This window comes from Calypte anna, chromosome 1, assembly GCF_003957555.1.
Source record: "Calypte anna isolate BGI_N300 chromosome 1, bCalAnn1_v1.p, whole genome shotgun sequence".
NCBI classification, from domain to species: domain Eukaryota; kingdom Metazoa; phylum Chordata; class Aves; order Apodiformes; family Trochilidae; genus Calypte; species Calypte anna.
In genome coordinates this window covers 173,465,443-173,537,531 of record NC_044244.1, presented here as the reverse complement: position 1 = coordinate 173,537,531, position 72,089 = coordinate 173,465,443, and the positions used below count along the sequence as shown (strand labels likewise).

Here is a 72,089-nt window from a genome sequence, read left to right as displayed (position 1 = left end):
TCCTCATCAGAGCAAACTTCCTGAGTGTTGCATCTTGGATTACAACCCAAGGTGGTGCCATCAGGCCTTGGATGCTCAACCCTGCCATTGGAATATGAATACCCTAACTCTCTGCTTGTGAGATCAAAGCAGTGGGACACATACTGGTTTCTTAAACAAACAGTTTCACCAGCTTGCTTTCAGATTGATATTTAAATATATGGTAAGTTCAGGAGAACAAATAATATCAGTATATTGTAGCACAGAAGACTCATATTTTGGACATATATATGGCTAGAGACATATAGACACATAGATGTGCATGTGCATTTAGAGATCATTCATTATTCCACTTACAAAATAAAATTGGTTAGTTTTCAGCCTTGTTTTTTGTGAGGACTAATACATAAATGGAAAACATAAGCACATACTTCCCATGCAATATCTAAATACTGTCTTGGAACTCTCTTTAGGGCCCAGTGGGACTACATGTTTGTCTTCTGCTCCATGACATTTCCAGCGACTTTTCAGCAATGGTCCCTCACAAACAGAAGGAGTGGATTTTAGCCATACTTTTTTTTTTTTTTTTGCTTTAACGATTAAAAACACCATCTAAACATCAAAGACACTTTATCAGTACTTGAATTTTGAAAGCTGTGATGTGTGGGTGGATATTAAGAACCAAACCACAGTTCTCCTGTTTTTAAAGACTTTATAATACTGTCTATTCTTTGGAATAATGTGGTTTTAAGTTGTGTTTGCTTTTGAGAATCTGATCTGCAGGAATGTGGTGTGTACTTCATGACGGTTCAACTTAGTTTAACATATGGTAGAATATTAATCTCTGTCAAAATATAGGCCCAAAGCTCTTAGTCAGGGAAGAGACAGAAATCATGTGCCATCATTTTACAAGCAGTGAAAACAAGTACAAATAAAAGTACTTTCCTGTTGTTAGGAAAAAACGCAGTCACTGGGGTAAGGATGAATGTAAATCACAAAGACTGGCATCTTGGCCAGAAGAACTCATGTTTCCCTGCATGAGTTACAGGTGATGGTTTTATGCCACAAAAAAGGGTGCCTGGATTTTCTTGAATTCTCCGTGCCCCAAAAGATGATGAATCTGATACCGGCTCAGGACTCTGCTGTCTCTCTTCTGTACTGTTCTTTATTTCATGGATATTTTCAGAAGCAGCTGAGAAACATACATGATTTCCAATGAGATCTTTCTTACTGTCCAAATACCAGCTATTGCAGGCAGTGGGTCAAAACGTGCCTAACAGCTTCTGACCAATATCCTAAAGTCACAGACAGGCATCAGTCTGCTCAGACTTCATAAAATCTGATCTGTATTCCTGCAGAATTTTGGTCCAAAGTGTTACTCTCATAAATCCAAGAAATTAACTTTAATAATTTTAAACTTATTTCTTTTGTGTTTTTACATGACAAAACGTTACACTTGTTCCCCAGACTGATGCTAGGGAAGAAAGCTGAAGTGGAAAAAAGAAATCTCTTCTTTTTTTTCTTTCACTATATTTCTACCCACTTTCTTGTTATCAACATAAAACAAAAAACTAAAAGCAAAACCAAACCAATAAAAGATCAAATATCACTTTGCTTGAAGAAAGACAAGTTTGGGCATGTTCTTTCCTTTTCAGAAATGGGAGGAAATAATAAGTAAAAATGCAATAAAACCAAAAAAGTTAAAAGCTTTCCTTTGACAAATAAACCAAATTTCATTTTGTGGTAGGATTTTTTTCAGTGGTAACTGTTAAAAAAGCTTTAATGTCTGTCAAATTCATTACAACAAAACAACTGTGACTTAAAAAAATCTTGCATATCTTTTTCCTGAACATGGAAGTACAGTACTGTTGCAGCAGTAAAGCATTTTCGCAGGTGTGTTGCTCAAGCAACAGAGGAAAAATATGGTAGTCAAGTTTCTTAATGTTTTTTAAACCTCAAAATTCTCCTTGAAGGAAATACAGGCATAGTTAGTAGTAGACATCCTATAAGAATGAAATGCTATTGCCAAAAAATAAGCCATTGTTTTAAAATAAGAAGTTAATGGTTACATTTTTCTCTTTTTCAGTTCTTTCAGTTGAAGACATTTTTTTACTGCAACCTTATTATTTATCAAAAGAAGAAAGGTCTGTGTAATGTCTGAAATGTGGTTAAAGTATCTTACATGTCTGAAAAGCTTTTCCTCTTAAGTAAATATAACCACATATTTCTGAAATAAAGAAAAGTCAATCCATTAACTGAAGGCTCATTTAGCTAATGTAGTGAATATGAAAACCAACTTCTAAGTGAATAAAGGAAATACTTTTTCCTCTACTGATCAAACTTTACCCTGGAGCTATATCTCATACATTTGCTCTCAGTTAGAAGTAAGGCTTGTCAGTGCAGTTGAAACCTGTGGCTTCTTACATGATATGCTGGTGACTGAGATCAAATGTAGAGTACCAGTCAGATCACAGCTGAAAGCAAGGGATCTAACCTCACCAATGGATACTTATCCACCCATTATGACAACAAGGACTCAGCATAGAGCTGACCACAAGAAATCCCCACTAATTTAGGGTTTGTCATAATGGCACTAAATGGCTGATTTGGAAAGCTCCAGATGTAAATCTTTTTAATTTATTGGCCATTAGCTTTAGCTTACTAATGCCATTATTCCTTTACATTCCTCTTTTTGCAGAACTAAGGTACCATGGCAGTAGCAACGATGCTGATTTGACTTGGGTTTGGAAATCATAGAAGATGGCTGGTGAGTTGAATCCAGTAGTTGAGAGTTTGTCCAGTTTCAATTACATTGAAGGTTTAATTCAGCTAAGGCCTGAGTGTAAAGCTCAGGATTTCAAAACAGCAGACCAGGAAGAACAAGTCAATGGTACCACCTGGACCGACAAAGGTAATGTACTTTATTTTAGAGGAGGATTGAACAAGGAGGAAATCTAGCAATAAAATCTAATTACATAGCTAACCTTGTCAGTAAGTACCAGGAAAAAGAAGAGACTGTACAAGAAATGAGGATATGATTCTTACAGTTTTAAGGTCAGAATGTGAGACCATAAATTGAGAAGTGGTAAAAGAGAACTGCCAATTAGACTTCATAAAACCACTAAAACACAGTTCATGAGATCCCCTTAACATAAAAGCATTGACTACTTCATCTCACACAGTGAAGGTGATGCATAATAAAGAATCTTTGTCACTATCCCCAGATTAGCTGAATGTTGAACTCAGTTTTCAATAGGGAGTATAATCTTGACTGAGAGGAGGTAATGATATCAGGGAGAGAGGAAGGGAAGAGTGAGAAGCATGATAACAGATGGGCACAGAAGCAGAGAGTACTGAAACCCACAACATTCTTCTCCCTGGGAATATCAGCTCCAGGACTCTTAGCAAAGATTTTGGTATGGCTGGAGGTATGGACAGCAAATACACAGGAAAGTGTACCATATTAGATTTAAAAGTAGTAGTAATACTTACACATATAGAAGGTAAGAAACTCTTCCAGGTAGTTGCATTTACTCTCACAAATTATTTGTCCTGAGCAGCGTGGAAATATTCTGAAAAGGAGAATAATTAAAATAGGATTGTTAAAGTAAATGTTGCAAAGAGCAAAGCAGATTTACCAGAGTTGTATGTGCCAGACTAATTTAATAACTTTCTCCAATATGAGAGCTTTTTTTCTCAGCAAAAGATTTAACAGATTGATTAAATTTCTGTCTGGATTTCTTCAATTTTTTTTTTGATAGGCTGTTTGAAAAAGTACTGGTTACATGGTGATGGGGATAAGCACACACAAGAATTCCAAGGAAGCTAAGGAGTTGGCTGGAAAGAAGATAGCAACACATCATTTTGAGTGGGAGGAGATTTCAAGTCAGGTTTTTTACAGCTAGCCTTTGAAGCTGTTTCAATATTTCCATTGGCAAAAAAAATGTTAGAACATGCTGATATGCAGGACTGTATCCCTGATACAAGAATTCATTGGGAGGATGTTGAAACTGCACCATCTGGAAACAAACCATGGCTAAAATGAAAGTTCAAGTGCACAGGAACTAATAGGAGCAATTTTTCATGTAGGAGCTTGCCAGTTACCAGAGTAAATTAATGGGCTTCAGTGCATGATGATCGACCGATAACACGCATCTTGCAACTTAGTCGTGTATCACGTAAGATGGGGAGCAGAATATTCATGTCATGCACTCTGAGTCATTGAGGATGTCACATTTCATGTCTTTGCTCAGTTCTGCCTAGTGACTTTTAAAGCAAATTAGCTCATACTATAATGATTCAGCTGAAATAGTGTCCCTACAGCCATGGATGGCCTGTGCAGGGAGCAGGCAGAAAAAACGTGGAGTAAGGTCTGGGAGAATGAAAGCAGGAATGGGAGAGGATTGCTCTTCATAGAAACTAAGATGGGGAAGCACTATGCAAGTCCACTAACCATGTTGCTGTAAGAACCACTGGGGATGGCCTGGCTATGAATAGAAACAGGCTGGAGAACAGAAGAAAGGTTTTTTACTTCCAGAGAAAGGAGATTCTATGACACCCTTCTAACACAAAGGAAAGGGGGCAAGAACTGCCTAGTTGCAAGGTGATGCTTTAGAGCTTACTGAAAGGGTCAGTGACCCACAAGGCTGACTTCTGCCTCACTTTATCATGTTTTCCCTAACCTACTGGTTACAGCCCTGTTGTTTTCCACCATCTCCTCAGCAGATAAACTCTTCGACAGAAATAATTAATAGCTTTCTCACTCCAAAACTTCCTCAGGTTTCAGTGCAGGTTTACATTGCTCTGCTGAATTCAAGTTCAAACACCATTTCTGTAAACTAAACCTATCCACTAGTAGAAAATGAATTTTCTACAAACCTTTCCAGCCATTGTAAACCTTTTGCTAAATCTTTTCCTGGATAAATTTAGTCATTTTTCTTTCCTGAAGGTCTTACAAAAGCCAGGCACTGGGACATGCCTCATAACAATTATGGAATTATCAGAGCTTTGTCTGAGGAGCTGCAGGCTTGCACAAAGCTATAAAATATCTATAAAAAGAATGTCAGTCTTGGGAGCACACATTCTTGAATCCTGAAATAAAAAATAAAGCAAAGAATGAAAAAACTTGCTGTAACAAAAGTGAGATTTGATTTCTGAATGCTCCTTTGTACTCTTATGAGTAATGTGAGGAAGCTCACATGGCTCCTTTTTTAAATACCTAGAAGTCTCAGCTTCTGAACAGAAAAGGGTGCTAAAAATAATCATAGGGATTAGAATGAGCTTGATCTACTTCAGTGTCTTCTTTATAGAATAGTGATTAATCTTCAAAGTAGCAACAGAAGCCATTGATCAATTTTAATACTTTGTAGGGATAATAGCTGACATCTAACATTTAACTAATTCTGATGGTCCTGTAAATGTTGAATGTCAACTTGTGCTCACTTTCTGTCTTCAGAATTGTTTTCTTTTTCCTCATTGGAAAGAAATAACGAACTTTAAAAATCTTTCTCCAACCTTTGCGGATTCAATGTTTCACTATGGATTTATTCTGTGCAAAACATGTCTCTGAACTTTCAGTCTATGAGGTGCTATGAATGATGTTTGTGTTAGTGCTAAAAACAACATTCTGGAAGCGAAGTTTAACTTCAGCTTATAAAAGAATGTTTGTTTTTTACACATGTCAAAAATATCCAGAAAAAAATAACAACAACATATGATATTTTTTTAATGATCCACAAATTTCTTCAAAATCTGTTGGATAGCATTGGAGATCTCTAAACTGACAAGTAAACACTGCTCAGATATGTGGGACACATGCTTGTCACACTCTGCTATTGCAACACTTCCTGGAGTAATTTGGTGATCCAAAACTCATGATTTGGGAGATTACATGGATCCAGGGACTTCTGCTGGTTTAGGCAACAGTCTAGATAGTTGTGATTGCAGTGTTTGAATTGAATCAGTGCCAGGGATTGCTGACCATGCTTCATTTACTACTGTGGAAACAGCAATCTTTTTTTTTTTTTTTTTTTTTTTTTTTTTTTTTTTTTTTTGCTGCTATATCATCTGATGGACCTCTGGGCCTGCAATGGCATAAAGGTCATATTCCTATTTTCTGTAAGCAGGCAGAGTATCTTCTTCTATGAATTCTGAGAAAGAAAATAAGAAATCATTTAAACTGGCACCCAGGTATACAGCTAGTATACCTGACATCTCATCTATTTGGAAAAAAAAAAAAAGTGTTTATTCTTTTTATTTGGTTTGGTTTGGTTTGGTTTGGTTTAGTTTTTTTGTTTGGGCAGTTGGCTGATTTGTGCCTTTAGGATGCATTATCCCATTGGAATACCTAGGCAAACATTTCTTTTTTAAAAAAAAATCATGTTGATTGAATATTGCCCTTTCCTAGTTTTACTTCTTTTCTTTTCATGTATTATTTCTTGATTTATTGGAGTATGAATGTACATGCAGGTATGGAGGCTATGGAATAAAACTATTGAGTTTTCTCTCTAGAAATGTCTTTATATCAAATCAAGAATGAAATACTTGGAATGTTCCCTGTTTTGCTGGAAAATTTGATAGCTTAGATGTCACCTGGGAACTCTCAGGGTCCAAAAATACAAACTGGTAAATCCTAACAAACATATATTTTAACCCATGTTTATGTCATCAATGTCAAGTTTTCTCATAAAAAAACAAAAGAAAATTAGAAAGATAGGAAAAGGACAGTATTTCAGTATTTCTCTCTCTCTTTTTTTGGTCATAATTTTACATTTGTTCTTTTAGAGCAACATTTATTAAGAAGAGTTTTTGAGAGATTTCCCAGTGGGAAAATCTATTTGAGATTCCTTGGGAGCTTTGACATTCTTCTCTCAACTGTTTTCCAGGGGTTCTGGGATAACATATTTGTCATCTCATGTTTTTCCATTTGCTTCGATGGGCCCAGGATCAACTTTTAACTTCCAGTTCACAGAATGGATAAAAGAAAAAAAATTAAAGAAAGCTTAATTTAAACCAAACCCAAAGTATTTTAATTCTTTTAACGTACAGAAAAAAAACAAAAAACAAAAAAAGCACAGAGATATTTCTTTTTTTGCCCATATTTTGATATGATTCCTGTTTCATACTAAATTGGGTGTGAGTTTACTGTGTGATTTTCAGTTCAGTAAATTCAGAAGTTGTGCATTGGGTTCATTTTCTGCTCCTTCTCTCAGGAAATCACCTCAGTTGCTTTAAAGCTTTATGAGGCAATTACAGCTCAGATTAATGAATGTTTGTGAGAGGGTTAGTTGAGAAATGCAAGTGAAAGAAAAAATTCTGACAGTCATGGCACAGTCTGTGAGAAGAAAGGGGATGAATCAGAGTCAAGATTACGTTAGCAAACAGTAGTTTACTAAAGGAGCAACATCTTGCATGGTTAAAACTATGAGGCACTGTGTTCATGGTGTCCATTTCTCACTGCCCTGTACATCCCAGGGGGGGTTGGATTTGACAAAAAAAAACAATTATATAACTTTATTTATTTATTTATTTATTTATTTATTTAAACTGGGTCAGTTTCAATAGTCTGACTCACTGATCAGCTGCACAGACGGCTGGAGCAATACAGGAGCAGCTGTGGGGTAGAGATGAGGGCAGAGGGTGGGGAAAGAGAAACTGGGAGCAATAAAGCAGGCACTGATGCCAAGTGGAGTTTTGCCTCAGTCTCTGGCCTGAAAGAGGGGAAAAGAATGGCAGTCTGGAGGCAGCTGGTGGGATACACTGCCATTTGACATGGCCCAGGCACCTCTGGTTCATAACTGAACTGAGCCAGTCAGAAGTTTCCATTGACTACGTTGATAGCTTGTCCTACTCACAGATAGATACCCTCAACAAAACAACTACATTTAAATGAACTTTAAACAAGCTTAAAAAACCTGAGAAAAACTTAAAAACCCAGAAGTTTTAAACAAGCTTACTTCTATAACCTGAATCTAAAGGTGAAACATCCTTTGATGTGCAGCCCTTTGGTCTTGCTAGGATTAGTGGCTTGGAGTTGATCCTTTTAAGCATGGTATGACAGATCAAAAGAGGGTTGCTTTATAGAGAGATTTTGCTACTTTTGGCCCCAGAATCCTTAGGTATTGTGTGGGCATTGGATGGATATCCATGGTAAGTACTTTGCTGTGGTGACAAACCAAAATCTCAAGCCCTCTAACAGGGAGCAGATGAACATTCACAGGCAGAATCATATCTATGTTTATACTTTTATCTTAAACTCTCATCTTTAGAAGTTTTGAGCTCTTTCAGTGAGCCATTGAATAACCTCCAGTAGAAACACAATTTCAAGAAAATGGTGATGCTTTGCTATGTTGCAGTCAGAACTCAAACAGCAAGGGGAGTTTGCTCCATAAGCAGAGAGGAGGCCGGGAAGCTTAACTTGTGGTAATAACAATGATTTCTTGATTTTTTTTTTTTTTTTTTTATATATAATACACTGGATAAGGGGAAATTGCTTCAGGTTGTAGCACTCAAAGTTTAGATCTGAACTTACCTGTGAGGGGTGGAACATCTCTTTTCTTGGGCATTTTCAAGAATTTGTTCAGAACTCTGACTAACCTTGCCTGGTATTGGCTATAATTCTACCTTTAGCAGGAGACTGGATTTTATTGTGTCTAGAGATCTCCTCCAGGCAACCTTTCCTATGGTCCTGTGCTATGTTAATTTACTTCCAATAGTCTGCTTTCTCTAGGATTATCTGAGCATCTCTTGTGGTATCTGCTGTAATGAGGTCTTTTGAAGATCTTGGTGTCATTGTAGTCCATATGAATGAATCTGAGATTTTTAAAATGTCTGTATATTTTAGTACATCAAACCGTTCACTTGGTGTTTTTATCTGTCCACTAACTTTTGAAATACTATTTGCACATTAAAATATGTATCCTGGTTTATTACTGGTGTTCTTTGTATTTGAAATACTTCATCATTATGAAGATGTTGATGCTTCTCTTGTCCATAGGACTGAATATCAGATTTTAAAAAGAATTTCCATATATAAATGCCAGCACACTGGACACTTCACTGGGCATTTTTATGCACCTGTGAACTTCTGAAATACTATTTGGATATTAAAATATGTGTCCTGCTTTATTTCTCATGTACTGTGTATTTGAAATCAACTATGAAAATAGTTTTTTTTCATTAAATCAAGAAAATTGATTGTTAAATATGTACAGGAGTCATTGCCAGATGGCCAGAGAGAAATATTCTGAAGATACTAAATGGAAAACATTCTTCTTTATTAGTTGAAGGCAAATACATGTCTGTGAGGCACAGCACTAAATCAAGTATTTTGTCATAAAACATCGCCAAGCTCCCCAAGAGAGGCACAGAAAAGAATCCACATAATCCTTCTGAGCTGAGACCCATCTGTGGTGAAGTTGAGGGAGAGGTGTTAATTCCTCTGTTTCTCATTTCTGTACTCTAAGGTACAGCACAGTTGCAGAGGGTAGGGAAGTCATATCTATGAGAATTTGGTCTCAAATTCTCTGGCTTACTCTTTTAATTTATGGTGCTCGTACATAAGGACCATTTAGTAGGATTTTTTCACTCAATCCTTTTTTTTTTTTTCTTTCTGTCTAATTTAATTACTAAGATTGATTATTTTATTCTAAACTTTTAGTTGGGTACCTTGGACCTGTATCATCAGCCTGTGAGAAACCATACCATAGAAGTAATGACTTCATTCCATTATTAACTTACAGTACATTTCATTTACATAAATATACATTCGATTTACATGAGTCACTTAATCTAAATCAAACAAAGCCAGGTCCTTATTAAAATGTTCAGAACAGATCATGTGATTTGGTAAAAAGGGGATTATTCATATATCTTTTGCAACCCCCTCAGACACAACTACTTTAAAATATTTTCCAAACCCACAATTTTTTTGCCATGCACCATCTATTGACACAGATTTATTTTTGCATAGGTCACAAAACGAAAATAATCAAAGGCTGCCCTTCCTCACTTGTGAACTGCTCACCCACTGTATAATGCTTCATTGAAGAGAATGTCATGAGTAACTGAGACAGCACAGGATTATGCCAGTTTAATGATGCAACTGAGTATTTATATATGGTTACTTTTCAGTGAGTTGGTACTGTAAAAATATTACTGTACAAATTCATTTTAAGGTGTAATTTTTCATAGAACTAATCAATGTCACAGCTGATTCTGTTGTCTTTTGAAATGCTGTTGTCTTCATAAACCTGCAGCAAACTCTATTTAGAAATGTAGAGTAGCCTGCCTTCCCTGAAGGGTCACATAATTTCTTTTTTCTATCTTGAGAAGAGAAATTTTCATTTTTTTCCCCTTTCCTTCAGAGCTGCCTTCCAGCCAGATGCTGCACTGTTGCTTGATAGTATCCTGTCTCAAAGGCAGGTGCTTCCTTTGCTGAACTTTAAGAGATTTTATCAGCCATAAATTTAACACCAGGCTTATACATATTTTACTATAGATATCTATTTATTAGAGGATCAAAATTAAACTATGTGAATTTGCTCTGAAGGCCATGGCTAGGCAGCAAATGAAGATGACTTTGCAGTTTGTTTTAGCTTTAATCTAATAAATCCAGGTTTCAGCATAAACTACCATTCCAATGGGTTTAGACTGACTGCAGAAAGATCCTCGGCAACTAGCTATATTAAATGAAATGGACAATTAAATGAAATGAGACAAACTAGGACTGACTTAATGACTAAGGCCATTAGAAGCCACAGATTGTAAGGGGAGTTTATCATAGCTGGTGAGGGACTGCAAGATCACTTCTTCATAAACTGAGTCCAGGTGCTAAATGATAAGTTCAGCGGTTACACTCAAAAGGGATGGAAAGTCAGAAGGTAGTTTCACAGCTCATCTTAAACTACATTTCCTGACAGTGACTTCACCGTGTACAACAGGCTGCAGTGGTCTCTGTGGTGTAACTCTAGCCCTTGATTACTTTGTTATTTATCTGATGCTTTTGTCATCAGAAAGTCTTGCATATAAGGAGGCACCAAGTGAAAGAGGGAAGAAAACTGAGAGACAGAGTCAGAGAAGAGGAAGCATGTCTGCTTCTGGCATGATTGAGGTAGCAGCACCATTCCCAGTCTGACAGGTGAGTATAGTCAGAAAGTCTGATGTTACAATAGCCATCTATGTTCCAGGGGTTTTAGAAAAATTAAAAATTCAAATACATTAAAGAATCCTCTTGGCACATCTAAACCATATGTTTTCCAAAGTTTATTCTTAGCATATTTATCTCATACCTTTTGCTTTTAGCATGCAAGGTTCAAAAATAAATAAAAACACAAATCTGTAAATAGAATTGTCTTAATTCTGCCTATCATGTTAAGGAAGGGCCAGGTAGGTGTTTGCTACCTCCTGGAATGGAATAGATTCCAGGATCTCTGTAGATAGTGTGTTACAGAGCTTTATTACTCACTGAGCATTAAAAAGTCATTTTCTAAATCCAATGTGTGGTCCTGATTGCCAGTAGAATTGATTGTCACTTTTACAGTGCCATTATCATGACTTTACTTTCTCCTTGCCCTTCCAGCTGTCTCGTAGATTGTTCTCTTCTCTAGAGAGAATGACCCTATTTCCTGCTCAGTTTTCTCATACATTGTATTTTTTTTCTTTGCCATTCTTGCTGTTTTTCCCTAGATTTTCCAGTGTGCCTATATATTTATTTAAAAACTTCTACCAAAAAAGGGCACAACATTTCAGCTGAGGTCTCTACCAAGCCATCTAAAAAAGAATAATTATCCTGTGTGTCTTACCACTCTTTCCTTATTCATTTGTTTTTTTTTAATATAATATCAGAATCATATTTGTTAGAGATTTGGTTTTTAAACCTCAGTGACTGATCAGACACTCTTCCTCCTGGCCTTGTATCTTATCCTTTGAATGTGTTCCCCAACTTCTCAGCTTGCTAGCTCACCATCTACATAGATAAATATTCTACTCTGTACCTAGTATTTCAAGAAGGTATTTATGCAGCACAACACATGGATACCTGAGATCCTAATAGAAATGTCCTGAATCCTTCAGGAACAAATCATTGCTAATGGCTTCAAGAATGACTTTGAGAATCACATGTGCAGCCTGTGCTGATTTCCTCTTTCCCACATTTCCTTGGCTTGTGTATGGGAATTTCACTGCAACAGTGTCAAAAGCCATAAAGCCAAACAATACCATATGTGTTGGCTCTCCTTAACCATTAGCCGTGAGACAGAGGAGAATTATTTCAGAGTGGTTGAAAAACAGAATGGCAAATCTGGTAGCACAATGTAATAATTTACGTGGTGCTCTGAGTGTTCTGTTTCACCCTGTCATTAGAGGTCTGGGGAGAGACAGTGCCCACAATTCTAAGCCATATTATTTTATTTAACTATGGGTCATTTTGTTTAACTTTGGATCATCTAGTCCAAAACCAGCAGTTTCAATGGAAGGAAATTTCTTCCTAATGAAATACATTTAAGGATATTACTCAGCATGGAGTTGTCTAATGCTGTTGCCTACCAAGCGGGAGAAGGCTTTAATCAGCTAATTACTGTTGTAAATGAGGAACTGCACATGGTACCAAGTAATTTTATTTAACAAACCTTCTGCAAATAAAACCAGAAAAGAGCTTCCATGCCATGATTACAGAACTAAGAAAAATTTCTCCATGCAGAATACAGTCAGACAAAAGGAATCATGACTGGAGGCTGTATGAGATGATGGGAAGGCAGTATTTTTTCACAGATACAGGTGACAGCTACAAATAGGTGAGCTTCTGAAATGTCTGAAGATTCAGTAACTTGTTTACCAAGAAGTAAAAGAAAACAAGCTAACTTCAAGCTTCTGTGCTGTGTGCTGTTCTTTTCTGTACTCTCCAGGTACCACTAATTTGATGATATTTCTTACGCTTTTCTCAGTGTCAGTATCTCAACAGTATCCTCTCTTGGCAGTAACCAGGACATGCTGAAGGTGCTCACTACTAAATATGGGGACTTCTAGAGAGCAATTTTTATTACCTTTTATATTAAACCTTTTATATCAGCCTAGAAATTTCAGAAGTTTTTTTAATCTATATGAAAACATTTGTGTTAATATTAAATTTGATATCTAGTAGTATGTCACTGCTTCTCTTATCTTTTTTACTTTATAACTCATGCATAATATCATAATGAGCACATACCACATATTTGGACTTCTCAGCATTGCATTTGAAAGGAAATTTGCTCTTATAACAGACTGGAAGTCAAGATCTGTAGTCCAGAGTTTTGGCAAAATCTTAAGTATGTTAGACAGCAGTGAATCTGCTAACAAACCAAGGGGGATTTCAATATGATTTATAGAGAGATAGGCTACTTTTTTGATGGCAATGTATCTTCTTGTAAATTGCTCTTCTGGCCAATGATGTATTTGTTGCTTTGTGAGAGCCACTGAGGGAGTGACTAAACATGACAAGTTTAGCTCAGACAGCTATATTTCATGTACTGAAAATGAAATGAGTCCACCCAATATTATTTACTTTTAAGCCAATGTAATTGTGGTGTTTTGGTCATTTTTGTTGTTGGTTTTTTTGCTTGCTTTTTTTTTTTTTCTGCAGTGTTTTTTTGGTTGGTTGGTTGGGTTTGTTTGGGGGTTTTTTTGTTTGTTTTTTCACATCAACATTAGCAAAAGCTGATTTTTTCTTTTTTTTTTCTTTTTTTGCTAATTTTGCTTTGTTTTGTGTTTTAATGTGTTTATGCATCAATATCCTCTTTTCAGCAGGAACACCATGCCCTTTCTCACAGATAAAAGCTTAAATCCAAGTCCACAGCTAATAAACACAAATGGAAGATGCTGTACTGCTACCCATACTGGGTTTAAGTCTATTCTGCATCTAATATTAATGTCCTATCTTGGGTTGGGTTTTTTGTTTGTTTGGTTTTTTGTTTGTTTGTTTTTTATTCTATTTTATCTCATAAAAAGCCATAAAAGCAATGCACAGAACAGCTGAAACTGCAGTTGTCTTGTGGGATGTGCAGCCTAAGACTCTCAAAATGAGAGTGGAATTGTTGCCAATGAAATCTCTCTGCGAGGAATTTTTATTTCACATACCCATTTTTAATCTAATAGACAGCAGAACAACACAAGTGAAGTTTGCAAATATGAAATGTTGCATAAAGGCTGCAGGCAGGTGACTGGGCTGTGTTGGCTGGAGGTGAAATGGACAGAGCAAGATGGGGAGAAGTACAGAGCACGGCATGAGAAATTGCCTAGTGCAACAAAAAACAGTATAGGAGATGAACAGAAGTTGCAGATAGCACCTTGGAGGATGGGTAGATCTCACAGGTGGCCAAAGGGGAATTATGTGAGAAACAACCATCCTCCACAGATAATTGAAGGGGAGTATTGGGGACCTTCTGAGGATACAATCTTGCAAGGCCAGCAACACCTAGGTAGTCCTTTCCACAACAAGACTGAAATTACATAGGTGATATGGTAGAACCACCAAATTCAGGTACAGATGTAGGAAAACTACAGATAACAGAAAAAGTAATTAAAGCCAGTTTTTTTCATTTGGGATAAGACTGAGGTGGAACAAGGGAGGTAAAAGGATGGCAGAAGGATCACAAAATTATAGAATCACAGAATTGGCTGGGTTGGAAGGGACCTCAGAGATCATCAAGTCCAACCCTTGAACCACCGTTGAGGTTGCTAGACTGAGTGCCACATCCAGTCTCTTTTTAAATATCTCCAGGGACGGAGAATCCACTACTTCCCTAGTCATTCCATTCCAATGCTTGATCACTCTCTCCGTAAAGAAATAAAGAAATAAAAAGGATGATGTTGGGAGGCTCCTGCTGGGAAGCCCCATGTTTGATCCCTGTCCCTGGGGAGGACTTCAAACCAAACCCACTTTTCTGCTCATGACCTACGGGTAGGACGGACTTATGGATTTAGAAAGTATGGGTATAGGAAGAAATTAAGCATTCAATAGTTTTTGTGTCCTTGAATCAACATATGACACGTCAATGTGTTTGTATATTCCCTGTTTCCAAAGTAGTCAGATTTTTCTTAGTAATTTATTGTTAATATGAATTTAGTTCTTTTATTCTTTTGATCAGTTTCATGGATTGCCACTACAATTTTACATCCAGACATGACTACAAAACCTTATTAAAAATAAAAGTGTTTGCTTGTATAGCAATTTTTGTTCTTGATGGCTCCAAATATTTTTCAGTTCAGTTTTCTCTCCAAATACGTATTCAGTTTGCACTTTCTCTCAGCTCTAATCTCACTGTCTCAAACTGACAAGCAAAAAAATCACAAGTACTTCAGCAAACCAACAAGCTGGGGACAACCATATAGTGAAATATTTCACAGTATTTGTTAGTTTATCAGTCAATTAAAAATCTCCTCTCTTCTGATTCAAAATGAATTAACATCAGCTGACAATTTTTCAATGTCTGTGTGTGCACAAGCAGTACATTAGTATATTCCTTTTAAAATTATGTTATGGAGAGGAAGATAGGTAATTTAAATTATTATGACCTGCCTCAAGATAAACATGACCTATTAAACTGGACCTGCATCCTTTCTCTCCTTCCTCTGTTGTGAAGGAAAACTTTTCTTCCTCCTACCAAAATACTTAATATGTATTTGTGATAAACTTTCTTGTTCTTTCTCTCATGGGATGTAATGTTTGAAGTCATTGTTTTCCAAGGCTTTTCTGATTATTTGTTCTCAGGGCATGCCTAATAACCTGATTTTCAGGAAAAAAAATGCCCACTGCTCACAGGGACTTTGCTGTATATGTTATATATTGAAGAGTTGGCTTTTTTTTGGTTTGTTTTCTTTTTCTTCCCATTCCATTAGTTATTCATACAAAACAGGAAAGAAGAAATCTAAAGCTTTCAGTAACATCTTTGAACACAAGTTCATGTTTCCTCATAGGGCTAAAAATTAAATCAAGAGATAATCTATCTTCCTGAGGAAAAAACAAAACCAAAACAAACAACAAATGAAAGATTCCTACAGATCTGTTGGGGTTTTTTGGTTTGTTTTTTGTTTGGTTGTGGTTTTTTGTTTTGATTTGGTTTGGGTTTTTTTCTTTTGTTTTTTTTGTGATGGAAAGAGCTGTATCAGCACAAAAACTTGACTGAGAGTTAATTAATTTTGGTGGTGTGAGGATAAATTTTTTATACCTTATAAATTCTTGCTGGGGTTACTATCTTGATATTCCCAGACTGAAAAAGGAGGCTGTTTGTGTGATGAACAGTTAGCAGTGCTTTTGCTGAAAACCAAACCCTATGACTTTACTGTTTTTCTTAGGCTTGGCAAATAGTTCTATTGTTAAAGGCCAGTTTTAACCTTGCATAACCACAGATGAGATATTTTATCCTTTAAATTCCTCACTGTAAATGATGCTGAACCTTTACATCCATTGCTAAAGGTTTCAGTGGGTCCAAAGGCCAGACCTCAGGAATCCCAGTCACTAGAAGTAAGGGAGCATAAATGGAGGGAGGAAGACTTTCCAGTGGTCAGTGAGGACTGGGTTAGAGATCTCCTGGATTAAGTGAAAACCTACAAATCCATGGGCCCTGATGAGGTGCATCCATGTGAGATGATAGAATTGGCTGCTGTTCTTGTTATGCTGGTTATTTTTGAAAAATCTTGGAGAATGGGAGAAGTGTCTGAGGACTGGGAGAAAGCCAGTGCCATTCCAGTCTTCAAAAAGGGCAAGAAGGAAGACCCAGGCAGCTACAGACCAGTCAGCCTCATCTCCATCCCTGGAAGTGTGATGGAACACCTCATTCTGGAGGCCACCTCTAACCACATGAAAGAAAAGGCTATCAGGAATAGCCAACATGGATTTACTAAGGGAAAATTTTGCTTGAATAACCTGATATCCTTCTGTGAAGGTATGACCAAGTGGGTAGACGAAGGGAGAGCAGTGGATGTCATATACCTTTACTTCAGTAAAGTTTCCAACTTGGTCTCCCATAACATCCTTAAAGAAAAACTGAAGAAATATGACAATTTGTACAGGCAATTGGACTTTGAGGTGGTTTCATGACTGGCTCAACAACAGAGCTCAGATGATTGTAATCAGTGGCAGAGAGTTGGAGGCCTGTGGTCAGTGGCGTTGCCCAGGAATCAGTACTGGTTCCAGTTTTGTTCAGTATCTTCATCAACAACCTGGATGATGGGATGGGGTGTACCCTCAGCAAGTTTGCTGATGATACAAAGCTGGGAGGGGTGGCTGACACACCGGAAAGCTGGGCTGCTATCCAGCAAGATCTGGACAGGTTGGAGAGCTGGGAAAAAGTGAACCTCACGAAGTTCAAGGACAAGTGTAGAGTCATGCAACTGGGTAGGAATTACACCAACCACCAGTAGAGGTTGTAGGACATCCTTCTGGAAAGCAGCTCCATGGAAAAAGGCCTTGGAATCCTGGTAGTGAATTCTCCATGGGTCAAGAATGTGCCCCTGTGGCCAAGAAAGACAATGGTATCATCGGGTCCATCAGGAACAGTGTTTCCAGCAAAATCTTGGGAGGTTCTCCTCCAGCTCTACTCTGCTCTGGTGAGGCCACATCTGGATTACTGTATCCAGTTTTAAGCTTCCCAGTTCAAGAGAGATGGGGATCTACTGGAGAAAGTCCAATGAAGAGATAGGGATGACTATGGGACTTCAAAATATCTCCTATGAAAAAAGACTAAAGGAACTGGGTCTGTTTAGCCTTGAGAAAAGAAGGCTAAGAGGAGATCTTATTAATGTCCATAAATATCTGAGGAGTGGGTGTCAAGAGATTGAGGCCAGTCTGTTTTCAGTGGTGCCAAGTAATAAGACAAATAATAATGGATTTAAGCTAGAACATAGGAAGTTCCACCTCAACATGAGGAGAAACTTCTTTACTGTGAGGGTGACAGAGCACTGGCACAGGCTGCCCAGAGAGGCTGTGGAGTCTTTTTCTCTGGAGACTTTCAAAACCCACCTCGACGTGTTCCTGTGTGACCTGTCCTGGGTGATCCTGATTTGACAGGGAAGTTGGACTCGATGATCTGGACATGCCCCCTTCCAACCCCTAACATTCTGTGAGTCTGTGATTCTATGATGCTGTGATCATCTAGTCCTATCCCCTGATAACGCAGGGTTGGTTGCCCAGAACACATTACACAGACTGCATGTAGGTGGGTTTTGGATGTATCCAGAGAGGAAGATTCCACTACCTCTCCGAGCAGACTGTTCCAGTGCTTTGTCACCTTAAACTAAAGAAGTTTTTCCTCCTGTTTAGATGGAACTTGCTGTGTTACAACTTGTGCCCATTGTTGCTTGTCCTGTCCATGGGAACTACTGAAAAGGGAGGATAATTAGACATTGATAAGGTCTGCTTTCTTCTTTCCAGGCTACACAGTCACAGCTCTCTCACCCTTTCCTCATAAGACAGATGCTCCAGTCTCCCAATCACCTTCATTGCCCTAAGGCTGTGGGCTAGTACATGGCCTTCTCTAAAGATAGAAGGACACTCATTGTTCTAAAAGTTTTCTCAGGTTTGCAATGCAGTGTGTAAGCAACTCAGAAGATGTTCTCAATCACATGGTCATCCACAGGAGCTCAGAAATTATCCTCAGCAAAATAAAATGCAAAGCAGGTACTAGCACAAAGCCAGCACAATGCAAATCAGGAGCCTCGAAATATTGAAAAATAAAGCTGAATAGGACGAAACCCATGTGTGGTTATCTGTGCCTGGTTCCAGAATTACATTCAAACGCAATGGTGGATGACAAGATACAAATTTAGGAGAAATTTCAGACTCTAAATCATAATGATTCAGGAAAGCAATGCCATTCAATGACTATGACTGCAAAGATGATGCAAATATAATAAAATACATAATTATAATTATGTAAAGTACTTTACAGATGAGCATGAAATAGAAACCAGCTCCAGAGTAAATATTACAGGCAATTGGATACTCTTCTGATGAGGGCAGGGAGACAGACTCCCCACAGAGATGCCTTGGAGTAACAGCCTCTCTTACCTATTCACTATCACTTTCTGAAGGGTACCAGTGTCAGACCCTCTGAATACACTCCAAAAACCCAGATTAGGAGTTTTAGACACTGAAATGGCATCTTTCAGAGCACCTTTCACCTAATCTCTATCCATCATCAGCAGGGTGTTTTAGCACTCCCCTGTGCATGCCTGGGTGCCTCTCTGGGTACTTAGGGCAGATTTCCTGAAGATGCAAATAAACCAGGATTGTCTGAATTGGCAAAACAAAAGCCACCTTTGCTCTGAAACCCGTGTGACACACAGGAATGTGGCTGAGCAAACATTTCCTGCCTCTGATGGGAGAGGTGGATCAGCCTGGCAGTTTTGCTTGTGTGCAGTGGAACACCAGCACCATCCAGCCTAATCCACACTGATTCTGCCTTGTACCCCAACAGCCACAGCTGTGAGTCCACAAGATGTTTTTTATTCTCAGTAGACATTGTTTGAAAGACTTCCATGAATAGGATTTGGGAAGTAAACAAACTGCCATGAGATATAAACCATACCAAAACATAACACCTGAATATGATGAAGTATTCAAGGTCATGCTCCATTCAACACTTCTGCTTCATAGAAGATGTCTTTTTTTCCAGTCCTGCTGGTTCCACTGCCTTGATGGAGTCACAGTGAAATCATTCTTCATGACTTCTTCATTTACTCTTAATAATCTTATGAATTATATTCTTCTGCATATTATTCATTCCAGAAAAATGCATAGTGTAAGTCTTCTCTAAGTTCTATTTTTCAAAGTTTTTTTTTGTTTTGTTTTGGTTTTGGCTGTTGTTGTTGTTTTTGGTTTGGTTTTTGTTTTTTGTTTTTGTTTTGCTTTGTTTTGCTAGTTTTTTTAAGATTTATGGTTATAAGGCTACCAGGAATGATTTTGAAGTAAAAATTAGGTTGAACATTTCTTAGCCTGCCCTTATTATGCATAACTTTCAGTTCTAGGCTCCCTCTTATTTTCTACTGGTACATTGTCCCCAAAACCATGTAAGCCTTCCAAGAGAAAACAAAAAAATCTGCAGCTTAACCCAAGTACAAGCTGCAATGAAGTTTTGCTTTGCATAGCAAATATCATGTTTCATTGAATTTTTCTGTCCTTTAGTAGATATATTCCAATAGTTTATTTGCCTCTAACTGTAACCACACAAGAGTGTTTTTTTGTATATTAAAAAAACCCAAAACAAACTATCAGAAAACACATCATTAAACACCCTGGATTTTTGTTTTTAATGCATTTGTTTTTCACTTTTTATAATCAACTTCTTCTCCAACACCCATAGTGTTTCATTACCAGAGCTGTTGAGAATTGTCATTCTGTATCATGTTCACCCAAGCTCCATTTTGTATCAGGTTTCTGCTTGTCTCCCATTCTGCTGTGATATTGCTGCAGTTAAGCAATGGTAGTACAACCTGTTCTCTTATTTGTGACATCTAATTATCTAAAATATTTTTTATCAAATATTGTTAAGGTTATTCCAAGACCAGATAAACTTATGAATTGTGATATCTATCTAAAGTGCAACCTATTTCCTTTAATTTTTTTGAAATCATCAGAGCTCCCATGGATTTGTAAAGCCATTGACATTATGGGGTATTGTGAGGTGACCAATATCTCCTAGGGGTTTTATAACACAGAAAAAGAAGTAAGCTGACAATATGTTTGCAGGGAAACTGAGGATGCTTGTTCTTGGCATCTCTGCCTTAAAAAATGCTTAACATCATCAATCATAATGCCTAAACTGAGTACAGTAACTATTTTGGGGGGTATGGAGCAGCAGGAGAAGACAACATACCTCTCTTCTTTAATGTATACGGAAAGGTGCTGCTCAGCTTCTTGGGAAACTACGTGTGTCTATTGCAGTGGAGCCAGGTAGGCTGATGAAGAATGGGAAAGCAAGCAAGGGAATATTCCTACTGCTGAATTCAACACCAGGAACAGGGAAAAGCCCGTGGCTGAGATTGAGAAAACCACATGAGATTAATGAAATTATCTGAATTTCATATATGAAAGACACTGTTTTTCATGTATATTTTTAAACTTCTTTATGTTTGTAATTTTTACATATGCATATGCCACTGCTAGTTTGGGATTTATGAAGAGGATTCCCAGGTCTTTTTCAGTTCATAAATTAACACAGTGGACTCAGTCCAAGCAAGGGCTGTTTCTGAGTTCAGGCCCAGTGCCTTAGAGAGCATTTGCAAGTTTTCTGGCAGGCTTTTGTCTGACCTTACACTTACAGTGCTTCCAGGGGTCACCTCTGCAGGGCAGAGCACACAAATACACAAACCCATGCTTGCTTTTCTAAACTGAAGACGTAAGCACCAGGGTACAGATTATTCTGTGTAATGACTCATGATTCATCCACTCACTCCCCTTTTTAAAACTTCATATTTGGCAGCAAAGGGCTGAGGAGCTGCTGTGCTAGATGATGAGTTTGAGGAGGATCACCCTGCGTAGATCAGCACTGTACTCAGCTGGGAAGGGAAGACCTTTGAGAATCACTCCATTGCTTTGTCCAAGCTTTGCTGAATATGTCTGAAATACATGCAAAATGGTCTTAAGAGCAGGCACTCATATGCAGGCCCCCCATTTTCCCATGGGGTGTTTCTCCTGTTGGCTGACCCAGAGTATTTTCTCTTGCTTGAGTTCTTTCCAGTACCCCTTATGCTTTATTCTGCAGTGGTGAAGTTTCAAAGGGAAAGGTGCTGAGTATGCTACTCTATCACAGCAAGTCTCAGATAGATACTGATACAAAGCTCTTCAGATTGAGGCAAAATCCAGGTCTTTTCTTGATCTGGGCAAGTTGCTAGGTGAGAGATGGCTGCCAGTGTTTGTAGATATCTTTGCCTTCTACAGTTTTTAAAAGAAAAAATATGAATATTCTACCTTAACATGATTTAGCCAAAACACATTTATACGTGTCAGATCGTATCTATCAGGAAGCTTAGGCAGATGAACTTGTGGATTTCAAATGAATGCTAAGATAGGTGTCAGTTTACTCAATTCTGAAGTATTTCTGGAAATATGAACCCAGATACCTGGAGAACCTTAATGTAAAAGAGTAAATTACTCACAGAACCTTCATGCTTCCAGCTTTAGGTGATCTGACCATTGAAACAGGGTCTTTTGGATCACAATTTGTGATTTATGAAGCTAAATTCCATTTAAGTGTTATGCCAGATGACTAAACCTTTTCCTGGATTGCAGCCAGCCTCCAACCTATGAAGTTTCTGGCCTAGCAGTTTAATGGGTATCTTACTGTGTGAAAGTTATGAGCACCCTGTAAAGCAGAATAAGCAAGCCAAGTTGTCACAGTTCCACAAAAACATTCCCTTAACCTCCTAAAGCCCTTTTACACTGACACTAATGTATCTAGGATCAGATTTCCTCCCCCCTCCCTCCCTCTCACAGATAAGTGATTTCCTTTGAAAACCTTATTTATAACATTTCTTTGGTAAATGGCAAGAGAGGAACTGATTTCTGCTTGTTACTGATGTATATTTATGTTTTTAAGAAAAATGTAATAGATCATGTCTTGAGACTATAAGAAAACCCAAATCCCAGGATACTTAATTTGCATGGTTCTGATGCCTACATATGTCAGTGACCTGCGAGCTACAAAATGTGACCTCTCTGAGTATGCTGCTCATTGTGCCCTCCAAGAAATGACAGCTCTGCTCACAGCTTTGTAAAGAAACTGTATTTAAGTAGATTTCTGAGAAAGCACAGAGCTCCCTTCTATGAAATGGGCTGCCCGGAGAATGTTCTAAAAAAGATCAGCAGAAAAAAATTCTGCCCTCATTCTTATATGAAATTACTGTTAGAACACCTGAATGTTACTATTACATAGGTGAAAGAGACCAAAAGCAAAGGGACAGATTCCCAGGTGGTGAACTTGTTAAATGTGACTGAGAGAATTATCAGTGATAATCAGGAAAAAAGAGGAAAAGCTTGCTTTTAAACTAGCTTGCTGCTTTCCTAGGCTTGTTGAAGATGAGCAGTGCCTTTGTCTGATGCTAAGGCTGAATGAATGCTTTATTATCCGTAAAGCTACGCAGCAGTTTGGAGTGGACTTGCAATTCTGGTATGATCAGACTGCTCAGTGTGTGACACTCTCTGCATGTTCATGCCTTTATTTTCTGAAACTGTCAGTGTAAGACACCAAGAATACCCAAGAGTAGCCTTCCTTCAAAGTAGGAAGCCTTCTTTTCTCCAGATTGAATCTCTCTCAGCCTTTCCCCATAGAATGCATGCTCTGGTACCTTCATCATCTTCATGGCCCTCTGCACTGTATGTCTGTGTCTCTTTTGTACTGAGGAGCCCAGTACTGTACTCAAGATTTCAGCTTTGTCTCAGCAGTGCTGAGCAGAGAAGGATCACCTCCTTTGACCTGTAAAAGCTGTATTTGCTAGGGTATTGAGGGAGGAATTCAGTCTGATGTGTCAGATTTGGCCTTTTGGGTGTTTAGAAAGAACATGTCATTCCTTCATCACAGGCAGGGTATTCTGTGAGACAGTTAGCCTGCCAAGACTGAGGCGTCTTTCAACCTCTTCAGAATTTCATGTACTGGGGGAGTTTTCAATTCATAACATAAAACATTACTATGCAGTTTAATAGCCATCTATACCATAGCAGAAACTTAGGGTAGAGCTAGGAATGATAACTGAATATATGGGCTGAAATTCTGCACACTTATGTAAAAGTCTGGTTGCTGATCAGGAGGTGAATGATACTGCCAAACTACCACCCAACATAAAGATTTCTGAATTATGATGTTAACGCTTTAGAAAAGGCTGATAAAATGCCCATAGTGCAAATATTGTTCATAACAGCGTCATTAGTTCATTCCCTTTTGCTGGTGTTTGGAAAGGGGCAAATGGTGTTTTTACCTCTCTTTAAATGGGAAAAGAATTTATTTCCTTTCTGTTAAAACGTGGGGATACCATTTGTAAAAATAATATCTTATGAAAGTTTGGAATTTTTATCTGCCGTAGTTACTTTCTATTTTTTAATCTAGACATAGATTTTGAATTACAAATATTTATTTATTAAAGTTTCTGGAAAATTAAATCAAGTGATTTTATTAATATTAGTTAAACAGTGCTTGCACATAATTTCAAATGGAAAAGGATTGTGTCTTTCTTTAGTAAAATGGCAATGAAATATCATTACATTTGCCAATTTTGTAAGATTTCTGAAGGGCCTCTGAAACCTCTGGTGCTGAGCTGAAGCCAATCAATGTACTTAAGTCATGTTTGCACAGTTCTGTGTCCAAAAATTTACTCATTCTGTGGGTGAAGTGAATAATTAGACTATGGTGGGACCACCAAAGAATTCTTGGTGTGAGTGAGTGAGTGACTAAAATACATAAAACTGCACTTGCAGTCATATTGTAACCTAATTTGATTTTTTCCCCCAGTAACTATTGGATAAACAATAATTGCAACATAAATAAATTAGTCAGGTCCTCTGTCAGTTTGTTTAACTGTCTTCTCAAATGGCACTATGTAAATGAGTTAAAGCTGTGCTAATGATCAAATTGTGGTTAATAAGCTGTGCTGAAAGATTCCTAAGGAATGAATCAATAAAAAATGTAACTCTTTGTTCTCCATGTCAAATGAAAAGCTAAAAATAGCATGTTCATATTCTTCATAAAATATTTCATAAGAAAACCATACATCAGGTGCTAGTTAATCAATTTGGTCATTTTTCATTCTGAAATGTTATTTTAAAAAACTAATGGAAAGACCTGAAAACACTGAAATATGTTTTCCATTTTTAATCAAAATCATTGTGTGACTTTGAAATGGATTTATATACAGTGCTAAGCAAAATAAAATAACAGGTTTTTGTTTTCTCTGTTTGTTATTCATCTGAATACATGTTCCTCCTTCCATTAAACACCATTTTAGCTTCATCAGTTTTGGTCCTTTGAAGTTTTAAGATCAAACCAGTAGTGCCCAGATTAGTTGATGTGACTACATGGAGAGAAGAGATCACAAGGTTTGTGAAGAGTCTGCAGCAGTAGGACAAATGATTCATGAAGCTTTTTATATCTCAAAGTACTCTTGTATGGAATTAGTGAGACAGAACTATCTGACTGTTCATTAAGATGGTTCAGTTGGGATTTCTGGATCTTATAGAAAACAACTAGCTTTGTCTCAAAGCATTTTTTCTTTCATCCTTATGGCATTCTGTGTTTTCTTTATAATCACTACTTTTTCAGTTAAGAAATTTTAGCATGATGGGCCACAGATAAATGAAAAAATATTGGAAATAGTAGCGAAGAAATTCTTTGCTATTTTGCTTTCTTTCAAAGAATTTCTTTGCCTCCAATGCTTTCATTTTCCTCAAAAGCACAAGCTTGGAGTGTGTCACTTAAACTTTATTCTTTAAGCCATATATTGGCTTTTAAAACATTTCCTTCCTTTTCATCCAACAGCTTGTCAAGTGATTATCGGTGGCCAAAATTAGACAAATTGATATTGTATTCAATGCTGCAATTCCTAGAAGTCTGGTTCCTGGATCTGGGGGAAGAAGCTACAATGCTGGCCCCCAGGGGGGAAAGACAACCTGGGCTGGACCAGGAGGATTCAGACTGGTTTCCTGTTTGCCCTCTGAGAGACCCAACACATAACCTCTGTTTTGAGCTGGACTCAGGGATGCTGGTGGTGTGCTTGAGCCAGCAAGCTATGTACTCTTAAAAGTATTGCTAGTCCAGCCTTTAAGCTGGTAATTCCAAAGGTATTTGGGCCAGTGGGAGAAAGCATCAGAGCCCCAAGGGCGGGAGGAAGGGCTCTGCTGCACCGTTCTCCTGCAGCCTTATTCACCAGGTCTCCTCTGCATCTGCAAGCGCTGCAGCTGACATCTCTTCCATGTACTTGAGAAACTCCAGGCTCTTTGAATGATTTATGAGGTTATGTGAAGCTATAAATCTTGTGCTACAGCTAAACACAAGAATGATACTGTTTGTATAACAATTTGCGGCAGCTTTGCTCGACCACATCTGTGTCAGTGCTGAATTGCTGAGCAACTGAGTAATGGCTCTGACTGGAACAACACCAGGCTCCCTGGCCACAGAAGGGCACTGTCCCAGCTTCAGCTGCTTCCCAAGGAATTATTAGAATTTGTATCAACAGAGCCACCAGAGCTTCAGTTCACTTCTAACAAAGACACCTCGTTTGAAAAACTAGGTTTGAAGGAGGAAGGACTTAAAACTGTGATCACTAGAGATGAGCTTAGGGGAGGCATGACAATGAGAGGGATGAAACCAAGAGCTCAGCTCAGGAAAAAATTTACCTCACTGAGGACAGAGCCACTAGCAGATGTCCTGGGCCTGGAAGAGAACCACATGCCAACAGGAAAGCATCTGTACTGATGGATATAAGCCCTACCTGCAAGACTGCTTTGAAGGGGGCACATCTCAAATGTCTCTGTGCAAATGCACAAAGCATGGGGAATAAACACAAGGAGTTACACATCTGCATGCCTGTAGGGCTATGATGCTATTGGTATTACTGAAACATGGTGGGACAGCTCCTATGAGTGTGGGGATGGCTGGGTGTAAACTTTTTAGGAAGGACAGGAAAGGCAAAAGAGGAGGGGGTGTCACTGTCCACATTAATGATCAGCTGCAGTCCATGGAGCTCTGCCTGGGGATGGATGAGGAGCTGAGAGATACCCTATAAGTCAGGATTAAAAGAAAGACAGAGACAAGTGATATTGTGTGGGTCTGCTACAGGCCACCCAACCAGGATAACCAAGTGGTGAGGGCCTCTTTAGACAGATAGGAGCTGTTTCACACTCACAAGCCATGGTCCTCATGGGGGACGTTAATCACCCTGGCATCTGCTGGAGGAACACAGCAAAGCACCAACCCTCCAGGAAGTTCCTTGAGTGCATTGATGACAACTTACTCCTCCAAATGGTAGATGAACCAACCAGAAATGGAGCTTTTCTAGACCTTGTTCTTACCAACAGAGACAGGATGGTGAGCGATGTAAAAATTAATGGGACACCTGGCTGCAGCGACCAGGACACTGTAGGATTCAAGATCCTTAAGGCAATGAGAAAAGAGTAAACTGGTGGAACTTGATTTTAAAAGGTCAGACTTAAGTCTCTTCAAGGATCTGCTTGGTAAGGTAGAATGAGATAAGGCCCTGGATTGGAAGGGAGCCCAGGAAAGCTGGTCCATATTAAGGATCACCTCCTGCATGCCCAGGACCAGGGTGTCCCAATGAGGAAGAAGGCAGGCAGGAGTGCCAGGAGGCCAGTGTAGATAGTGGACTATTCGAATTAAGAGAGCAAATACATTGCTCTCCAGTGATTAAACTTAGGCCTGAAACTCATATGGTATATAAAAATGAAGTGGGGTTTGCCATTGTTTGATTTGAGAAGGGAATTTAAACCCAGAAGTAAAAAATAATTATTGATGTGCACTTTCAGAGTAAAAATGAAATTTCTAAACAGGGAAGAATTTTAATTTTGTGAAGTAATATGTAGGAACAGGTAAAATAACATTAAATGCAAATAATGAATATAACAGCAAAATAACATCTCTCAGTAAACAATTGCTATGACTAAGTGAATTATACAACCCAAACCAGGCAAAAGAACAAACACAATGAAGCATTACATACACTGTTATTATCTACAATAACATATATTTGCTGTATCTTTAAACCAGAAAACACATAGACTGTAAACTAAAAAACTTGCTGAAAACTGACAGATTTGACTGCTCAGCAAGCTGAAAGATGACGATGAAGGGATATGAGAGATTTTTAAAGGACCTGGATGGTGTTTTAGCAGCAGATGAAGGAGCCCCTTACATTGTACAGCAGAAACTTGTACTCTGACAGAGCTGTGTGCAGTTGTGGTAAATCACTTATCTCAGAAGTCATAAATGTAGAGGTAAGAAAGTAGTAATGTGAATGTATGATTTATGCCTGTGGCTTTCTCCCATGTTCTTTCTATTCATATAATTAAATGTTTTAATTTGTAACAGAAGAAACACAATGGTTCAGGCTTGCCTGGAGAAGTAATCTGGGTATTTCTAATCATATATCTTATAGTTAAAATAGTTAAGACTTGTTCTTCTGTGTCTTTTATCTCCTGTGGTGAGAAGTCTAGCTGAGGAGGACCTAATGATTGATATAGGTAAAAAGTACTCAATAAGAAGTAATGAAGGAAAAGTTTGAAGCAGTAAGCATCTATCATTGACAGGTTTCTGTGTTTTTCCTGGAACTGCATAATTGAATTTCAGGTTCTGATATCCATGTAAATTCGTCCTAATTATTTGAGGAAAAATAATCACACCAGAACAGTTATACAGATCATAATGACTTGACAAACCCCAAGTTCTGAGAGGAGAAATATTTACCTCTATAGTTTTTAGTCTTGATGTATTCTATGACAATACACAAATAATAAAGAAAAAACAATAAATAAGCCCTTCAATGCAGTCTGATACAATAATTTTTAAGGTGCATCACTTATTTCAAGTGTGAAACCATTAAAAACAATGCATTGCTTTGAAATTATTTCTGTGGCAAGTAAAATGAGAAAACAAGGTTATTGATTTCCCAAATGTCCCTAAAGATAGAAAAGGAATCATCACACAAAAATATTCTATCAAAGTGGAAGAATATAATTGCAACACATACATTGACAATCTGTCTAAAATGCAGAGCAAAAATAAAGCTCCAGAAATACATTTTCTTGTTGAAAGCTTCAACATATTTGAGGGAAACACTGAAACAATATAATACAAGAACAAAATATGTTGGCTCAGAAAATCCCATGGTGATCTTTTAATTTCTTACTGGAAATTAAGTAGAGGTATCTCACACAACTGCTCTCCTGAGCTGAAGTCAGGAACATAGAGTCATGCTATGAGTCTATGTTCCTGATACATCCCAACAAAACCCAGATTTCCATCAGCAGTTTTTCACCAGAGCAACAGGGAGAGGTTAGAGGGTTGGGTTTTGTTTTGGTTTTTATTTTTTTTTTTTTTTTTGCTTACTCTTTGCATGTGGCAAATAACTTCTTACTCAACATATATTATGGATGTTTCAGCATTTTCTTTAAATAAGAGGGCAAGCAATATCTCTTCTAGCTTTTCACTTTACCAAGAAAGAACAATACATGAATCAGGCACAGTAATAATTTTTGCACATTTAATGCATATATAGAGTAGTAGTACAAGTGACCTCTAAGTAGGTTTTGAGGACATGAGGGACTATTACTATTACACTGATGATCTCATGGCTTGGCTTTGTGAACAAAGACCTTAGAAGGGCTCTCCCCATGCTTGCTGCAAGTGCACTGATGGCTGAAAAGGCAAATGCAGGATAGGCAAGTCTGGTTGCAAAAGGCACAGCAGAAAGTGTCCTTTGATAGTACTGGCAAGGCACAGTTCTTTCTGCGCTGTCTTTTCTCCTTGAGACTGATTCTATGGGTGTTCCCAAAGGAGGCAGCAGCTTTATGGATGGTGTCTCCATGTCTCCCTACTGGAGGCCAGAGTGGGCACTGATGGCAGTCAATATGGCCACAGCCAAGGGATTCCTTCAGGGAGTCCTTGTATCTCCTCTATGGGGCTCCTCTGTTGCAGCAGCATGTGGCAAGTTCACCGTAGAGCACAATCTTAGGGAGGTGGTGATCCTCCATCCTGGAGATGTGCCCTGCCCAGCACAGCTGCCTCCTCAGTATCACGGCCTCAATACTGGTGACTCCTGCCTGTTCAAGGATAGGAACATTGGCCACACAGTCAGTCCAGAGGATGTTTAGGATTGTACAGAGGGAGCACTGATGGAAGCATTCAAGGAGTCCCAGGTGGTGGCAGTAGATGACCCATGATTCAGACTCATATAAAAGAGTAGACAGTACAATGGCTCTTTAGACACTAAGCTTTGTACTTTTCCTCAGGTGTTTATTGCTCCAGACTCTTTTATGAAGCTTTCTGAATGCTCTGTATGCCTTTGCTAATCTGTTGTCTATCTCTTTGCCAATCTTGGCATCCGAGGAAATAATGAATCCCAGATGGATGAACTGCTGGACTGACTTAAGCTCTGATTTGCCTGTGGTGATGTGGGGATGATGGAAGTCTTCTGGTGGTGAAGGCTGGTAGAGAACTTCTGTCTTCTTCAAGTTGGCTTCCAGCATCACCGTATCTGACTTGGCCCTGCTGATCCTCATACAACAGGATGATCATTTTGAGGAACTTGGGAGGGCATCCCAATCGTTCCAAAATCTGCCACAGGCCTTTTCTGCTCACAGTGTCAAAAGCTTTAGTGAGGTCGATGAAAGTCAAATGCAGTCCTGTGTTCTGATCCCTACACTTCCCTTGCAGTTGCCTGAGAAAAAATACCGTGTCTGTGGTACTCCTATTGCCTCTGAAACCACACTGGCTTTCAGGTAGAAGTTTCTCTGCTGTAGCAGGGACTAATCTGTTCAAAAGTGTTCTTGCAAGGATTTTTCCAGCAATGGAGAGCAGAGTTATACCTTGGTAGTTGGAGCAGTTTGACTTTTGTCCTTTCTTCTTGTACAGGGTGATGATGGAGATCTGGTGGTAGTTTGCCTTGCTCCCACAGCTTCAAAAGAGCTCGTGAAATTTAGCATGAAGTGCTTTATTATTATTATGCATATAGGATTTGCTGACTACCTTTTCTCATACAATTTCAAATTCTAAACACTCAACCATGTTTAGATTTTTGCAGCTGGTTAAAAACTGAAAGTGCATAAATGCTTTGGTAATGAAATCTAAATAGTAAAAATTAATTCTGACAGTGGATACCATAAAAGACTTTATTGAAGATAAAGACTGTGCACTCTGTGCATCAGGCTTAGGTTCATTACAATGTCTTTTCCTTTTTTGGGTGAAGAACACTCAGGCCAAGAGTGACAAGGCAAATTCCCAGTTTAGAAACATGAAATATACCCTGGATAACTCATGTGTTTTTGTTACTTACTGAAAAGGAGATTGAATTCACTACATATTTATGCACAGCAGAAAGTCTTACTACCAAAACTCTACTTCCTTGCAGTCCAGCATGGGGGGGGGGGGGGGCTGCAAGCAGAATACACATGTAGTGATCACAGTGGTAGCTGCACTTTCACTGCTTGTGGAAGCAGTCAGAAAGTGTGAGAGAAAGTGTACATGAAAACATTCATGCAGGCCTGCAAATCACTCAAAACTGTCATTTCAGCCAGCTCCACGAGGTGAATTTTCAACTGTGACGGACTGATGCACTGAGTCTAACCTAGCAACCAACACACATATGATGATATGAGCAATCTATGGGTATGGACTGGAGTAGAGGAAAGAGAAAACTTTCCCAAATTAAGATTGAGGAAGGAGATACGACTTTAACAATGGGGATATCTGTCACAAAACATAACCTTTCATGAGGGATAGGATCAGGGTCATGGTTCCTGCCTCATTCTCTTTTGCTGCGGTGTTAAAAATCTATCTTGGCAAATAAAAACCCTAGGGAAAAATGTTATCCCAGATTTTTCTGTTAGTATGTTGGAACTATCCCTGCACATGATGTTCCTTAGATCAAGCCCTGATCACCTAATGCTCACAGCTGAGTTTCACTCCTGACACCCTTCTGTCCCCGTGTTTGTGGGTAGAGATGGGTTTTGACTGTTTTTCTCAGAGCCCTGGTTCCCTGCTTGTCCACACCAGCTTACCTGATGAAGCACATCACTGTTCTTGTGCAAGTGTACATGGGTCTTCTTCTGATGGAAAACCTGGGCTTATGAGCTGATGGTCTATATTCTGGTTTAGTTCCCATTTCAGCAACATCACCACAAACATTCCCACAGGTCTGGAATCAGAAAGCTCTCCCAGGTTCCACTGTTCAGGTATATGTATGATGTTCTCCAAATCAAAGCATTGCTTAATTTTAAAAGCAGATGGAAGGTCTAGTGTAAGAGAAAAATGTTAAAAAATAGCTGGACAAATGTCTTTTGTGCTGAAAGCTGTAGTGGATACTAATATTTCACTAGGTAGGTCTCCAAAGGAAGTTTTGTATAGTCTTGTGTGATTGCCTGAACAGCCTTGTGTTGCTGTTTCAACAAGACTGAGCACCTGAGTTTTCTCAATCTGTGGGCTCTCTGGCTATGCCGATATCCAGTAGGTATAGACAATGAATGAATCTGCTTCAAGGATGCCATGCTGTGTGAGGAAAGTGTTTGTACCTCTGCTATGCAGGGACAGCTCTCTTTGCAGTGGATTGGCACATCCATACAACGTGTGAGTCCACACTTTCTCTCAACCTTGCATTTTTTTTGTCTGTGCCTTTCAGTCCAGAATGTCAAAACCTGTGTTGCAACTCAGCAGAACAATGCTTCACAAAACTGAGGGCAGGTGCTGGATGTCATCATGCCTGCTATCAAATTAGTGAGAAAGTCTGAGGATTGAAAGCATCCCTGGATGCCTGCACATAGGATGGAGAGAGCACATCTTGTAGTCCAGCTCACTTGTGCCAATAGACTGAGGACCCAGAATGAGCTATCAGCTGGTGGTAACCAATTTTTGTTTCAGGAGTTCCAAGGAATCTTTGGTAATAGACTAATATGTCTATGCAAGCAAAATCAGAGCTGCTGAGATAAGTTTTTGATTGCATACACATAAAAAGCAATAAAATAATTAGTCCATAATCTGCTTACCATTGGCTTTCCAGTTGTCCTATAATGATACTTGTTTTTTTGCTTTAGGATGCCTTATCCTTAAGTATTGTTTTCCCCTACCCCCAGTAACACCATTCATTCAACCTACATAACTCCCACCATAAACATTCCCATAACAAAGTTGTATTCAGTATTCATAAGTTTTTACACTTACTTATCTGTTACCTGACAATAATCTGATATGTTCACTTTAAACTCTTAGAATTATTTTTTAAAATCTAGAAACCAAGCTGCTACAGGTATCTGATGTGATATAAAGAATGATTGACTTAAGAGGAAAAAGGAAAAAAACAACTAAGAGTAAATTAGCTGGGCCTAATTCAGGGAGCTCTGAAATTCCACTACTCAAAACAGAGACTATTTCTTCATTAGAAGAATTGTTAGTAAAACAGATTCCCCAGTTACACTGCTCTTTCTGTAAGTCATTCCTTGGAAGCAAACAAACAAACAAACAAAAGAACCTGAGTATTATGCATCAAGCTGTTTTGTTTAGCCACATCTTAGACCATAACCCAATGGTCTACTTTCCACACTGATATTTGAAGGCCAGTCACTTCTGAAGCTTTGTGTATGTTATAATCATAACTGCAGACCTTTCTTTTTTGTGGATCCTGTAAAGACCAAGAGCCTATTTACTGTAGAACACATGGCAGAATTAGTTACCTCTGTTTTTAAGTCCAAGAGGAGAGTGTTCTAGATCCAAACCACCCATCCTTCAGGACTTCCCACTCACAGCTCCCTTTGCTGTAGTTACCAAGCTCTGGGAAAAAGAGGATCTAATTTACCAACCCACTGACACCATGTGTTTAAAATATTTATTCAGATTCAGTCACAGCTAATGAGGCTTTCCTCCTCTTTAGGTAATATAATATATAAAAATATGAGAGACAGCACAAATAGAAAGGAGTAAGATTATGATGTAATCCTACTTCTGCTAAAATTAATGGCAAAACTTCCACCAGTGTCTACAGGAGTAGGATGTCTCCTCCTAGATAATATCCACAGCTATCTCTTACCAAACAGCTGGCAAAATCTTTGTCCCAGACATATGTTTTTTGTCTCCCACATTAAGTTTATGAAGTGACCTATCCTTCTAATACTGTGTGGCTTAGTCCATGAAAGTTTCCACTTAAGCCTAGATGAACCAGAACACTTGTATGTTAATTGCAGCTCTAGTGATTGCCCCCCCCAGAAAACCTCTTCTTTCCTGTTGGTTTTTCAAAGAGACAAAAAATAATGTGAAAGCAATAATGGTATCAAAGAAGGCAATAAATAAATAATAAATAATTAAATAATAAGTAATAAATAATTAAAATACAGAAGTAAAGATTTACTATATTAAATAGTGCAGACAACTTAACACAGGGAAATTTCTACTATGTATTTGGGAGGAGGTTATTTAGCCTGATTATGATGTTATTCAGAAACCTGAGAGTATCTCTAAGGTGCTGATCTTGCTTGTGTCATGCCATCACCCCCATGATGGGTAAGCCTACATCATATTCCTCCCCACACTCTAGTTTTCCTAAGGGGATGTGTTGGCCAAGAGGCAGAGAAAAGCCAGGTCAACTTCTGGTAACACCTAATCACCCATGAATGAATAAAAAAGCATCCATGAATAGAAGAGATACAATAAGCCTGTTTTGTATCTTTTAACATTTGTTACTCCTTACATGGTAATTTTCCATGGCAAATATATTTTTAATACTATTCACACAGGTACCACAAAGTTAGATTGTAACTATTTTGGATTAGATGGCAGTACTAGAAGGTGAGTCATAAATGTCACTAAACCCTTTCATGATCCTTTCTGTTGACCTGGAATCTTGGATAGGGAGAAAACAAAAGATCCAAAAGAGCTGCTTAGCACTGGGTCTAGGATCTTCTGACAGCCTAGTGCATTTCAATGGCTAAAACAGAGTCTACCAACAAACTGTGTTTGAACAGAAGGAGCACAGTCCATGATTTATTGCTTGGTTGGACTCCTCAGCATTTCTAAGCCACAGGTAATCATAGAATCATAGAATTGGATGGGTTGGAAGGGACCTCAGAGATCATCGAGTCCAACCCTTGAACCACCGTTGCGGTTGCTAGACCATGGCACTGAGTGCCACATCCAGTTTCTTTTTAAATATCTCCAGGGACGGAGAATCCACTACTTCCCTGGGCAGCCCATTCCAATGCTTGATCACTCTCTCCGTAGAGAAATTCTTTCTAATATCTAACCTAAACTTCCCCTGGCACAACTTAAGACCATGCCCTCTTGTCTTGCTGAGAGTTGCCTGGGAGAAGAGACCAACCCCTACCTGGCTACAACCTCCTTTCAGGTAGTTGTAGAGAGTGATGAGGTCTCCCCTGAGCCTCCTCTTCTCCAGGCTGAACAGCCTCAGCTCATAGGGTCTGTGCTCGAGTTCCTTCACCAGCCTGGTTGCCCTCCCTTGGACCTGCTCCAGGACCTCGATATCCTTCCTAAACTGAGGGGCCCAGAACTGACACAGTACTCGAGGTGTTCTTATTTAAAATTTTTTGTTTGGTTGGTTGGTTGGCTTTTTTACTTTGCACTTCAGAGTGCTTGGTTCCTGTCCTAAGCTCATTTGAATGCTACTACAGAGCTGGGCTGCAAATTTTAACATCTGCAGTTGAACACACAGTTACAAAATGTGCAAAACTATCCACATGATAAATTCATTGTGACTGTATACACAGTCTGAGTAGACAGATGAGGCAGACACAATCTAATGATTCAAAGTGAGGGTGCACATACTTTACCCATACCACTTATTGTGTCTCTAAGATGAGCTAATACATCCTAATTTTCTTTTGTTATTGCAGTCAGCTTTGCTCCTACTCACAGGAAATTCTGGCTGCGAGACCAGAAACCCAGGAGCTTTCTGAACTTTGAATAATAAGGTCTAGATGCCAAGAGCCAAATGACTTTGAAATAGTTTTCTACTGCCTGGCTCCTGGGGCTAGCCCTGATGTCCTGACTGCCAGGGGATGAAGACTTTCAGACTAGAAATGTTGTCATTGATGAAGCTGAAAAAAACTGTGAATTTTATTGCGATGTTATGCTGAAACTTTTACTAACATAACTTTAACTCCATTCACAAGGAGTGACAATGATCCAGTGAAATAGTTTTTATTACACTGTTTGAAAAATACATTTGCTTTAAGGACAGAAAGGAAACACATAGGTGCATTTCCAGCTGATAAGGAATTTTTCACAAATTCAGCTGTGTCTTTCAGGTTTTTTTAGTACCCTAGCTGGTCCTGCTGGAGCAGGGGTTTTGGACCAGATAACCTCTAGAGGTCTCTTCAAACTTCTGTGATTGTTTGATTTCATGAATCACACAAACTTGAGCTATTGTAGCATGACTAAGAAGGCAAAAAAAAAATTAAAAAATAAAAAAGTGCCACATGTATGAATCCATCCAAAGAATAATCAAAGTCAATAGTCTGTCCAATTCCAGATGTTTCAGAAAGTATGAGCAAGTTCATCACATTAACAGGGATATTCCTCCTTGTTATGGCTAAACCAGCTGTCTTTACTGCTGAAGAAGTACTTGATGGAATATGTCTGCCTAGTCTGATGGGAGCTAAGCCCAAAAGAGGAGCAAAATGTGGGAAAGTGGCTCTAGAGTGTGTGTGAGAGAATGATTGTGGGAAGATACCACTTGCCTGGGCAAAGCATTATGTACTGTAACAGTGGGGAGCAATCCAGCCTTGGCAAGGAGATCGATAACATGATCTAATAAGACTTTTCCATCTGTAATGTCTCTGGCTCATGTTTTCAGTGTCCTTTAGAGGACTGAAGATGTAAGAGACTATAGACCAAGATATTGTCCCAGTGGAGTTAGGGCATGACTGGGGCACACATGAAGATCCACCATCTTGTAAATGCTGCTGGGGCTTCTTCAGACTTACAGAATAAAAGAATAATTAGGGTATAAAAGAATAGTTAGGGTTGGAAGGGGTTTTTAAAGCTCATCTAGAATCATAGAATCATAGAATGGCTTTGGTTGGAAGGGTCCTTAAAGATCATCTAGTTCCAATGCTTTCCATCAGACCACATTACACAAAGCTCCATTCACTCTTGCCTTGAACTCTTCCAGGAAAGAGGCATCCACAACCTCCCTGGGCAGCCTGTTCCAGTGTCTCACCACCCTGACACTGAAGAATATCTTCCAAATGTCCAACCTAAATCTACCTTCAGCTTAAACACATTACTCCTTTTCCTATCACTACATGCCATTGAGAAAAGTCTCTCTTCATCTTTCCTGTGGGCCCCCTTTCAGGTACTGTAAGACTACTAGAAGGTCTCCCCAGAGCTTTCTCTTCTCCAGGCTGAAAAATCCCAACCCTCTCAGAATGTCTTCATAGGAGAGGTGCTCCAGATCTCTGAAGATCTCCATGGCCCTCCTCTGGACTTTCTACAACAGTTCTATGCCCTTCCTGTGTTGGGAGATCCAGAACTGGACACAGTACTCCAGATCAGGTCTCACAAGAGTGGAGTAGAGGGGAAGCATTTCCTTTGACCTGCTGGCCACACTTCTTTTGATGCAGCCCACCATATGGCTGGCTTTGTGGGCTGCAAGTGCAAATCTTTGGGTCATGTTGAGCTCCCCATAAACTGACATATCCCAGTCCTTCTCCACAGAAAGGAATTACCTCTCTCCTGGCTTAAACCAGGATACATTCTTTAATGTACTATCTCTGAAGAGCTGGGGTATAGAAAGGAGTAAACCTTCTGTTCTCCTTGGAATGAAAGATCTTTCCCAATCATAGCTGCTTTTTTCTAGAGATGGAACAAGGTGGGGTTTCAGCCATCTCACTCATCACTCCATCTATATCTTCCACTGCTGTAGGGGAACTTTGTAATCAAAGTCTTCATAAAAGACAGAAACAAGTCCTGCTAAGTCCTTCAGGAAAACAGATCTAAGTGTCTGTAGACAGATGGATCTGTACTTTCCATTGAGAACTGAGAGGTTTGGATTTGCTAGGGGTCATGGTGACAGACTGACAGTCACAGACAGGCACCTGAGCTCTGAAAGATAGCAGGAAATCTGACAGCCTTAAGAAGTTTCTTAGATCTTATTTGCAGTTAAGTCAACAGCCTGGAGAGCCTCAGGTAAAATTCTTCAAGTTATATGCCAAATCACTCCTGTCTATGGCCCTGAAAATGTTCCCTTCTCTTGCCAGCAGTATATGGATTGAATTTTTTTCTCAGTTAGCAAAAGTGCTGTTTTAATTTGGTTTAGCATCACATTCCTATCCATAGGGCTTCAGTGTGGCCCTGATTCAGGCCACATATGCCATTTGGGGAAAACCAGTTTTAGGAAAAAAATGCTAAATATTTTGCTGAGAAAAATAAACAAATAAATAAACGGACTACCAATTAGGGGGATAAATACATGAGATTCAACTCAGACATGATTAAATATATTAGCAAAAGTTATAATGAAATGACTGGTTAGAAAGCAGTCAGGGAGTAAACAGCACTCCTCACAGCTTAAGCTTTTGGCACACCATTACCAGCAGCATCTTCCATTTCATAGTGGCATATCCCAGGGGTCAGTCCTGGGCCTAATATTATTTAACATCTACATTACTGACTTGGGCAGTGGGACAGAGTGTATCCGCAGCAAGTCTGCAGAGCCTACAAAATGAGGAGTGGTTAATACACCAGATGGCTGTTCTGCCATTCAAAATGCAGGCTGAAGATACTGTCTGACAGATATCCCATGAAGTTCAACAAAGGCACAAGCTGAGTCCTCCCCCCGGGGAGGAATAATCCCAGGAACCAGTACAGACTGTGGGCTGGAATTCAGCTCTGCAGAGGAGGACATTGGGTCCTGCTGGGCAGCACATTGACCATGGATCAGCAATGTGCCCTCACAGAATAGTAGCCCAACAACCTGCATTAGGAAAACTCATCAGTGTGCAGTGCAGCAGGGCAGATGCCTTCTGTGGCCAAGGAAAATCTCAAAGGGATGGAGTTTATCAGGGAAGCAAGACTTTATGGAGGAGTGCCCTTTATATATTGTTGTATTCACCTGAAGGACAATAATGAAGGGTGACATACAGAAAAGTACTTCAGTGACTATCAGAGGCTTAAAAATGTTATCAAATCAGAATATATACAAAATATAGTATGTTACAGATTTATTCCTACTTGAAAAGTTTAAAATATTCCACCATAAGGTAGGTTTTTAGCCATTTTCTTGCTTCCTTTTGCTTTCTCCCCAGTTCTTGTGCATATTTTATCTGTCAGTTCCATTTAATTTTCTTCCTCATCAACATTTTGGGGGAAGAGGAGAACACAGACACACTTCTTTCCTAACACTATTAGGGTCTTTTAAAATTTTAGTTGACTCACAGTGGTAGAGTAGAGAGGAAGGTTCAAGTTAATGGTTTAATGACAGTCAGAGGGTCCTGGTGAAGCACTCGGGGTATCGGATTGTGGAATTAGGGAAGGTTTTCCACTGTGTTTAAGGAGAGTGAGGAGAGTGATGCAGTTCAAGTGCACTAGGATGTGTTAAGTGAGAAACAGAAGCATCAATCTGTTCTTGTGGAAGGATATTTTTGAACTAAAAAGCTCCACTGAAAGATTCAGAATACCTAGAATTTGCTTTCTTATTGAAAAAAATAATTACAAATGAAAGCAAGCACAGTTCAGCCAGATTCTTTATTGAGTACTGATTTCAAAACAGAAATATAAAAGCACATTAGATAACTCATCTGAAACTTTGGTCTGCAGAATTAAGGCACCTTGAACAAGTGTTTTCTACTTCATGAGTAATTGTTTTCCAACTTTTCTTAATAAAGGCAAACAACTTCTATGAGTATAAAACCAGTTATAAAATTGACATAATTTACAGACAACTCCACATTAGTGCCAACCACTAGCAAAGCATTTTCTAAAAAAAAAAAGCTTTCATAAAAGCTTTCAGACCTAGTCTCATTTTTGTAAAACCTTTCTCCATGCTGAGTTAACTGTTTACATGCATTTTATTTATCCCTTTTATAATTCACTTTCATAATCAAAAGACACATTGAGGGAAAAGTGGGAAAAATTTAAGAGTCTCAGTATATGTATTGGCATAGAATTCCTTTAGTGGGAATGACTTCTGTTACAAAAAGTCAACATAATCTCAAATACATTTCAAGAAGCTCATATTATTTGCTTTTTTACATTTTAGAAATTCCATTAGCCATATTTCTAGAAGACACTTGGATATGCAATGTAAAACAACAACAAAAAAAGGAAACATTCAACATAAGGCATATTTCTTTGTTTAGGAAATGTAACATTACTGGTGTCACCATGACATTAAACGTATGATGAACTTTGATTTACAGAAAGCATACAATACTACTGAACCAAAAGTGCTATGTTAACATCTCATATTTTCTTAGATTCCTCTAGAAGTCACCTGAAATGATTTTTTTTAATGGTCTAATTTCATCTATACTTCTTATTTAGTGGAAATAATAATAATAAAAAAATACACTCTGTATTATTCCCTGCTCTTTTTGAATCCAAACCTGCAAGCACTTACTAGCCAGCATGAGAAGGAGTCCTGGTTCTACAGAAATTGATGGCCTTCAGCATTTCTGGAATCCCAGCCTGGATAGTGCTTACTATCAAGAGCAGTTAAAGCACCTTCAGTGGACTACTCCTCCTAGTGAGCACCGTGCTAGCAGTGAGTATCTGCAGCTCCACATCTTTTTGTGGATTCATGGTTCAGTTTACATTATGTTATCAAAACGTCGTTTTCTAATGCTCTCATTTAAAAAAAAAAACAAAACATTTTCTCTTTTTCTAAAAGACCGTGTTGCTAATTCATAATTCTGTGGATTCTATCTTGGAAATCTTTTAGGGATAAGCTAGTCTTGTCCTCCTTCTTCCTGCTCCCCCTGGGAAAAATGGAAAAACTTCACAATTATAACACATAATATAGGTACCCTATATACTACATTAATTTGTGAAACAGATGTGAAAAAGAAAGATGAAGACTGATGCTAAATCATTTACTGCTGTGCTGACACCTAGGAAATTAGAGTGATTTCTCAGGTTCTTAAAAGATAAAAATTACGTAGAATGAGGGAGTGAAGAATCCCACAGTACCATTTTCAATGTCAAGTCAGAGTTAGATCTCATTTTGATGCCTTTATTCTAACATGAAAAACTGTTTGTCCAAAGCACATAATCTAAGTTGTTTTCAAATAGTAAGGAAAAAAATATCTAGAAAAAAGAATTAAAAATACTAGGCTTTGTTCAACAGTGATTTTTTTTTTCTTCTTTTTTTTTTTTTTAAAGCGTTAATGCAAGTTTGGCCATTCAACCTTCATTTTCTAATGGGTATTTTTTTCACCTCCCAACTTTAAACATAACTGAGAATACTATTTGATTCATGCTTAAATACATGTTTTTCTTTTACCTTGTGTTCTCCTGCCTGGCTGCGCTTTCCGTACAGGTGCTTCTAGAGAACAGAAATGTTGCAATTAGAATTTATTTGTAAGAACCTGTGAATTGAAACTCACTAGAAATGTTGGAAACTCATGGCTGACTCACAAAATCTGTTTTATAAGGTTTTCAGTTTTTCATTTTTTTTTCCCATTAGCATGTTGACTTGATCACCTGAAACATGAATGCTTACAGTACAATTCACACATTTCTGCCATGGGTCATCATCATAAAATCATTTCAGAAGTATGTTTACATTTTAAAGGCATGAATTAATCCATTAGTTACACTAATCTCCTACAGGTTATAGGATATTATAGGACATTTTGACCATGCTCTTCATTCAGTGAACACCATCTGACACTGCCAGGGATGTACAAGCTCAGGTTAATGTACCGCCCTGCACCTCATCTCAGCTTTTGTCACAGGATGTCCAGGTCTGCTGTAAAGACATTATTTCAGAAATTATTTATACGTGATATGCTTGAAAATCAGCCACTGCAAGATGTTGGCCATACTTCCAGCTTTATTTGGGGCTTGGTGTGTAACTTTATTGGGAGTCCACAGTATCATTATGTATTTAGAGTTCAGTTAATTTTCTCAGACAATTCTGTTTTAAAAAGTAGAGCTAGAGAATAGGTACCACACTTACTAGTAGACACATCTTTGTAGAGAATATGTCAGTATTCTGGCTCAGTGAAACTATAAACATTTTTTACCCTTTCCCATCAAACTGAGATATTTTTAAAACCAGATATCTCATGATCAGAAGGATTCACATTTACCAAGCATAAAAGAGAATTCTTCCATTACTGGCACAGAAATGTTTTTGTATTTTTCCTTCTTTATAACTATGCATCTTTTCTTAATCAGCTGCAGTCATCTTGAGGTAGAGTGTGTATAAGTGCATAGCCCTGAGATATAGGCTTCACTCTCTTGCATCTGAGGCTAAAAACTGGGTGAATGCATCAACATGATAGTTCTGCTCTCTCCTGACAAGGGTAGAACATGGTCCACCCTTTGTATGCTTTCTGTGTTTACATGCTGTCCATACAATGATGATTTCAGGTTAACCTCATGGTTGAAGATCACATCTGTCTGTCATTTACATGCAATAACAGCCAAAGTGGTATTCAGACCTCCATGTATGACTTGTACATAAACGTATACAAACACTGTGGTATTACTTCAGTATTTAGCATAAACTTCAAAATTGAAAAGGTAGAAACATATTTATTTAACTTCATTCCTCTTAAGCCATTTATTTTCCTATGAATTTAAAGGCTGACAGAATTTTTCATTCTGTATTATTGGAATCAGAACTGGATAAGTTCATACTTAAAAATGTGCACAGAAAAGAAACTCTAAGCAAGCTAATCTTAACTTTGAGTGAAAATTGTAAGAAATGATTGTTAACCTTGAAGAACAAATTCCTGATACAAAGCCAGGCTGAACTGTATTTGGCTCCTTTAGGAGATTCATTTTGAACCTTGACACCATTCAGCATTTTCAAACCCCACAGCTTCCCTCATTTAACAACAAGATAAGGATAGAGAAATTCCAAGATCCAGTGAGATATTTACTCAGCCCCAGGGGTACATTCCCTCCACCCTACCCCACCTTCACCAGGCTGACGACCCCTCATATCAATGGATAATATTAGTACTGACAAGAAATAACACAAGTTAAAAGCGACTCACGTGGTCTTCTTCTGGATGTGCTGCTTAGAGAAAAGGCAATTCTTATGGTGCATGTTATTTCAAATGTCTTACCTAAGTCTTGTGGTTAAACATTTCTTCTTGTCTATTATGTCTGCTAAGGCTTTTAGTTACTTTTTCTAGATGACCCTTAGTAGTTTTCTCTGCACCATCAGTAAAAGAATTGTTTTCCAAGAGAAGTAAATAATTCTTATTAAAATGTTGCCTCCAGACCTAAGTGATTTGGGTGAATGGATGCTACAAAACCCCACCTGGAATGATTACTTCAGACAAAGCAGGTCCTAGTGATACTGGATTTTTAGACAAACTAACCTTCCAGATGGACCTTCTTGATTTCTCTCTCGATAATCTGTGGCTCTCCCTCAATTATTTTAGTAACCTTGGTGTACTCAGTTCCAGCTATGATAAGCATCAAAAACAAATTAGTTAAATCTGACATAGCATTTTTCCATATGAAAGGAATCTCCAGTGGGAACCATGTCATTTTGGAAGTCTATGTGTATGCAGGCCACTATGTTATTCATGGTCTTGCTGATTTCTTCAGCCCTGCCACAGGTGATTGCTTCTCTGGGGCTGAGCCACTCATTGTAATCTTGGCTTGAAGTTTTGTTTCGGCAAAGGCTGCCAATTGTAATAAGCAGTGCTGGGATATTCTGTGAGTAGAATTACAGGCCAAATGAAATAATTCTTTTACTTTAGTCCATGTGACTGGGCTTGCATCTAAATGCTTATAAAATTTTCAGTAAAACAGAAGTAATTTGATGTAGGCAAAAGGGCCATAAAACATTATCACCACCAGCCACAAATCACTGTATGTGTCTGCTTTGACTGGCTAAATGTATGGTAAGGTATTATCATGAGAGACAAGAGTACATGACTGGACAAATCATGGAAAAAATAGAGAAAAGTCAAATTAAAACAAGAAATAAATCTACCTATTCGGTTCATTCTGTAAAGCAGGATGCTTATGCAAACTAACATAATAGTAAGGAAAAAAAAAAAAGGATTCAAGAGACAATGTTGTATTTTCCGTATTTAATAGAGACAAACTCTCTTTTCCTATAGAATCACTGCAAGATATGGTTCTACAGATGATGTCTATTTAGCTGTATTGCTCTGTAACTGAAGATGATTAAAATTACAATTGTAATTGTTAGATTCTGGCATTAGAACTGTCACCTGATTTTTGAACAGGTAAAGTTTGTTTCTGCTTTTTATATCCAGGTTGAAAGCAATAGAATGTAGTCATGGATATGGACTACATATAGTTTTCTTTAATTTTAAACTTTCTTTTTAAGTATTTAACACTGAAATAGGTATCCCCAGAGATCAGGTCTTTCACATAGCTGGGGCACAAGAGAGAAGGAGATAAAGAAATATATATATTGGACATTTCTCTTTCTCTTTGATGTTCATAGGTAAATCCTGGCTTAGATCTGTACAACCAAGAGTAGTTGTACTTTCAATCAGAATGGTTTTGTTTGGTGGAAAGCTGTTCAGTTACCACTAATATTTTCACTTAATTCAAGTTTAAGTTATATCCATAGAATGGTAGTTTTGAAGGACTATCATGTTTAGTTCAGTGAAAACACAGCCTGGTTGTGAGCTACTTGACTGGTATTCAGGTTTATAACTTACTAAAAATTGAACATAAAATAAAGTGGATTCAGTTAATTTATGCCAAAAGAAATACTGGTAGCTGATTTTTAGCTCCTAGCTCAGTTTTACACTAACACTTAATAAAAACAGCACTTGAATTCTCTTTTTAATTTACCATTGCTATTATAGATAGTCTTTCTAATCTACATTAAGCAGAAAACATTCCAAATTCATAGATGAAGATTAATTTAGAAAGCACAAGTTGTTTTTTTTTTCCAGTTTTCTACATCTACTGGTTATAGCCAAAACTGTTAGAAGTAAGAGAGCAAGCAAGAAAGAAGTTCATTCCTTGGAACGCTATATTTGAAGAGAATTAAAGTTAATACATTGATTCCCATCACCTGTAAGCATTGAAGGAAGGATGCTGAACATGCCTTTAATTATTAACCTGAGGGCAATGAATATTTATTTCTGATGAATTGATAAGTAGGAAGACTTTGGCTTATTACAGTACTTCATACTTCAGAAGTGTTTTTCACAGATTTGAATTTGCTGAAAAAAAGGGTTCACAGCTAGTGGAATAAATCTTCATTGCTGCTCTGAGTTTTAATTAGATAACTTTTTAAAGACTGATTTTTTTTTTTCTTTCTCACAATCAATATCATAACAAGATCAGTTAATCAAACTTTGGTATTTGTTTCTGTTTCACAGACATCTGGCTTTTCATATGTGGCATTCTGGTTTTTTCCCCAATAAAATTACATTTCCACCAGGTCAGTCTTTAAAATGTTGAGAACAACATATCTGAGAGGGGTTTCGGTTATCATAACCTGTTGCAAAAACGTTAGTCGTAATACACTGATTTACCTCCCTGCAGAAGTCTTTTGATTTCTTCATCTTCAAGTAAATCACCATCACCTTCAATAAATTTGGTCACCTTGGTAACCTCTGATAGGATACAGGTTATCGCAAAAAAAATTGATGTACAGAAACATTTGGCAATCCTATAACAGGATTTTACTGAATTAATCCTGTCATAGCATTTTGTTGAACTGCAAAACTCATCTGTTTTGATATTAAATTACATGTGAACACTGAAAATACCATCTTACATGACAAGCACAGCATGCTATATTAGACCCAGACAGCTTCAACTCTTGAGCTGACTGAAATGTGAACATCAGAGACTCAAACCAGAATGTTAAATTTGGACACTTCTCTGTTTCTGAGGTTTAGTCTCCAAGTATGATTTAGCAGTGTGAGCAACTTTGCTGAAAATACAGAGCATCTATTCAGTAATTACTTTAATAATATATTTTTTAAAGGAAAGGATAGTTAGGATACTAACCTTCTTCAAGGATTTTCTTCAACTTTTCTTCATTGTCTGAACCACCTGCAGTAATTCTGGTATATTTTATTTCGGGACCTCAAAAAAAGATGTGTAAGACACTGACTTTAATCAGGTATAACAGGATTGCCATTTAAGTTAGCTTTTCGTATTTGACATTTCAGATCACTCTGTCTTTAACATGCCTTAATCTTCTTTTGTGACAATTTTATGTTTCACACTGTCCCAAATTAAACGGAAAGAGGGCTACAAATAGTATTTAAAGCTATTTAGGAAAGTTCTTGGACAAATCTAAGGTATTTAGAGAAAATCTCTTCATTTTTAAAAGTAAGACAATTTGAATTAGTTTATTTTATCTGGCCAAAGATAAGATATTTCCTACTTGCAAAAAGTGCCTCTATCCATTTTTGTAAATGGAGGTTGTTGGTTTTGTTACTTATATGAATCATTTCAGAGCCTAATATTTGAGTTACCTTATTAGTTTCTGCTGCAGAGGGAAAAGAAGAAAATAGTCCTAAACACTGGCCTTTTACATTATATTGACTATTCCATGTGGGATATTAGTGAAATTTGATTTTTAGAAATGAGAAACAGTATTTTATTTTCTTCTCCAGAAATTTTGTGTTGAAACCTCCTTCCAAATTTATTCAGAAACTACTAATGGTTTTCATTCAGTTATTTTCATTGTAGAAAACAGTTGTATGAGAACAACTTCAGTTTGGTTTATTTCTCTCTTGCTCGAATGACTCTTAAATCAAACTTTAAGATTTTCTAAATAAACTGAACATTATGATTTTCTGATAAGTCAATATGTTCCTTTAAGGTCCTGGTCTTCCTGTTGCTCTAGCAGACACAATTTTAATGGCATCATTCAAACTGTTGTGTAACTATGGGGATCAAAATACTTCAGAAGAGAATGTGAGATTACTTAAATATGCCTTGTTCCACTTCTCAATTTCTGTCGTTTTTCTAGGCCTCTTAAAGAAATATCTCTGTAGCAAGTCACATACAATTGAAACCAGCCAAAGAGTCTGAAACTCTGAAAAGAGTTTGAAAGTTGCTGTATGGCAAGATCAAGGTCTACAGATGCACATTAATGTAGTGTAATGAGGCAACCAGGTGCCACTAATTGCCAGGGAGGGAGCATGAGCTTGTGTCAAGCCCGCCTGTGCCCAATTAGGGTTGGCCCCCTGGTCCTGCTCATGCGCAGTGGGGGCCCACCCTAATTGGGCACAGGTGGGCTTGACACAAGCTCATGCTCACTCCCTGGCAATTAGTGGCACCTGGTTGCCTCGTTACACTACACATTAGTTTTTATCTTACAGTAGCAAAATACAAATGTCTGATTTGTGGATGTCAGATTAATCTAGGCTTCTCCTTTAAGGGAAACAGAGAAGTTTTTTTTTCTCAAATGTTTGTAAAGTGAGCCAGGGGTGACACATAAATAAATTATCTACATACTGAAGGTCTACATTTGCTCAGATGAAACCTGTCTTGAAATATAGAACCCAAAGTTCAAGAAAAAAAATTTAAAAATCTTCTCTTCAAAGCAAAAAGTTTAAACCAGTGCAATAAAAGCAGTCTTATCCTGAAATGGTAGCAAGAAACCTTCAAAAACAGACACTTCGCACATACATTTAAGGAAAAAAAAAAAAAGACATTTTCATTGTCAGCATGCAGTTAAAATATTGCTGTCATTTCTGTACTTGTCTTTGTAGCACTCACAGCCAGAAGCATTCGGACAGAACTTAAGATGTCTTACTTCTGTATGTAGTGATGAATTTCACTAATTATGAGCAGCTCAGCATAATTTACCTTGAATTATTCTTTCTTCTGTTACTTTTTTCTCTGTCACTTCCACAGGTCGCCCATCAATGATTTTGGTGTATGTTTTAATGACTGGTTCTAAATTGAAGACATTAATCAAGTGATGAACAGTGTTATAAGCACCGGTTTTGAGATGCTGAAAATTACTGAAGCACACAAGGAAATACCACAACATATTTTATGGAAAAATAAAACTCTTCAGAGGAAACCAGCAATTAAATTTCCCCAAAATTTAGGATGGCAATGGGGTGGCACCTTAGATTTGGACTTCCCAATGCCTTTAGCAAAGCAGAAGGCAAATTTACCTCTCTGATAAAATTATCTTTCTATCACAGAACCACATGCTGCATTTTTTATTGCAGGAGAACAACCAGCAAATAATTCTCAGTTGAGACATGTCATGTCAGCATGCAGAGGGTTTCTGACATTGTCTTGATTTCACATATGGGGCATAGCTATGCAAAAAACCCATTTTTTTGGAAATGCACAAGAAGTGAGAATGAAATGATGCAATAACACCTCCAAAAAGTCTTGTCAAAAAAACAGAACAGTTGTCTAACATATCACATGAATCATCTACATAAAGTAGAAACTGACTGGGAATAATGAACATCTGAAATTTTAACTAATACAAATTGAGTTGCTGAAAGCATACCAACCTCCATGAATCACTTTAGTTACTGTCTCCCCTTCCCTGACTATTTTGAATTCAGGTTCCCCTTCAATTAATTTAGTGAGCTGCGTGATAGATGGGTCTGTGACACAGGAAAAAAAAGCATGTTACAAATCATTATAAAAATACTTATGGTATTCCATGGGGCTGAGATGAAGCCAGCATTATCCCCCCCTATGTTTAGTAAACCATATCCCTGTAATGGAGGATTTTTGAAACCTGAGAAACCACTTGCAACAATTCTGTACAGTCCTGAATTTTCTCCCATTCATCTTCAATTTAGAACTTGTTCCCCACTTACTATTTACAATCTTTTTTTTTTCTTTTCTGTATGTGGCACTGTTGACTCAGGCACAAATCAGATCCTCAGCAGCTGAAAGGAAGTCTTCTTTTATATATATTAGTAAGAAGCCTACTCTGCAGTCTTACTAGAATCTTATTACTATGGCTTTGCAAGTGAAAGCTTTGAAAAGAACTAGAGAGGCAAATCTTTGTTACGTTATTTCCTAATAACTGTAAAGATATCAAAGAGGAAACTGTCTTTTGATCAGAATTCTCTAAAGTCACTATGGGATTTTTTTGTTTGTTGTTTTGGGTTTTTTCTTTTTTTTTCTTTTAGGGATGGGTTTTTTGTCTAGGAATCGTCTAGGATCAATCCTTTGAACACTTAATCCATTAGGATTTGGGTTTCAGTCTCTCTAGGTCCTTTTAACTAGCCTATGTATGAAAAATGGAAACATAATTCAAGCAGAAAACCTCGAGACAGGAAAGGGCAGAAATCATTCTTTTTTTACTGAAGTCTCCTTTCCATCGTCTGCTTGATCTTCCTGACAAGTGTTGTGAAAATCAGTACACAACTTTGCTAGCTTTTTTCTACAGAAAGTTATGGGTTTATGTGGCTTTGTTGGGAGCTGCTGCTCACTGCAGTTACTAAGAGCAAACTCAGAAGGGCCAGAATTGTCTTTATTTGGTTTATTTCTGAATCATCAGGAGAAAGGCTACATTAGCCAGAGATCATTCCCTGGAGTGTGTCCCAAAGCATAAACACTGTATTGGCAAGAGAAAGAGGTAACTCTTCAATACCCTAACTTATGAAGTTATTTTCTCTCTCTGGTGAGTAATATTTAGTAGTAAATTTGACTATAGAAGTGCTCAGATATCTCAATTTTTCTTTTAAAGAGTGGTTTGCTTCATTTAACTTTAAACTTCCTAACAACATAGAAAAGCACCCTGTCTATATGCCCTGTCTCTGGATTTAATATAGAACAGGTACTTTCAGAGAGTGATTCTCAGGAATATTTCAAAAATATCTTAGATGAGTTGCCATCAGGAAGCTTTATTTTATTTTTTTATGTTGTTAGTCCTCCCAAAAAAAATGATTAAAAAGTCTGGATAAAATTTTTGCAGTGCATTTTTAACTGCCCTTCTCCTCAGTTGAGCTTGATCAGGTTCCCTGAGAGTGTTTTCATTTCAGAGGGAAACTGAAGCTCATTTACAATGTACATGATCCAGTGAAACCAATGAACATTTTAGTCATGAATCACAAGTGATATTGACAGTCCCAGCCCCACATTTTGCTCTCTTCAGTCCCACCACTGATCTTTAAGTCATGATTTTGTCTCAAGAAAAAGAAAGTTTGGCTAAATATCCATTCCAGGCATCTGACAGATATTGGTATTTAGAACTGATTGAAAAATAAAGAAAACTAAACTGATTTTTCCCCCGTTCAAGTTATAAGTAACAAATTACTTATTTTTGCAAAAATAATTGTTTTGAATGAAACAGATTCTTTTTTCATTTAAAATATGGCAATGCTTGGGGCACTTGAGAGAGATTGTTTGAAAAAATATTTAAAACATTTTTAAATGCCTGTAGAAAAAAGAAAATCCATTTTAGGAGTACAACTATCAGAAATGTTAAATACAAAATATTTCAGCCAGTTCTAATTACAATATTTGTATCTTTGCTCTTCCAGCAAAGTGCTTAATGTCCTGGAGTTATGTACAAAATGTGTCCTATCAAAGAAATATATACAATATATATTCTGTATATGCATATGAACATATACAGAAGTATATATACTAAAGGTCTCATTTACCTTCCTTTCTGATGATGGGCTGGACGTTGCTTTCAATTATGTTAATTTCTGAAAGTATAGAAAATGGAATATAAAGCACATTCCATTCTTATAGTTTCTTTAGGGTAATGATCAGGTTGTTTTGGCCTGGACATAAAGTTGTGGATAAGATCACATATTTTAGTGGATGGACAAGTAACTTAAAAAGATCTAGAGTACAGATTTCAGCTCTAGCTACTATGTGGCAGTGTGCACAAGTGATCTGCAGATGGAATTCTCTGACATGCTACTATGTCAGGTCACCTCTCAGCCTTCTCTAAGCTGAACAAATTAAGTGACCTCAGCTGTTTTCTTAAGTTGGGCCCTTGAAATCTTTCACCACATGGTCACACTCCTCTGGACACACTCAAGTAGTCTGATAGTCCTTGTATTAAGGCATCCAAAACCCTGTAACAGTACTTGAGGTAGCACCACACCAGGGAAGTGTTAAGTGGAACAATTCCCTGCCTTGACTGCCTGGCTCTGTTGTGCCTCATACACTTCAAACCAGGCCCTTTGGCTGCCAGGCTACATTGTTGACTCCTGTTCAACTTGCCATAAAGATAGATTATTTTTTGTTCCAAGAGTCTTTTAACTTCAGCGTGTCCATTTTCAATTTTCAAAAGCCTAATGAGACAGTCTGTTTCTGCTGAGAAGTGTGGGTAGAATCCTATAAAAATTTAATAAACTGCCTAAATCCATATTCTCTCTCACACCAAAGCTTCATAGGATTCTTTGTCTTCTGACATTTTGCAAGACCTAACCATGAACCCTGAGGAAGGATGCAACAGAGCAAAAAGTTTCCTGTTTTTTTCACATTTACTTCTTACAAGAGAAAATGGTCAGAACAACTGCCTCCACTATAAGCCACATATTTCCATGTGTGGAAAATGGATGGAATGAGTACATTTTATCCTTCTGGAAGCATTTATGAAAAAGAAAGCATCTGGATGCAGAGTTTGGTCAATGCTACATCTTGTGTAGTCAGACAGTATAACAATGCAATGTATCAAACACTGAACCTTCACCAAAAACTGAAAAATAATATTTTCCTTATGTTTCTTGTGTACTCCAGAGATTTTAAACAGTTTAATTCGGGTTACTTCCCAGTCACATCTCTGGAAAGGGAAAAACTACATACAGTAGCACAACAGCCAGAAACATTCTACTATTAGTCTTTCTCTTCCTGTGCTTCTTTGGCACACCTTACTTTCCCAGAAACTGCTCCTTTTTAAAAAAATAAAATAAAATATCTATATTCAAGAATGGAACTGGCAACATTTGAAAAACAATTTCAAACCCGTCTGGAAATATTTAAAATGAACTTACTGTAAAATGTCAATGGAATCTCTTTGAAGGTACTGTCACGAACAAACTAGAAATACAGAAAATTGATGTTAAAATTTAAAAGAAAACACTTGCAGGGGCATTTCCTGATGAGTTTGGGTAGGCATTTCCTGATGAGTATAGTTAGGCTATACTATTTGCCTAGGTCTTCTTAGAAGCTGTTGAGGTATAATCCAGTCTCAAGAAGACATTCAAGACAGATAAGAGTACCTGGTTTTCTTCACAGGCTATTTGGGGCTGGTAGGTTAAATGACATAGCAATTTACCCAATATTTCTTTCAAAGAGGGATTGACTCAAGCATTTAGAAGTGATTTGTTTTGCTGGAGTGATAAAGTGTAGCAGAACCAAAGAGCCAAATTGTACCTGTTCATATTGAAGGTATCCAAATGCAAATATTATATAATTATTTGGTGTTAAAAAGCATATATTCTAACTCTTGAGCACAGTGTATTATTTATGATTATATTTGGGTAACTGGAAGCTACTGAAGGTGTTGCTTGATGAAGAAACAGAAGGACCAGAGAATAACTTGACACTGGAACAGGTTTTCCAAGGAAGTTTTGGCTGCCCCCTCCCTGGAAGTGTTCATGAAGCTTTGATGGGGCTTTGAGCAACCTGGTTCAGTGGAAGGTGTCCCTGCCCATGGCAGTGAGGTTGGAACTAAGTGATCTTTAAGGTCTCTTCCAACCCAGATATTCTGTGATTCTATTTATGAGCTATAACATACATTGTTTCTCATATCCTGCCAAAAAAAGATGAAGAAACCATTATTTAATGCGTACCTTAATTTGAATGTACTTAATCAGCTTCTTCAGGATTGTGAGCAACTGATCATTTCCAACAGGTAGATCTAACAAAAGAAACAGGCATGTAAGAAAAAACATACATCTGTATTCATTTTACTTTCATTTTTGGGGAGCAGGAGATGAGATCACTCTCAAAGACTCACACAAGTGTGTACATGGACTTATGCTTTTTTTCATACCAGTGGTAAAGATGTCTATGGCATATTGTCTTCTACTTGAGTCAAAATGTCAAATAGTTGCCATGTTTTGAAGCATGGGTCTTCCATAAAATGAGTAGTGAGTTAAATTTTTTGTTTCTTATTCCACACAGGAATTGTGTCTTTAAGGGAATTAACTTTTTTCCTCTATTGCACCTACCTAACATGTAAAGAGATTCAGAAGAAGGTGTATGAATTCCATTAACTAATTCTTACCTGCTGGATACAGGAGTTTATCAATAACATGAATGACACCATTAGTTGCCATAATATCAGATTCTCTTGATTTCAGTTCATTAACCAGAAGAGTATCATTCACCTGGTAGAAGATGGAAAGAGAAGATGAGTTATCAGGGACATTAAAAACCAAACCCAACCTCCTAAATACAATGTTCAGAGAAATGCACCCCATTCTGTAATGTGGATAGACATAGCATGTCCAGTCCCTGTTACAAGACCTCTTTTTCAACACTTAACTGTTTTCAAGTAGAGTTTCCCTCCTTGAATAGTTTTAAGAATGTTTGTCACACCAGGCTCAAAGCCACTCCCAATGGAAACTCCTTGCGTCAAGTGGTAAAGGAGAATGTTTCTGAGAGCATTTTTGTCTCCTATTTAAAAAGAAAAGTAAGAGTAAAAGTTAAATGGTAACGGATGGTTCTTTCTGGAAATTCTAAGGATTCACATACAGCTGAGCCAGAATTAGGCACATTATGAATGAAAATACCACAAACATTTATAATTTGAATATTTTAAAATTATGATAAAGAGGAAAAAACAGCCATATGACAAAAAGGCACTCAGAACATGATCAATAGAAATACTGGCCAGTTAGGATTTTTTTCCTGGTGCTTTTTTCAGTGAACATTTTCCTTTTTGTCCTTTTTGTTTAGATCACTGATATTAATGCAATTTGCTTTATTACTGCAATGCAATTAATTAGCACTGAGATTTTGTGCCTGCACCATTCATAGGGAGCATTGTTATATACACAGCTTAAACATGCTCATTCTAAAGCTGTTTTCATAAACTATCAGATTGCCTTTTTTTCTATGCAACAGGGGTTAATATATAATAACCATTGGTTTGTGTCTTTCCTATAGAAAAACAAGGTATTTTTTTATCCCTTAAAACAAAAATCATACTTTAGGGTTTAATTTTTATGAAGAAAACAATATAATATCTTCACAGAAAACCAAGATAGAATTTCAGAAAGTAATAAAAAACCAAACAAAACCAACCAAACAAAAAAATCCCAAACAACACAGCAACCACCACCACCCCAAAGCAAACAAACAAACATCAATAATCTGAATATTATGCTGCAAAAAGTAGTGTGGCTAAATTAAATACTCCTCTATCAAGGAGGGCAAGCTGAAACTGAGTCACAATGATAGGAAAACCTGGTACATAAGTACATAAAGCTCTTTGGAAAATTGAAGGGCAAGTATGTTTGTAATCAGTTACAGAAATATTCTAAAAATGGTATGGAGAAAGTCATTGTGATTGAAGACAAAAATAATAGGCCTGATAAATACAATCTTAGTTAATAAAATAACTATATGAAATCTATCCGGTTACTTCAGTTTAGAGCCTTGAAACAAGCTTCATTTCATTTAATAATTCATATCTAATTAACATTAGATAGCTTAATCTGTTAATTTATTGTTAGTCACTAGAGATACACCACACTAGGAGGTAGTTTGGACCACTATAACTTTAAAGGGCTGAAGAGAGAATTCAAATTTGCAGTGCCTCTAATGATTTTTAGGCTGAATAGAGATGCAGTTGCTTCTTATCAATGCTCTGAGAGGGATTCTTTGAAGTCATTGAGGATTCATGGGATTTGGCTTCATGTCTTTGAACTTTGATCTGAGAAGTGCATGAATGGAAAATGTGACTGACCTTCTGGATGTGAGATACAAGGCAACAACTCATCCCACACTTGTGCACGTGCTAGATTCACTCTCAAATACTCTCAAATAAAATACAAATATTTATAATGCTGTGGCTAATCTAGTGGGAAATCCTGTAGGAAGATGTATTCACTCTGCTTTTTCTCATATTGAAATTAAGCATGATATTAAAAAAAACAACTTTTAAATCTTGTGGAAAATCTGTATAATAAAGTTTCAAAGTGTATGATGGAAAGAATCTAAGTAAATTTGCATTTGGAAACATATATTCAACAATAAAGCTGTAGAGAGGTAATATCAGAGGTTACTAAGTGGAGGCAGTGAAAAGTCAGTACTACACATCTTCGAATGCGATAGTCACAACTTGAAAAGAAATGTGATATAGGTGACTTATCAGTATTAAAAATCTCTAGGATGAATGATAAAAATTTGAAGATAATGAAATGAATGCAGATTTTAACTTTCAAGGTAATTTTACCTCAGAATAACATATCAAGAATTGAAAATTAACTACAGGTTGGATGCTTTTTTAACAAAAATTATTCCCTATCACTCAAGAAAGAGGCAGTTTAGGGAAGTCTTATCACCTGCTCTATCCAGAAGATAAACTGTTTTATTAGAAATCTTTTGTGGGATAAACACAATGGCCACCTTTCCAATTGGTTTTCCCTTTGCTAGTATTTCTAGTTTTCTTATGGTACTTACTTATCAATGTATCTTTATCATCATCAGTTAAACCTTTAAGAATCATAAGAATCATAAGAATCGGCTGGGTTGGAAGTGACCTCAGAGATCATCAAGTCCAACCCTTGAATTCTTATGATTCTTATATTTCTAGTTTTCTTATGGTACTTACTTATCAATATATCTTTATCATCATCAGTTAAACCTTTAAAGGCTTCGTTAGTTGGAACAAACAGAGTCCATTGCCCAGGCCGTGACAGAACATCATCTAAATCTGCAGCTTTCACCAGGCTGAGGAAAACGCTGTTTACAACAAAGAGATAAAACACAAATAAATTCTGTTGAAGTGTAGTAACTCTGCTTGGGTCCAGGCACTTAGTTCCCTCATTTTTTTCTGATAGTGCAGCGATCTTCAAACACTCTCACTATTTCCCAGATATAAAGACAGTAGAGGAGGAAAAACAGGGAGAAAAAGAGACATTTTAAGACTAGCAAACTGATGAAAAATGATTTGAGAAAAAACGTAGTAGCAGCCTAGATCAGAGCAGAATTAATTGAATGAAAACATATTTCAAAGAGATGAAGGGAAGATGCCAAAGGTAGTTGCTCTCTAAGAGTATTTAGATCCTTTCAGGAAGGGGACAGAAATACACTCTGGAAGGATATGCAATCATGCTACACCCCTGTGGAATTATATCACTTCTTGATTAAACTTCTGGACTCCACTGCTTTCATAGCTCTGGATATATCATCCACTCCCCTTTGTCCTCTTACCCCCTTCATTCTAGTGTCTTACAGACTTCTATGTGCTGTAAATAAGAATTTTAGCATACATTCAAAAGAGAATACTTTTCCTTTTTTCTTTCCCCCTCCTTTTTTTTCTTTGTCTTCTTGTTTGTTTTGGTTTTGGCTTTTTTTTTTTTCCTTTGCTTTGTTTTTGGTTTGTTTTGGTTAGTTTTCAGAAGGGAATAACCCTCTCTCTCCTCTCCTTCCTTCACCCCCCTAAATCCAATAACCTGCATTCCATAATTATTTTTCAGACCAGCTGTGCTGTATCTGCAGTTGCACTCTGCAGGAAAAAATCCCAGTGCTGTCAAAACTTCTACTCACCTAAAACGCTTATCATTTCTCAGCATTTCATGCAATGTCTTTTCTGCTGGATTAATGATCTGTCTGAAGACATGAATAAAACCATTCCTTCCTTCTTTACTTCCTCTGACCATGCATGAATTTTCAACGCATACAGCCTGATTAAAGGAGAAACAACAGTAACAAATCACACAGTGATACCCATTTAAACATATTTGATAAAATGAAATAGATTCATACTTCCCAGCAGCGACCCAATTTTTAAAACAATCCTCATATGTATTTCTTTCAGTCAAATTTTGTGTTCTTGCCAAGAAATGTGGTATTCATTGAGAAAGAAAAAGTAGCAAAATTTGGAGTAAATTAATATAATCAAAATATTTACAAACTGGATTTTTTGGTTTCTTTTAGGAATGTTTTTATTTAGTTTAGAAACTAGCTTTAAAGCTTTGTATCTCATGCAGTGTCAAATTTGGAATCCTGTTTCCTTTTCCCAAAGAAATATTTCTATGCAAACAAATTTCCCTTCAGTATAAATTAGATTTACACTATTTGTTTTTCAAGCTTAAAGGTGTAAAGATTTTTGCTATAGAGTTGTAATGGTAAATGTTGGAGGTTTCATTCAATTTTTTTCTTTTTTTTTTTTTTTTTTTTTTTTTTTTTTTTTTTTTTTTTTTGGTGACTTTTCAGTTTCCCAGCTGGGATATGTATTGTTTGAAAGCCCCATTCACTTACTGTGCGATACACAAAGACTCTAAGAAGCTTTCCTCCAATTGTCTCCAGCTCTTGTCCATTATACAGTTCATTAAGCCCAACTTTCACTTTTATAATATGATTCTGCAGGATTGTTTTTAGAAGGCGTTGGTCCATCCTTAAGGTGTCATCTAGAAAGCCATTTATAGTGATTTATATAGTGACTTTTTGTTCAAATAAGGTTAACTGTGGACATTATATTAAAAGACCATGGAAATACTTAAATTTTCTGTGAAATATTTGAATTAAGTCTTGGATAGATCTGTGTACTCAGGAATTATTTATCAAGGTGTTTTTGAAAATTGCCATTTCTTAAATTCAAACTTTTAACATAACCCTGATTAATTGATATAAATAATATGCCAGATTCATAGATGGGACTGCTCCATCTTCTGAATTACTGTTGAAGATCTTATTGCAACTTTTCTTTTCTGCATGTGCACCTTAAAACCTTTCCAAATTCGCTTCTGTGAGTGAGTGAAAACTTGAATTCTTGTGAGAAGGGAAGGATGACCATGTGGTCACTTCTGCAGATATGCAAACACCTCTTGTATAGTGCAAGTGTATTGGTTTCTCTCTCTTCAACATACTGGAAAATACCAACCTTCTTATATATTTTTTAAAAGAATAAAGATGTTGTGAATCTAATGCAAGTAATGTAAGGTCTATGGGACCTGGCAGTTCATTAATATCTCACCTTTACTTTTCCTATGATTCTAAGATTTACCATCATCTCTCTTTTTTCATGGATTATTTTAGTTATATGATTTCCATTCACAAATGATACAATTAAAAAACAAGCTGTGCAGCCTGGTGATTAGGCTTGTGTTGTCTTTTTGTATGATATGTGTTTTGAAATTATGAACTCTCTCTTTGTCTCTCTTAGAGCTCAAAACAAGTACTGGGGCTTATTTGGAAAACTGTTGGTTCTGCATATATTCTCATTCATGTTGACATTCAGAGCATAATCTTTTAAGACCACTGACCTGAGAAAGCACCATTCAGAGGTGCCAGGAGAGTGTATTGGCCTTCTGGTCTTAGAGAAGATGCCAGTCCTAGCTGTACCACCAGGTCTTTAAAAGTAGCCTGCTGGTCACCCCCAAGTTCAATGACTTCCTTGGCTGCAAATAGAATAAGACAAGTTATTTTCAACTCAATTTACTCCTTTTCCTGTTTGGATTTTTCATGCTTATACACAACAATAAGTCTGAGGGGATCTAGGTATTATTGTAGAAAAAATCGTAAGTGTAAGAAGTTTTTCATATAAATCACTGACCAGAATCAGGGATCAGCACTCGATCAATGAGGTGGATAACACCATTGCTTGTCACAATATCTTTGCGTTTCACCATCTTCACTCCATTCACAGTCAGACTTTCACCATCACAACCAACTTCAACTGTGTTTCCTTCCAAAGTTTCATAGACCGCTCCACCTGTGATGGCTTCAGAGCACTGGAGGGTATTTAAAATATGGAACTTCACAAGAGCTGCAGAGAAAAATGCAGGAAGTTCATATGTAGTTTGGACATATATTACATATCTATATGTAAAATTCACACACAGGTGAGGATAAATTATCACATCTACATTATTTTTTAATTTTCGTTATATTACTCTTCACATAACAGACTGATTCAGTTATTTAGTTTCATTGTAGTTCTTAGAAGAATAAGTTAGTTGACTGTTACACCTTGTCAGAATATATATTATAAATTCAGCTCAGCTTGCAGGGCAGAATTTTTCTGTCACAGGAATATGACCTTTTTGTATGAAAAAACTCTTCCTAAGAAAGTAATGATAAGAATCCACGTACAGATATCCTTGAATTCCTAGATGCAGGAATCTCTTTGCAACTATGCAGCTGAACTATAAGAAATATTAATGTGCCCATATTTTCATATTTTCCTTTAAAATGTTTTGGAAATTAAGTTTTCAATTAACTTGAATGCTTAGGTAACTGGAAAAATCAGAGACAGAAGAAATAATTCCTCCTATATATGTATGAAAATAAAGGTACTTGATTTCAGTGCTACTAAGGTAATGTCATTTCTACCTTTTCCCTCTCATTTCCAAAAAATAAATTTCATACCTTCAGAAGCCACCTTGTCAGACATGATCCTTTCTAAGACCCCCCGTGGGAGTTTTTCAAAAGCTTCATTAGTTGGAGCAAAGAGTGTGAAATGGCCAGGCTTTCCAAGAATATCCAAGACACCTGATGTGATGGCAGCAGCCTAGAAAATATATTTAGTTTTTAATCATGGTTATTTAAATTATTACCAAAATATATTAGTTTTCTAGTTTCACCAAATGCCCACAGGTTCTTTAATTTTAGATTGTTATAGAAACTTGTGTTAAAAATTAATTGATAAAAAGGAATAGAAAAATAATTTTGTGGGGAAAATGTGTCTTGTTATACTGAATTACCTCCTTAATTTAGCAGACAGTAATCTATAAATTATGGGAGAGGTGACAACAGGGCAGAAATTATTATTACTGTGGCTTGAAACTTCAAAGGAAAAATGTGAACATATAGGTTTTGACAAATTACCTCAAAACAATAATCTATCAAAGGTAATAATTTCCCCCTGAAATAATAAATAATGTGTTACAGATGTATGACTAATTTGATTAAATACAAGGAGGAGGCTGAGAGGTGATCTCATTGCTCTCTACAGCTTCCTGAAGAAGGGAAATGAAGAGGGAGGTGAGGAGCTCTTCTCCCTAGGATCCAGTGACAGGGCTTATGGGACTGGCTCAAACATAAGGCACTGGAGATTCAGACTTGGCATTAAGAAACATTCCTCTACAGAAGGGTGGTTAAACAATGAATGCTTAAGAGCCATGTGAACAATGCCCTTAAAAACATGCTTTAACTTTTTGTCATCCCTACATTGGCCAGGCAGTTGGATTATATGATCACTGTGGGTCCCTTCAAACCTTCCCTTCCTACTCTACTCAACTCTACTCAACATCTATCTAGTTTTTGACACTGTACTTTAGAATCATAGAATTATTTAGGTTGGAAGGGGCCTTTAAAGTTCATTTAGTCCAAAACTCTCTGTGATAAGCAGAGACATCTTCAACTAACTGAGGTTTCTCAGAGCCCAGTCCAGCCACACTTTGAATGTTTCCAGGGAGAGAGCTTCTACCATTTGCACTCATACTTCTGATTATTTCAGTAAAAGAAGGGCCTCAATGAGAGAAACACAATTTTTTTTTTATATACAGGGACACATTCTGTCAGATATTTGATCCACAAACTGGCAAAATAGACTCCTTGTGTAAAATATAGTTTGTTTTCTTATATAACTAGATCTGCAGTATTAGCTGGACTTCCTAGTTCATTCCTTCTCTTACTGAACTAACCCTTCCTACTTCCAGGTGTCAGACACAAATAGAACAGAAAGAAGATAAAACTAGAAGACCAGAGAAGTATTTTTATTTTTGTCCACTTACTCTAAGAGATGAAAGATCATCCTCGACTTCAATAAAATCTTGAATGGTATTTCCAACAGCATTCAGGACACGATCAATGACATGAACAACACCATTGGTAGCAATTTGGTTACCATGGATTATTCTGGCACAGTTAACAGTAACAACCTATATTTGAACAATGAAGAAATTATATTTATCTTTTAACAAGAAAGCTCATTCTCATTTGAACTTTTATTTCTAAAAAAAAGATCACTTGTTCATTAATTCTTTCTTAGCAATTACTGTACAGACAAAATTTCAAGTGGAAGTTTGTTTTTGTAAGTGGCAATTGACTTGCTAGATGTAAAGTTTTCTATAACTTATTTTCTCAAAGGAAAGGAAAAGGGAAATGAAGGAAAAGAAGGAAATGGAGGAAATGGAGGAAATGGAGGAAATGGAGGAAATGGAGGAAAGAATAATGGCTATAACTGAATAATTATTTATGGAAAAAAACCACAAAAAACAGGCTTACCCCATTAGGATAATGGTTAATAAGCAATTTCTGGCCATTATACATGGACACTAGTGTCATGCCATTCTTCAGATCCTTTGTCAGCATGCGCTTGTTTACCATATGGTGGTGCAGAGCATTATATAGTTCAATATTTACATTGTCAACCAAATTCCTATGAATTTCCTGAAGAAGAAAAGAATTTATGTAATCTGAAGCTTCAGAACATTCAGTTGGAAAGATGTACATATTGCTCTGTTCTAACATGTGCTTTCAATATATTCAATAATGGATATTGAAAGATGTACATATTGCTCTGTTCTAACATGTGCTTTCAATATATTCAATAATGGATATTTCCTGTTAGGTAACACAACTTTGACATGGAAGAAAAGAGGTGTCATCACAGACAAGTTATTGGAGGAGTTGTGATTCAGTGTTTATTTAAATAAACACATTACTGAAAGAAGAACACCTGAATCACTGAGAAAGTAAGACTATATTCTACAACATCCAGTTGCTGGAATCCCTGTCAGTTTCTCCAAAACTATGTGAGTAATAGTAACGATACCAATATATGTCATGCAAGAGCTTCAATAAATAACATTTACAGTTACTTAGTATTCCTGAAAATAAATTCAGACTCTCTAGCTTCAGCAATGCATGTTAAATTTATAAATTCTTTTATTATAACTTGTGCAGTGCAACTTTTTATCTAAAATATAGGTTTTGTTTGTAATCTACACTATCATATACTAACTGTTGCAGCTAAAACAGCATTAGCTGAAAGATTTACATGCTCAACGTACACAGACTGGGTACCCACAGACACAAACACAGACTTACAGAATCTAATTGCTCCCAGGCTTCATTGCTTGGTGCAAAGAAAGTGAATGATCCTCGTCCCTCAATCTCTGCTCTCAGCTTTGATATGTCAGAATACTGCTGCGTGGAGGTAGCTCCCACAATACCAAGTGTCCCATATACATGGTCGATAGGAGCAACTACAATAAATTTGAGATAAGAAACCTGTAAACTCTCGGTCATCCAGTTTCTCACAGTCAAATCTACTTTGTTTCCTTTGACTGGTCAATAGTATTGCCTTTCTGAAACTTTACATCAATGCTAAAGTGATGTACTTTGATTAAATTTCAATACTCAGCATACTCAAAAACATTTAAACACATCTGCTTGCATTTTTTTGGGGGTTGATTTTGTTTTTATTTTTTTTTCTTAATGAAAATTTAAATCAAGCAAAGCCAAATATTGTCGTGTTTTCTTCAGAAGAGTGGTCTTGTTTTGTGCCAACCCATCCTGAAATGGGAGGCTATCCATTGAGGACAGGAGTAAATTCCATGTATTATCACAAAAACTTCAATGGAGTTGGTCTCATTTCATCATGGCAGACCTGAGGTCTCTTGCTCTTTTAATCTGTGATTCCTGCATATATCAATTCATCCAGAGAGCAAGAATGGTATAGTTTCACAGTTAAAACATTGCTATATGAGAACAGGATTTATGTCTCTTAATTTTAGATATCCAGAAGTGAGGCATCTGCATGTAAACTAATTGTTCTTGGCTCTTTTTATGGTCACAGAGAGGAGCAGGAAATTTTTGAATGTGGCTGATCTCATCTAAATGTAAACATTGAAAGCCAGATTAATTCCTCTGAACAAACCAAAGTTTGTCTTTGATATGCCTAACTCTACAATTTAATGTAAAAAGATTAGTTCATAGCACTGAACTAATCTAAAGTTATGAAATATATTCCTTCTCAGATTATTCTTCACTGCTGCAAATATTTCTCTTTATGCAAAACAGAAGAGCACCAATAGGGGAAATCAAGAATTCCTGTCTTCATTTCCACTCTTTATTTTATTTAAAGCTTATAACATTCTTTTGGTAAATAAGATACAGGTTTTCTCCAGAGAAGGAATAAACAGAATTTAGACATGCCACACTTTCTGTCCTATGTTTCTGACTTTACTGGTATGCTTTACATTGGCTTAGGATGTGATGGGAATAGAGATAAAAGTTCTTGGACAGCTTTGGGAATCAGAGATGCTTCCATTCCTCTACAACCCAGCAACTGGAAGAAGCTAGGAAATTCCACATAAACAGCCCAGTCAAATGCAGTGCCAGTTGATTTTAACTGAGTTGATTATATGCAAAAGAAACTGTGTATTCTCAGCCAGTAATTCTTAAAAAGAGGTAATGATTTCTCAAGATGGCCACCTTTGAAAGTCTCCCGTGTTGTAATGCTTCTCATATACTGACTCATTCATATGAAAAAAAGCTTATACCTGCAGGACATCCTCTAGTTCCATCCATCTTCATATAGCCAGGACAGCACTCATATAAGACAGTTCTGTGGGATATAGACAAAATTCAATTAAATAGTATACAGGACAAGTGTATACTAATTTTAGATGAACCATTTTTTTAAATAATAATATTTTTTTAATGTTATGAAATTCTGCAGATATTAATCTCTTTTTTTAATCATTCAGCCATTTCTGTACAGACTGCAAACTGGTTGTAGTTTACTAAATGCAGGGCTTTTGAATGTACAGGATGACTGCCATCAGAAGTTTAAGTGCTAAGAAGGAATATGGGGGGGGATGTGGAACTCATGTGGAGTTATCAATGGTAATGTGACTAGAACAGCAGATAAATAAAATTAATGGGTCCATTTTGATAAGATTAGAAAGGACTGAGGAAATAAAAAAATAAAGTGGGGACAGAGAGAGAAACTGGTGGAGAAACAGAGAGAGGGTTATAAAGGAAAAAAAATTGCTGAACAGAAATTAAAATGACAAAACTACAAGAGGACACCTACATGCTGGATATAGGAACTAAGCAGTTGCTTAGAAAAAGATCTTGTGGATTGTTTGGAGACAAAAAAGTGGGATGGAAATGCTTCAGTTTATCAAAGAAGAATTTGAAGAAGCTCAGGAATGAGGGAGAGAAATAATAAAGCAAGCCATGGACGTCACTAAAGACTAGGTGGATGGGCACAAGAGAAAGAAGTTCACTGGTAACAGTAAATTCACATTATGAGGGTCAAGACCAGACTGCAACTAATAAAAAACAGAGTTAAATGTGTATACCAAGACAGCATACATAGAATTTTACAATACTGAAGACCAGGAACTGTTGTATCATGATGTCCATAGAATATTGCCATTCTTGAATACTGTAAAGTAAATATAACAGCAAACCAGGACTAACTGATTATGCTACACTCTAACACTCAAGGTAGCATTGATGGTCTTACAAGATTTAATGTTTTCCTAATGAATATGACAAACAAAAGCTGTACCAGAGATATGCTGGAGAAATTCTCCTCTCTTCCATGGATGTGCAAATTCACTTAAGTTATCACAGGGCTGATTTTAATTTCTCAGCAAAGGGAATGATTACATATTATGTTACCATGGTCTAAAACATAAACTTTAAGACATTAAACTTCAGTTAGTATTTTACAAATTATGGTGCACTGTGAATGATAAGGAAAAATTGCCATCTTGGATTTACAGAATAGATTTATTTTTATAGGTGTGGCTGATGTTGGCACTGCTAGAGTTCTAATTCCTTGAATGTTTTTGCTGAGTCCTTAGGACTACATTCAATGTTTTAATTTACAGACTGGTACCAGCTGAGTACACTTTTCTAATTTTTCATAAACTTAAGCTGAGAAAACAGTTACAAACACATTAAAATGAAAAGTTATTTAAATGAAAAACTGGATTTAGGAACTTCAATGTCAAAATTACTTGAAGAAATTAAAAGATAAAAGTAGACCACAGGAAAAATAGCATTTTAAAGCATGATTTTAACAGTGAGGATTATAAGTCTCTAATTGACAGCAGTCTAATAGATGAAAATTAACATTTAAAAAACCCAAAGTGGTCTTTCATTTCTGTGCTATGAAAATGTTTTTTTCTCCATTCCCTCACACATACACAAGTGACATTCACCTTTCTCCATGTGAGTCTTTTCAACTGAGAAAACATATATTGAAAGAATTAGAATAGTTCTTTTTAATACATCTCTTTAAAGCAGTTTACTGAATGGCTAGTTCTGGGAATGCAAGAATATCATAGAGTTTAGGCTACAGATATTCTAACTAATAAGGAAATTACCCTTATCCTCTTCCTCCTTGCTGCATTCCTGACAGAAGGCAGTTTAAAAAAGAGAACAAACCAAAATGGAACAAAAAAACTACAAAACCCCAAAATAAAACAGTGTAGTAGAATAAGAGTCAGAATATTCTTCCAACTGTGTGAACTGCTTTGTCATTCCTTCCACAGAGTAGAAAATATCCCCGCTCTCAACCCATGAGCAGCTACGAGACTCCACTTAACACTCAGTTTTTGGAACAAGGAAAGAGGAAGCCGAGCTATAAGCACAGAATAAGCACATGGCAAGTTTAGTCTTCTAGTCTTCTTACACTATCCAACAATGACACAACTAATGAAAGACAGAAAATTGGCTGAAGAACATAGCTAAGAAAGAAAATGCTTCTTCAGCCAAGTATTACAAGATCAGTGCCTTTTTTACCATGTAACTTGTTATTGTACAGCCCAGACGTTTTTCAGTCACTGAGGGTTACTATGAGTTCCTATTAAAGCATCCACATTCCCTTACAGATCATTGCAGTTATAAGGTCCATGTATCAGCTGGGCTCAAAATACAGTGAAAAAGATGGGAAAAAAAGGAGGTTCCCATGGTAAGTTTACAACAATGTAAGACAAAATACAAGGTGCAGTTCCTCAGCACCACTCGTGTATTGACTTAGTGCCTCCAGAAAGTGCCATCTCACCACATAATTCACCCTCATATGCATTTCCGTATTAGTTTAATATAAGATGCTGCTGAAGTGAAGCAAGCAGTGACCCAGGTAACAAGTAATGCAGCATTTTTAAGCTTTTGGAGTTCTTAAATTAGTTTTTGGCTTTTTGATTTTTCTTCTTTTTTGTTGTTGCTGCTGTTGGTGGCTATTGTTTTGGTTTTGTTTTTTTTTAACATAAAGTTTTTCTGATCTCATCCCACAGAGTACATTCCAAAGGAAAAGGAGGCAGAGCTACACTACCTTATGTCCTTGTTATTCTTGGAAAACAGCCAGTTTTCAATTTATTCAGGTCAGCTCTGTGACTCATGTGTTTCCATTGCTTGCTGGCATGGAGATAAAAACACTGCACAGAAACAGTGGAAAGACTTCTGGTCCAATTGATTTTGATTTTATCACAATGGTAATTTGAATCCAATTGGAAATTTAGATCAGTGGATAGGAAATAATATTTATAATAAAAGCATTCTATAATAACATTTTTATAGCTTGTATATACAAGTTAAGGGGGATTAGTTAACATGGAGATATTAACATAAGAAAAGCCATTGTTCTTAGGATTAGTATTCTTATTAAACTGGGCATCTCTGTTTGGGGTACACAGAGCATGACTCTCCCATTAACAATTAAGACTAAATTATAGCAGGTGCTCATTTACAGCCACAGAAAATACCTCAGGATTTCTAGGACTTAACTTACTCTCATATGCACTTTCCTTCCCGCTATAGCCTTGCTCTGTGAGTGCTTGTGCAATAGTAAAACTGTTAAAAGTGGAAGGAAAAGGTAGATGATATCTTTGTGTAGTCTCTCATGGCCAAATTCACCCAATCCTACCACTCAATGGCTTCCTCTGGTTGGCTGTAGCAAGCTTAAAGCCTTATGCAGGCTCTGTAAAATGTTTTATTGCTTGAATCTCTCTAAATTTGAGTCAATGAAGAGAATGAAGTCACTACCTGCCTTCAGTTCAATGAGTTGAAACTGCCTCCTGCTTCAAAGAGTTTTTCTAGACACTGAAGGTATCTATCATTGCAAAACTCATTTCACTTCTGGAGCCCAGTAATGTAATTATTTCCCTGTCAGATTTGTGCTGAGAGCAGACTTTTGGTCATGGGAAGACACGACATCTATCTAGGAATAAAACTGCAGGAGTAGGTTGCTTTCCAAAACTGGCTTCAAGAATATCCAAGTTTCAGTCTAAATAATTTTCAGGAAATGCCCTTCTTCCTAATGTGTCTGTAGTGGAATAAAAAGTAGTGCCAAGTAAGTCAGTGGTATGGCAGACTTTACTCAAAAGGTGAAGGATTTTGGATGACTTGCAGCATGTTGACCGAAAGACAAGGGAAGTCAGTACTATAATGCCACCTGGAGGAGCAGGAAAGATTCTGATAAAAATCAATAAATCTATGGGTCCTGAAAAAAAATTGAAAGTAGAGGTGGGGCAAATATCCATACATGGTCTAGTTCGACTGGAAATTGAGCATTACTACCATTATCAAATGCATAAGAAATCTAAAAAATTGTATGAAAAATTACTTTCAACCTGCCTGGATTTGCTTGCGAAAATGAAGTTAAAATCAAAATGGGAGAGACTAGTTAGGATTCCAGACAGCCCCTTATAATCCAAAGAAATTTCTGGAGATTTAGAATAATTAGATTGCTTGTCTGGGTAGGATGTTTGTTATGATTTGTACTATATCCACTCTAATTTACTGTTGTTATTTCCTTCCACCTCCTTAAGGAAATTAGTAATCAGTAACCAACAAAATTTACAATAGTAAAAAGTTTAAGACGACATCTTGGCCCATGGAATCAGGTCTGTTCTCAGCTCTGGTGGGGCCATGTTATCATTCCTCATGTCTAGACTGACTTTAGAGCTGAGACTTCAAAGCCATGGCAGTGCTTGAAAAGTCAGACTGTGTGTTGGAATCAGCATCTCACTGTATTGGAAGTGCAACTTAGCTCCATTGATTTATTATTTGCTGGCAGAGCACTGAAAACATTTTCACAGGAAGAAAATGGTAGAAAACTTCCTCCTACTAAATCTTCCCTGAATCTTTCTCTTAAGGATGTTTTGTAACACTGTGTTATGCCATGTAGCATCTTATATGAGTATCATAATTTGTAAAGCCTCTGACACCTTAACAGGAGAAGTAGAAGCCACAATCCAAACCCATATCAAGTTCTTGCCTGACTGCTGTGATTTACATCTCTGACTTAAGCACTACAAAAATCATTATTGGAGGCATTTCCCTCACATAAATGATCACTTGGCAGTCTTCATAGGTTTTATATTTTCACTGAGGAGGTGGTTGAACACTGGAAGAAGGTTTCTAGAGATGTGATCAATGCCCCAAGCCTGGCCACATTTAAGAGGCTTTTGTGAAATGCCTTAAATAGCATGCTTGAACTTTTAGTCACCACTGAAGTGGTCAGAAAGCTGGACTAGCTGATCATTGCAGGTCCTTTCCAACTAAAATATTCTATTCCATTCTCCATTAGTAAGTATAGGAATTATGCTCAAGAGGAACTATTAATATAATTATCAGCCAGGACAGCTGAGGCAGCCATAAAAATGTAATAAAATGTTAGGGTGGCTTTGAAGAAAAAGTAATTGAAAATCACACTTTTTACAATTCAAAACGTGTGCTTAAAAAGTACTTTGGCGTTTGGAATTGTTACAAGGGAAGAGTTCACTAAGAGAGTTCCACTACCCTAAGTCAGAGCTGTAATTGAAGCCTGGACTCCCTGTTTACCCAAACCTTCATGACAATGTCACCCCAGACATATTTGGAACTGTAAGAGAACAACAGGAAAATAAAAACAGCAATTTCCTGTGACAACTGGTGAGAAATTTATCCAAGTAATTGCATAACAAGGGAAAATGTAGAACACTAGAAGAACATTAGCTTATTTTGTGGGGTAAATATTGTCAGTATCTGTAAAGTTACTCAATTTTAAGTGAGACAAGTGGAGCAGACCAAGTCCAGGACTTGGGCTTTGTTTTTGGTGTTTTGGGTTTCTTTTTTGTATTCACATTCTGAAATTCCTCTACAGCTGTTGAAGCACCAGTGACTTTAACAATATTGAGTTATTGCCACAGAGAATGGAAAATGGAAAGTGACAAATGAAGTATATACATGTATTCCAAAATATGCCAAACTCATTCAGACTTAATCTGTATCCACAGCCACATTTTGGTTATTGGTTTGGTCTTTTTTTGTGGAGAGGTGTGGTCTGAGCCCACAGCTCTGCTGGGTACTGCTGAGTTCTCAAAACTGACCTAACAGTCCCTTTGTGTTTTTGGGTAGGTCACCTAACATCATATTTCATTGTGTTTAAAATAGAGCAATGAATAGTTAACTCAGAGTATTGCTGAAGATAATATTTTAAAACTTGAACTGAGAAAGGACATGCACGCTGTCATTTTCAGCCTTTCCACTCCTTTTGTGTTTTTGGCAACAGTTATGAGATCAGTTATCCAGGTGTTATTAGAAGCAGATAAAGGGAAGCTATAAGCCTGTAAATTCTTCCTGTGCCTACATTCGAAACAGTTAGTTTGCCTCTGAGAAAAGGAGATTTTTTTCTAATCACACATTGTATCTCAGTGAATGAGGAATAGTTTTGTAACAGGATACTTACGCCTTCTTTCCACAGATGGCTCCCTGATACCAGTTTCTGCAGGTGCTGAAGTATTTCTTTTTTGTTCCCATAACTTGTTGCAGTGCACACACATTTGGTCTAGGGGTGGAAGAAATATTTTAAAAAGAAGTTTCCGTACAACTTTGGAAAACTTTTCTATAAAATAACAGCTCATACAATTTCTGTTGAGCATGAAATGAACATCTGGCTTCAGTTCCTAGGGCAGGCATGTTTTTAAGTAACCACAGCACAAGCTTCTGAGGCTTCTCAGTTTGGCAAACCCAAATTTCTAGCAGGGGCAGAATATTCCCCTCCATTCTCATTTGAACATCTGGCTCTGATGGGTAGCGATCACCAGCTGTGCCTAGGCAAGACATAATATGCCTTAAATATTCCTTCCCCTTGAAAAGTGAATTAATTAACACTGAGCCCTGGATACCATCAGGCTCTTTTCACTAAACATTTTGTCTTGCACATATCTGTGCATATGAAGGTCATGGAGAGAGAGTGAAGAAAAGTGCCTTGTTCTTTCCTTAGAGGGAAACACTGCCTTCTGTAAATCAATCAGCTATTTTGATTACTGACCATTTGGAGTACCACAGGCACCTAAGTAAACATTCTGGGAATTACTGGGGACCAAAGGGTAAATTGGCATGTAAATAAAAGGACTCACAGATTTCAAACGAGGAATACTTTTTCCCTAGCCCTGGTAGTGTGTACAGAAGAGGAATTTCTGAAGGGCGAATTCCACAGAGCAAAGGCATTTTGTCACTGATTTTTGCACTTCTACAATTCAAAAAAATCATCAGTTCAAAAGCCAGTGAACTTCTTATTTAAAAAGCTCAGGGAGTCTGTGTGTGTAGCAAATAGAGGAAGTTTAAGAAAATAATATAGGATGGTAAAAAATTCTTATGCACAGAACATTTATTACTTAAGATAAGTGAAATAAAATACGTTTAGACACATATGTCTCCCTGACACCAGCTGTTTAAATTATTTCCATGTCTCCAAGCAGCCTGGTTTGTAAGTATTGTCTTTTGGGTAACCTGCTGAGCAGCTTGAAGCATTGCTCTTGTGAGAACAGAAGTTTTACAAAGGGCTCCCAGTATATATTCCCACGTTAGAAAACATTTAAATAGAGTTCATGGTTTTTATTAGGTTGGAATAAAGAGAGAAAATACTGTGGGATAAGTGCCAACGCTAATAAAACATTTGAAAACCTATAATAAACACATCTGGTGTCCCATTACATTAATTGTGAACTGTAATTAGCTTCAATGATTCTAAAACAGATGAACTTAATTCACTGAGAAATGGTGATTTTAGGTTTATCTGTGTTTTATGAAGTTTAACAGTATTCTGCCTTCTTTGAGAATGCCTTTTTTATTTAGAAAAAAAGGTTCTATTCGAATAATAGTAAGAATTTACAGTGAAAAAATATACTTGATGTAATGTGAGAAGAAGGAGGAGGAAAAAAAAAGATTAACAAGCAACCTTTTAAAATAGAAATAAAATTGAGTTACTTACCCTTGGTCGCGTGCCCTTATTCGACTATGAGTTAAAATCTTGTCATAGTGAGCTGAAGCAGCTGCTTGTTCAAAAGCAGACCACAAAAAAGTGGAAAAGGTGAATAGGAAAAAGATCTTCATCTTTAGTCCTCTGTTGCTTCTGGCAAGTCTAGAAGAGAGAACTGGCAAAGGGTCTGGGGAGCTGACAATTTATATACATACTGGAAGGTGGTGGGAGGGAACCACAGGATCAACCTGAAACTTTGTACCACCCTCCTTAGAAAAGCAGCTTTTCCTTCCAGCTTCAGAAACCATATATTAACCATATAAATAATTTATTTTTTCTTTTAATCCCCAGTCGACTATCTTCTTCCTTAATTACAGAAGGCTTGGCATTTTACTCTGCTGACACAGCAGCAGAGAAAGTTTGAGAAGTTTAGACTTTGACTTATGATTTGGTATTTATAGCACTGAAGCATCCAGAGGTCGTGATTATTGCGTGTGGTTTTGTTCAGACTCAGAGGTTGATGTCTGCTCCCATATGAACTGCACTGCTTTCCTTTGTTTTCCATGTTCTCACAGTTATCAGCTATGAGCTGTTTAACTAGTGAAGCTGATGAAAGTTCCAAACAATTCTGTTGTCAATAAGTTGGAACAGAATTTTTATCTTAAGAAAACGGAAAGCTCTATTAACACAAGTTCTGATTATGAAGTAGTTACACAGTCAAACACAGGGTTAGCTTAAATATTCATTTTTATTTTAATAGACAGTTTTATGTAATCATAAAAAATAAATTAGTATCTGAAAATTTGAATACATAAAGCTTTTTTATACTTATTACTCAGTCCTTGGGATTCTCCTGTGAAGTAAATGGGAAATGCAATTCTGAC

General features: G+C 37.2%; 1 protein-coding gene across 1 annotated transcript; it reads right to left on the bottom strand.

The window, feature by feature from the left end:
* Positions 1-39,397: 39,397 nt before the first annotated feature.
* On the bottom strand, positions 39,398-71,376 carry POSTN (periostin). Its single transcript, XM_030446512.1, has 24 exons — positions 71,218-71,376; positions 69,691-69,789; positions 63,503-63,567; positions 62,046-62,203; positions 61,221-61,385; positions 60,728-60,874; positions 59,361-59,502; positions 58,546-58,758; positions 58,256-58,390; positions 57,252-57,400; positions 56,538-56,674; positions 55,600-55,730; positions 53,308-53,438; positions 53,047-53,149; positions 52,610-52,677; positions 51,809-51,854; positions 50,462-50,509; positions 48,350-48,445; positions 47,679-47,768; positions 45,864-45,941; positions 45,383-45,463; positions 43,229-43,315; positions 41,173-41,214; positions 39,398-40,648 (listed from the first exon to the last, which is right to left on the bottom strand). Exons 1-24 carry the CDS (start codon positions 71,337-71,339, stop codon positions 40,608-40,610), a joined length of 2,574 nt encoding a protein of 857 aa, XP_030302372.1. The 5' UTR covers positions 71,340-71,376; the 3' UTR covers positions 39,398-40,607.
* Positions 71,377-72,089: the final 713 nt, after the last annotated feature.

Coding starts and splice junctions, on each gene's coding strand:
- POSTN (XM_030446512.1), bottom strand. CDS start 71,339: ATGAAGATCTTTTTCCTATTCACCTTTTCCACTTTTTTGTGGTCTGCT. Junction 56,675..57,251: donor GAGTCTTTGTGTATCGCACA/GTAAGTGAATGG, acceptor TCCTTTAATCAG/GCTGTATGCGTTGAAAATTC. Junction 55,731..56,537: donor AGAAATGATAAGCGTTTTAG/GTGAGTAGAAGT, acceptor TGTTGTAAACAG/CGTTTTCCTCAGCCTGGTGA.